Source organism: Sceloporus occidentalis, unplaced genomic scaffold (assembly GCF_023333645.1).
Source record: "Sceloporus occidentalis isolate IW3139 unplaced genomic scaffold, rSceOcc1.0.p SCAF_1, whole genome shotgun sequence".
In the NCBI taxonomy this organism is placed as follows: Eukaryota; Metazoa; Chordata; class Lepidosauria; order Squamata; family Phrynosomatidae; genus Sceloporus; species Sceloporus occidentalis.
Genome location: NW_028316981.1, coordinates 116,529,350 through 116,583,133, shown reverse-complemented (window position 1 = coordinate 116,583,133; position 53,784 = coordinate 116,529,350). Strand labels below are relative to the sequence as shown.

Sequence of the window (53,784 nt, the reverse complement as noted above, 5' to 3'; positions counted from 1 at the left end):
ACAAAGGAAGACTGGAAAGAGAAACAGCTGAATTAGAATATATCCACAAACGAATCCATCTGCAACGGGTTGAATGGGAACAATGGCTTCATGGCACACCATAGATAACACTGGTTAAGACAAGATCCTGGATTTTCGCTGCTTATCCTTAATCTGAAATGCTCCTGCCCTCTTCCAGCGGGGCCAGTTATTAAATTAATAGTGGTGCTTATTTCATAGCGTTTCCTTTTGTAAGAATTTGCTTGTGACAGACTACAGAGTGAATTAAAAGGATGGAAGGAGGTCATTAGCTGAACATTGGCTGGCTTTAGCTCCAAGGTGTCTGCAATGCCTAAGTATAACTGACCATACTCCCAGGAAAGATATCCGCGTCAGCCATATCCTTAGTTACGATAACATGAAGAAATCCACAAAACAGTGATACCTTTATGGGACCACCCAAAATGCACAAAATACTCGGTGCAAGCTTCCAAAGCTCCACCAGCTCCTTCACCAGGCAAAATTTCCAAGGTGTTCTGCCTTCCTGATGAAGAGGCTGGTGGAGCTTTGGAAGCGTGCGTCATGCACCCTGTGTGTTCTTAACCCCTTTGCTCGATGCAGGAGCCTGTGGAGCTCCCAAAGTCTGCACCGTCTATTCTGTGCCTTCTGGCTGGCCTCATAAAGGCAGCCTGCCCTGTTCTGTGGAATTGGGGGGAAAGTCCATCGCTAAGAGCAGCAGCACTGGCAGCAGCACTAGCAGCAGCGCCTGCGCCTCTTTCCCTAGTATTCATGGCCCAGAGGACGAGGGACGCGTGCTCTCTCCCTCGGCGCCCCGCCCCCTCCGACCTCCGCGAGGAGGACGCGCTTCCCTCACTGCGCAGGCGCCGAGTCCCCCCCGCCTCCCGAGGCCGGCACTACACTTCCCGGCATGCCCCCCTCCTCGCCGCCGCCACCGCCGCCGCCTCCTCCTCCGCCTCCATTCCGGAGCTGGCGGAGGAGGGAGGTTGCCCCTAGTCGGGCAGTGGCCCCGAGCGAGCGGGGATGGGGGGCTGCCTCTCCTCGCAGGCGGCGGACGACCTGTCGCTGCTCAACGACTCCACGGGCGACGGGGCCAGCCTGGGGCCTGGGGAGGCCACCCCTCAGCCGCCGCCGCCGCCGCCGCCCGCCTCGGCCCTGCCGCCCCCCTACCAGGTACCTGAGTCAGGCCCAGGAGGGTCACGTCCGTCTGCCCCAGGGGGGCTTTGATTGAGAGTTCCTGCATGGCAAGGCATGGGTGGCCCTTCTTGGGGTCTCCTCCACCTCTGTGATTCTATGGTTGCATCCACACTGGGGAAATAACCCGGTTTGGCATCGTTTTAGCTGCCCTGGCTCAAGGCTATGGAATTCTGGGAGTTGGAGTATGTTGCGGGGCCCAGAGCGGAGCTCCAGCTCCCAGAATCCCATAGCCTTGAGCCAGGCAAAGAGAAAGAGTTAAAGAGGCAGAGTGCTTCCAGGAGAGGCGTTCCCTTTTGCCCCTGGGCCCTGCCATCTTTATTTATTTGACTGGGGGGGGTCTCAGACAAGGGGCTCCTTCTCCCCCAGGCAGCCTTCCTGCGTGGCCTCCTTGCTCCTCCTCTGCAGGAAAATGGGCTAGGAAGGAAAGAAGGGTGGGCCTGAGGAGGCGGAGGGGCCAGTCCCTTGCCCCTTGCCAAGGCATTGCCTCTCAGCATTTAGAGCTGAGCTTGTGGTGGACATTGGAAAGAAAGGACTTGGAACTGTAGGGCTGCATCCACACTGCAGAAATAGTCCAGTTTGACACCACTTTAGCTTCCACACCTCAGTGCTATGGATTTTGGGCAACGGTAGTTTGTTGTGGCACTTTGCTCTGGCATGACAAACTACCGTTCCCAGAATTCCATAGCACTGAGGCGCGGAGGCTAAAGTGGTGTCAAACTGGACTATTTCTGCAGTGTGGATGCAGCCCAGGCCACCTGAGGCAGAGGCAGCCTGATTTCAAAGGTCTGTCTGGGAAACAGAAAGTTGGCAAGGTGCTTTCTAAGAGCAAGGGCCACTTGTACTACCCATGAAAAGACACTGCGCACATACCATTCTTTCCCCCTGAACAGATCGGTTGTGGTAAGAAAGCAGATGGGGACAGGGAGGACATACAGCCGGGTTAGAAACAAAAGAGAACAGGGCTTGGACCCCTGGTTTGTTCTGTATTTGAGAGAGAGCAATTGCATTTATTAGTCTAGTTGGAAACACCCTAAAATCTCAATGCTCCCTCTGCTGTGAATTGCTTTACCTACAGTTTGGGGCGGGGAGCAGGAGTTGGAAGCGATATATCCAAGCTGCTCTTAGGGCACAATTAAAAATGTAATGTGTGAGTATTATAACAGGCTTGAAAATACATGAATACATTTGTCAGGAGTCCAGATCACTTGCAGTCCTTATCAAAGGTACACTGGTAGGAATGGCTCTCACACTAGACAATGTCAAACAAGCCTCAGTCAGTTTCACTGACTGTAAGGATAAAGGGCATGATTCAAATATAATAAAGCCATTTCAGATGCCTACGAGGAAGTGGGCATAGCATTTCCATGATCAGAGATGCTTCTCTAGCCCTGCTTGGCTGGATAGATAAAGTGAAAGCACAAAATCTGAGAAACTGGATGGGTCACTCTGTAGCTTCAAAAACAGACAGTTTGAATAAAAAATGAAGTTGGACAGAAAGAAACTGTAGTGCAGATCACTCTGGGAAATGTTTGTGAAGGAGGCAAGGTTCTATGTCCCGCCTCATAGTTTAAGGCTATGGCGTAGGCTGTATGTTTTCTCTTAGTGTCTGATGCTCTTGTACCCTTCCTATTGAATGTGCAGAAGACTGACACCAGCCTGTGATATCTAAGGAGGCTGAGTAAAGTTCTGATATGCTACCGTCTTTGTCAAACAAATGTCCTAGAACACACATGATAGTTTGGCCTCATGCTTCAAACAGTCATCCCTGTACCTCTGAGCTTTGCTTTTTATGATATCTGAGACTTGTTTTGGAGCAATTTTATGTTTCTCCTGCATGTTGCCTTACTTGAAGGGCAGCATTCTTCAAAATGGAGAGGCCAATCTGTGAAGGAAGAAGAAGCTGGAAAGACTAAAGTAAAGGAGCTGGGCACCACTATAGCCTTAATTGCAACTTTAAGGAAGGGATGAGCAATGCAAACAGTGTTTCATTTATACAAAGAGCAAAGGAATGGAATGAAACAATAGATTTTCATCCTTCTTAAAGTACCAGAGTGGACCTTACCAAAAGACTGAGCAAATTATTCACAGTAACTATTAAAAATCTCAGATTTGCTGCTGAAACTGATAAGTGACATATTAGTTAAATAAAAAGAAAGTATATGTAATTAATCACTACAGCATGTCATGAAGCCCAATAGCAGAGGGTTTTTTTTTTTGTTATTTTTAAAAGGTTAGATATACACATGAAGGTAGCTTTTGGTGGCAACTGCCTATTCAGAAGCAGCATACCCACAGAATGTCAGGTGATAGATAACAAAAATAGGAAGATTATGTCACTATCATGCTTTGCTGTTGAACATCTTGCAGCTTTGGGCTGGCCATTTGCAGACAAAATGTTGATCTCAGGAAGCCTTTGGTTTCAGTCAGTATTGTATTGCTCTTTAGTATCGCTAGCCACTAGAGACCAAGAATGAACACAGGGGAGAAAGATATAGTGGTGTGTGAAGGAACTGTAATATCTGTGTGCCAACACTATATATTACTGAACTACCTCTCAACCCAGTATTCTAGCTATACTCTCAGAGTGGGGTGTGGGTGGGAAACTTGAGTAAATTGGTCCTTCAAGGATCCTAAAACCTGAGCATGTAGAAAATGAACAAGCTTATAATGCATGTGCAGATCACATTCTTCTTGATGAGTATAGGCTGGCTGAATCTCCTGGAAAAGCTTCAAATGCCAATCAAAAACATATAGTACTATGATTTAACCCCTCTCAACTACACACTGATGTTATCTGGCCATTTCAGTTCTGCATATACTCAAATGTTAATTATTTGTTTACATGTAAATATAGGATTTTTAAAGATGGCTTCACTTGTCACATTTGAAGAAATAGGTTGAATTTGTAGATCATTTACTAGATTACTATTTGTGAATAACACCATTTGATTACTGGCTGATTATGACACTAGCATAAACTCATCTAGTTGCTTTTCTGACTTTCCAGGAACATGCACCTATTCCTGTGTATCACCCAACACCCAGCCAGGCACGTCTTGCTACCCAGCTTACTGAGGAGGAACAGATCCGTATAGCTCAGAGGATTGGGCTAATTCAACATCTTCCCAAAGGAATCTTTGATCCAGGCTCGGAGCCATCAGAAAAGAAAATCAAAGAGTATGTTTTCTCCATGCAATGCTCTGTATTTATCCTATTAGCTCAGGTTAAGTCCTGCAAACCCCCCCCCCCCAAAAAAAATAATTATTAGCTAATTGATGCATAAATAGCCCTTGTACTTCATTGACTTGATGAGCAGCAAATTTGCTTTAAAAATATAAAAGAAGTATATTGTGCTGAATCACTCCTGTCACAAAACCTACGGTACTTTCTACCCTAATTAAAAAAAATCACCTTTGTTCTAAGGCACTGTACTAGCTTGTACAGGCTAAGACGTTCAAAAAGTAATTTATGTTTTACTTGTACAGTCGCCCCTCCATTTTCATGGGGATCCGTTCCAGACCCCCTGTGAAAATGGAAAATGCTGATATGTTGCTCGCGGGCAACATCCCATTTTGTCCCCTTCTGTTTGCTGCCCGCAAATGGGCGAGGGATGCGGATTTAAAGTCTATGAAAATGGAGGGGCAACTGTATTTGTGTATCCTATGCTATATTATAAAACGGGGTGGGAATCATGTAGAATCATTTTCCAGATGCAGTGTGTGCCTTCTTGAAGTTAAAGGTGCAGAATTCTTGAATTACTGTAGTGAGTACTTTAAGAAAAGGATAGAAAATTGCCTAAAAACTGGAAATGAGTAAAGTTGCTATAGAGCAAACTAGGATCTCAGGAAAGCTGGAAGGGCACTTCTAAAAGATCTAAGTGTGCACAAATTCTAGATACCCTCAGCAGGCTTGCATTCTGCATTTCTTAGCCTCAAGAATTAGATTTTGCTCATTTGTTCAACCAAAACATATAGGAAGGAAATAAATAAGCCCAGGTTGTTTTATGTCAGCAGTCTTAGGCAAAATAACTGGGCGTCCTCCAATGCAGGCCTAGTCACCTAGTGAGATGGAGGTGCACTTCTGAATCCATGATCTCTTCTTCCCATTCATGCTCATTCATGTTTCAGAAAGAGTTAGTGTGATGAGGCTAAGAAAATGTAGCTTGCCTAAGAATCTGAATACATGGCAGAGGTACAGCTTGAAACACAAACCCATTTGTTTGAACCCACAGGTTTCTCATTTAGAATCCCCACACTCAGCCCCCAAGATCCAGTCAATTTCTCTGTATGTACATGAACTCCCTATTTTTTCTTTACTCCATCAGGAAAACCCACAGGATTTCCTGTCCCTTTCTCTTACTCTGAAGAACCCTCCAAGCCTCTGTTTCTCTTTCTTTCCCCCAGTATTGGTTTACATTCCTGCACCAAGCCCTCTGTTTTTTCTGCTACACATTTGAGTCACCAACTTCTCACTTCCTCACTTTCTTTTCTCTCTTGTGTGTGTGTGTGGGGGGGGGGGGGGTTGGTTCACTCAGGTGTGTTTTCTTCCTCTCTCATGCGTACACACACACACTTATTCCCTCCTGCTGTCATAACCAAGCCTTCTAGCAGGCCGCAACAGAATCCATACTCTTTCCTTATTTTTCCCAAGCAGCTAGGAAAACTTCATAGTGAAGGATTGGCCTCAAACAGCAGCTATGCTTGCTTTCCTGTAAATGAATGCACATGTAGCCCAGGGGTATGCTGAAGGTCAGCATTTTTCTGTGAGATGCTCCCAGATATTCCTTTTTTTAAAAGTTTAAAACTGTGAGTTATCAGTGTAACATTTTGCAGTAGGCAACATAGTTCATCCATGGGCACCACACTGCCTGCTCCCAACCTACTCTGGGGAACCTGTGGTCATCTGGATGTTGTTGGATTTCCAAATCCCATCAGCTCCATCCAGCAGCCATTTGCTAGGATCAATGGAAACTGTAGTCCTAACATATGGAGGGCCACAGGTTCCCCAACTCAGCAAAGCAAACTCATTTTTTGTTTGATTCCTCCTGTAGCCCAAACAACATGCCCAAAACAAGAGCTAAATATCAGACTTGTAGAAATCTCAAGGTTAAAAACAATTACACTTGGTTGAGAGAAAAATCTAGTGAGGACCGTAAATATTCAGTGGGCAAAGAATTATGACTGTTGGGGGGGACATATAGTTGGCCCTCTATTTTTGAGGGGGATCTGTTCCGCCCCCTCTAAAAAACGGAGGCTCACGCATACTCAAGCCCCATAGGATTGAATAGGGTGTGCCCCAGGGTGCGCACAGCATTGAAAATATTGGAGGTTGTCCCTCCGCTGATATTCAAGGTCCCGGATCTCAGACCCATGAGTTAGGAGGGACAACTGTAGTTAGAGCAGGGGTAGAATGGTATACCCTAGGAACAGACTGGCAAACTTAACAGAAGGGAGTATAGCCCTGTGATGCTGCTACATTGGGACATCATTTGGATGTCATATAAACTACGCTCAACCAAGAAATACTGAGGCCTGTAGCATTGTTTGAAAGAAATGTAGGGTAAGCTGGTGCATGGCTTATTCTTTAATTGCATAGCTGAACTTGCCACAGAATGCATGAAATGTGAGGGGGATGTGTTAAAGCCATCTTAGGGTCTTTATATTAACGAGCCCATTTTTTTTCCTCCTCTGCACTCCAGGTGTGTGATCTGCATGCTGGATTTTGTATATGGAGATCCCATCCGGTTCCTGCCCTGCCTGCACATCTACCATGTACACTGCATTGACGACTGGCTGATGCGATCATTCACTTGTCCCTCTTGCATGGAGCCAGTTGATGCAGCTCTACTGTCCTCCTATGAGACTAACTGAGGTGGCTGTGTGCCCTGCTCTTGTTAATGCTTCCAGGAAGCGGTTGTGTGGGGGGCTGAGAAGCAGCATGCTTTTATTTGCACACTTCTGGGATACACCAAAGAATCCTATGGCATAGAACCTGCTCCCAGCCCCAAGGATAACACACAGCCATTCAGGTTCGCTGACTGTAATAAAGGCTGATGTGTCATATTTGAGCATTGTATGCAGGGGGGAGGATGGCAAGGCTGGAGCTGTCCTTCCATTCCACCCATATTTTTTAAAAAAAGAAGATTGCTGTTTGAAGCTATTTCCCTGCCACATACTGAATCTGCAAGTACATTTTTCCTATGGTACTGCATGGGACTTTTAAACTATTACCCCTGCTACCAGTGATGAAAACTTGACTCTCATAGGAAACATCTCAGACCTTTAAGTCTAAAGGGAGTTGTGGCAGAATAGGGTGGGGAGTTAAAAGTTGGTAACGTTTGGATGTTTCTTTTCAGCCTTCTCCCTTTCACCCTACAAAGAGAGTAGTGCTTCACTGAAATAAGGCAGCAGCTTTGTTTAGATCTTGACCATTATGGGAGGATTTCCCCCCAGTTGGAGCCATGTTGAAGTGGAGGAAACCAGCCTATCGCCTTCCTTTGTGGGGTAGCATGCGACAGGGACATTGCTGTGACAGGAGGCTGATTTGATCCTGTAGCTTCAGAGGCAGAGTGCTTCTGTTTAAAGGTTGGTGTTTCAGCTGAGAGTGAAGGAGACTCTTCCCTTGCTCTCTTCTGCTTTTAAAGGTTTTTTTCTCAATTAGGAGGGGAATTTTTATCCACTCTGAGATGCAGCATGGCACTTCTGAAGACTTTATGGCACAAGCAGATTCCCTGCTAACATACTCAAGTTTATATCAATCCACAGCATCAGTATGTTTTATCTGGTCACATGAATAGATGAGAGTTAAAGGGGGAACAGAATGTTTTTTCCTCTCACAATTATCATTTGACTGCAGTTAAGTGGATTTTGAGGGAAGTCTCTCACCAGCCTTTTCTCTTGGTGACTCTTCACAACCACACTATTGACACTTAGATTTCTTGGCATGCTTATAAGGTGAGAGATGGGCAAGTATCTTGTAAATAACAATTTTTAATAGAAAGTTGTTTATTCAATACAGTAAACACCCATTCTATAGACTGTGGGTAAAAGCATATGAGTACACTTTTAAAAAGGGTGAAGGAATTTTGCTTGTTACCTGTTTGTTCTGTTCGCCTTACACCACTTCAAGTGAAGACTCTTGTCCCATAGGAAACTGCTAGTGCAGTCTATTAGTTAGTGCCATGCAGCTAGCCCACTATTTGGAAAAGCTTCTTAGTCATGCTCTGTTTATTGCCTTGCAAGTGGAGAAGCGTGAAAGTGCTTTTCTGATTATGTATTGTCCTTAACAAGGATCTAGCACTTGAGAGGAAAACTAATGTACATTGCATTCAAATGGAAATAAAATAATTGCCTACAGTCCCTTGGACTATGTATGTGGGATAAGGCAACTGCTCAGTTCCCTTCCATCAACGTTTCAACTGAAATAAATGTGAGCAGAACCTGCCAAGGAAACTACTACTGGTCAACATCAGCTATTCTGGTTTTTGTTTTTGTAATCCAAAGTTGAAATAGGGGATAATTTCTTATCGAGAGTCAGAATTAAGGGCTAGTCAAAACTAGTCAAGTTACGGATAATTTTAGAGTAATGAGATTCTGTGCCAAAACTTCAAGCCATCCTCTGGAACCCATCCTTCATTTCTTTTGACTCAAGAATGCCTATCATGCTCTTGGGAGCATGTGGGGCACCCACATCATGATTTAGAGAAAAAGGGCTTTTTTCAACAAAGAGAAAAGATGGAGACATGGGAGGGTTACATGCAGCCCATGGACCACATTTTCTCTATCCCTTTCTTGGGGGGAATTGCTAGGGGTTGAATAATAGCACTGGCAAGGCCAGCCTCAAAAAAGGAGTTCAGATATTTTTTTCCCTCTTCATTTTCATTATCCAACAAAATACAAAATTTGCAACCAGTGATATCTTTATTGGGCCAACTCCAAAGCTTCCCTTATTTCCAGCTTGCAGTGACTGACGAATCCAACGGACATGCTATGTGCCCAAGTCCTGCCTTTGAAATAAAGCTGTTCGGGGTTTGATGAGCATTGAGATAAAGACTTTAGTACAGATCCCTGAGTTTTCAAATGTCTGTTCTCTCCCTGAAAACAGTCTTAGCTGTGTGCATCACATAGACAAAGACTCTTGATCAAAGTAGCCACAAAATATAACATAAGAATGTAGGCATAGGTCACAATGTATTGCTTAAGATGGCTGTCCTCAAGGATAGGAAATACCTTACTGTGTTACACCTTACTGCCCTCCAACTATACTCCTCATTCTCCTCCTGGAGCTTTGATCAAATTCTCTGAAAGTATGGAAGAAGCTGGAGGGTGTGTCTCTACAGGTACAATGGCCACCCATGTTATGGGGAGAATAAGAGGAAACTGCAAAGACAATTTCGCAGAATGTCATTAAGTGTTCTTTCTTTGCAGGCCCAGCTTAGTGCCCAATATCAAAGATGCTTGCTGGAAATTACATTTTTCCCCCTCTGGTAATTCAGTCACCCAAACTAAGTGATGAAATTCTTCCGTACAATCACATGGCCTCTGTTGGTACCAACTACATACAGTCATTTCTAGCTCTTTTGCTTACTGATACAGGACAGGAAAGTGGGGAGAATATAAAAGCTAGACAGGGGGAACAGGTAGACAAATCCCAGGCATCTCTGGTCAAAAACAGCAGATTCTGATAAAGATCTCTTACCTAAACTCTCTTGCAATAAAAAAAGTAATACACTGGAGAAGTCATTGGCCGGACAGCTTCATATGTAAAACATAAAGCTATTTAGGTACATAAAACATGAGGTAATCTCTTGCCAATTAGTATAAAGATTACAAGGAATTTACAAAGAATGCAAAAGAGAGAATATGCTCTGGAAAGAACATCTAGAAAAATAAAAACGAATGAACAGTTTGACCAGAACTTGAAAGTGAGGTGCTAACATAATTCTTTGTGACACTATTTTTGAAATAATTAGGTTTTCAAAATTAATTTTAAAATTTTCAGTCAAAACAAGGCAATTGTTATTAAATGGGAGGATCCCCCCATGACTAGTAGCGTTTACTCAGAAATGCTTTCAGAACAGTTGGCTCTTTGAACAGGAGCAAAACAAAACTGACAAGGGTACAATAATGTGTTATGAGTAACACATTTCTTGCAAAAATATTTAAATATTACATTGTGTTTTAAAAGAATAATTCCAAGCCTGAGTTTAAATCATTTGAAAGGACCTATATTTTCATATTCTGGCTGCTATCATAAGTAAATTGTCCCTTTCCTACTTGCAGGCATAGATATGCACTTGCCTGCTTGAATCAAGTCATACCAGAGACACAGTTTAATCTGAAGTAATGGAACTATATTTGTGTGTTCAAATATAGCTGGAAAAATAAGAATACAGATCACTCTTGCAATTCATGTTTTTGGAGTAGTTATTCTAAATGGAGATAGAGAAATTAAGCACAGAAAGAGGGGAGACAATAACTACCATGTATTACCCAAAATAGAATCATAGTTGGAAGAGACCACAAGGGCCATCCAGTCCAACCCCCCTGCCATGCAGGAAATCACACTCAAAGCATCCCCAACAGACGACCATCCAGTCTGTGTTTAAAGATCTCCATGGAAGGAGACTCCATCGCTCTCCGAAGAAGTGTGTTCCACTGCTGAACAGCCCTTACTGTCAGGAAGTTCCTCCTAATACTGAGGTGGAATCTCTTTCCCTGCAGTTTGCTGTTCTCCGGAGCCACAAAAAACAAGCTTGCCCCCTCCTCAATATGACTTCCCTTCAAATATTTAAACAGGGCTATCATATCACCTCTTAACAGATAATCTTTTAGTATGTGATTCCATTTCAGCTCTTCTTCATTTATCTTCCAAACTCCTGTCCCATAAACAATAAAGGAAACTTGTATTTTAAATAGCTCTGTTTAAGCAACCATGGATGTAACCCAGACATGTGACTATGAGAAGCAAACATTAACACTATGTTTCATGCGAAGTAGTTCCCGTTACACCATAAAGTAGTGGTGGGAATTCTGTTGCCCTCACGCTGTTGAACTTCAAGTATCATCAGTCTAGCCAGTACAAAGTTTGGGATGCATGGATTGGCAGTGCGACAGCTTCTAGAGCACTACATAATTCCCAGCCCTGCCACAAATAAAGGGAAAAAATACTTGTCTATGATTTTTGGATGCAATATTTATGAACAATGAACAATTCCATAATAGCTTTATGGGTATCAGTAAGACTCTAAAGAAACATACTGAAAACAAGAGATGGCTGACAAAAGAAATCCACAACAAATTTTTATTTTAAAAAGCTAGTATTAAGAATAATTATCAGTGCTCAAAGCTGGGCTGTGGTGGTCAAAAACAATAAAGGGAACCTAATGAAATACAGAACAAAGCAGCAAACTGCCACCCCTTTATAGCAGGCTAGCAACCAGATAACCGTGAAAGATTGAAAGCTTCTGAGCTGCTTCAGGTTTTCAGTGGCAAGCAATCTCATATGACAATTCTGAGTCCTTCAAACATTACCTCATATTGAATGCACTACAGGTGTAAAACTGTGATTATTTCCTTAAGCCTCAACATGCACTTTATTAAGAATGACAGAAATAGGCTCCTGCATGCACACAGTTATACATGCAAAAGGTTTTCCCAAATGGCCAAGGTTACCAATTCTGCTGAAGAGCCCACGTACCTTCACACTTACACACACACACACACACACACACAAGTCCTTTCCCATATTTTCTTATAAATATGTGACTGCAGACATAGCATACTACTTCCCACACATTCAAAAGGAAGGTTCTGAAGACACCTCAAGTTGGATGAAATCCCAGCAATAGTGCACATTAAAAAGCACTGTTTTCACTACCTCAAGTATCCTACATAAGTACTAAAGCTGTTCTGATTTGTAGAAAGTGGTAACTTTCAGAAAGAAGGAATTGTTACATAAAGATTTGGCCTACATGCTGATCAATAAAACTTTTAAATTTAATATCCATTTAGGAACCTTCCAGATGGTAATAGAGAACCTCAGCAGGTCTCCCTTCAGTGTAAAAACCATTTCGTATAACTATCACATATTTAGTGCAGCTCTATAGTCAGGTAGTTTAACTGTATTCTCCCTGACTCAAATAGCTCACCTCATTAAAGCGAGATTGCACAGATAGGAAAAGATTTCAGTGTGAGCCCAAACTGTTTTTCAGCACAAAAATCAATTGCCAAAAACTAGACTATGATCTCAATAGTAGTTTCAGTTCTTTACTTCAGTCCAATTGCTTAGAATGTACTGAGGCCTTTTCTGAAGTTGTTAATCTTAGTTGCTCTCCATGACAGAATCCACATCATTTACGAGGGTTTAAATTTCAGCTCTATCTTGTAGAAGCTGATGAATCAAATTGGAGATACTTTTTAGGAATGAAGGAAGGACCCATGCATGCAACAAACATATTCCCAAACCCTGATCCCCAGTTTTAGGGGTTAACAACCCAAGAACTTTGGCCACAAATTTCAGGACTAGAAAGGGGACTTTTTGGGGTTAAAGGCACAAAAAGGGAGTGGGTGCTATATGCACCCACTCCCTTTTTATGTTCTTAGTGTATTCTAAGTGTTTTGTGTTCTTATCTGGAGTTCTATTCACCCCAGGGCATGTTTGTAGTAATTTTTGTCAGTCTCTCCAATACATAGCACTTGTTTTGGTGCAGACCAAGTTTCTCCTTTCTTAGCTAGCAGGTTGGCAAAATCATCTCCACTTTGAGATTAGAGCATGCATAGCAGGAGGCCAGAAACAAGCTTAAGCAGCAGCAACTGCAATTAATGACAAAACCACATAGCCCACTGCAATATATAATAAAACAGGGCAAGAACAAAAGAGCAAGGGCAAAAATGCAGTCACGGAACTGCAAAGATACTAAGCGTACCAACAAGCCCAGCACCGCTTATCTTTCATCATGGACAGATAATTATAACAAAGTGCTCTGGGGTTACTACTGCCTGCAGTGTGGATTGGCTAGCTGTGAGCATTTTAAATTCTCCTTCAAACATCAACTGATAATGTATTTCCAAAGATGCAGGCTCCTAGCTTATCCAAGGCGGAATCTTCAGGGGTGTAAAGCAAAGGCTCAATGCTAAAAATTTGCCAGCAAGACACATTGCCTGGTGATTGAGGGAGACATGTCAGGCCAATTCCACTATTTGGGGGTTACAAATTAAAAAAAATCTTGTAACTAAGTCAAAGTTCTTAGTTCTCAGAAGAAAGAAGAGGCAAACAACAAATGAACCAGTGAAGGAGGCTCTAAATTCCCAAATATAAAAGTATGGCAAGTCATTTGCTGCCATGGCAGCATTCAGTCAGTGGGGCAGAGCTATTCTCCTTTGATGTTTTAAATAATTATGTACATCAGAAACAGTCCAGGTTGGAGATGAAAGTTATTTCACCAAAGGGCGAGTTTTATCATCATCACTGCACTGGTGGGCTTTATATTTTTTCACTTCAGCCATATACTTGGCCCATGCATCTCCTTTACTTGTCAAAACCTGCAAAAGAAGAAAAGAAAGGCAAGTACGAAAAGTTAGATATGGAAAATACCTGCATTCACAAGGATAACATATTCAGAGTGCCAACTCTCACAAGTATCAGTCAAGAAGGGCCAATGAATTCTCGGACAGAGACTGCTTTACTGTAATTGAGGTGATCCAGGTCCAAATCTCTGCTACGTCAATAACTTCACTGTGGAACCTTGGATTACCATATCTCAGCCTAACCTATCATATAAGGTAGCTGTGGGGACAAAACCAGGGTAACTCCATGTATATTGCTGCTTTGATTTCCTTAAGAGTTAAATATATTTTACAAGCTCTTTTAATAAGGAAGTGTTAAGTCCTCTTGATAGCATGGTTCCTTCTTACCAAAAACAGAACACCTGCCCTGGCCTCCTACTTTGTTGCAACTAGAACAGGTGAAATACAAATAAGTGTTCTTCTGTTGATCCTACAGGAGTCCTGAAGGACTTTGATGAGTGAAGACTAGGAGACCAGCGTGAGTTTCTTTACAGCATTACTTGCTAATCCAAGAGATGCAGAAAATGTAAGCAATGTAACTGCACCCTCACTCCCTCTCCTCTTTTTACAGCGTTATCAAAGATAGGAAACAAATAACCCTCCAGATGCTGCTGAAGTGCAATTCCCATCAAGCTTCACCATTAGTTATGATGGTAAATAATGATGGAACTTGCAGTTCAACAACATCTGGAGGAACACACATTGAGTGCAAAGGAGCAATCCACAATCCTTTGTATTATATCCTTTGGCACCAGTTCCTGAGGCAGTGCTGAGCAAACTGAGAATGAAAAAGTTTGAAAGTCCCCAGTGGCTTTCCACAACCACAAAAAATACCAATATTTCTAAACGTGAGAAAGTAAATCAAGCAACAACTTCAATGTCAAACTTAGGAAGAAGGGACTTAGTTTCACCTTCCATTTTTGCTTAAATGGACACCAAGGGACTGCTGCCCTCAACTGAGCTTGTTAGAAGCCTGCCAGCTAGCTATTTTGCACACATGCCACAAAGCTTATAACAACTTACCTCATCCTCTGTCTTTTGTTTCTTGGCTACCACTCCTGTCTTCAGGGCTAGCTTGCTGCCCCCTCTCCGCTTGCCCACCTGGGTGAAGGGATAGAAGACTGCAACCGTTATACGAGCCTGGGAGCTGCAAGGGGAATGTTGCCCACTATATAACGGTATAGGGAGTCCTTCAATTAGATCATCTTAGCTCGCCATCACACCTGTCAGTCAGTACAGAGCTGCCGAGCGTTACCTACACCGTTGTGCTAGGAGGGTAAAAGGGCACCTTAGCAGTGTTCTCCAAAACATCTGTACAATTATGCCCAAACATGAAGAAAAAAAACATAACAAGTAACAAGAAAGGGAAATATTCTGAATTATTTCAAGACTCGCTGCCTGTTAGGACTCTCATGAAACTGTCACTCACACTCTCCTTAAACATCACAGTCTTCAGTATACATTAATTAGATTTATTTTCTCATAACTAAGAGGGTAATCAAATTAGAAAGCCCAATCCAACACTGAATTGTAAATAGCTAAACAAATATATGACTAGTGCATATGCACGCTAATGTCATCCGACAGCTCTTCCACACTGCAGAAATAAAGCAGTATGACACCACTTTAACTGTCTTGGTTCTGTCCTGGGGAAGACAGTCTGTAGATTTGTAGTTTGGTGAGATATTCAACCTGGTCGGTCAAAGAGCACTGGTGCTTCACCAAATTAGAAATTCCAGGTTTCTGTAGGATAGAATCATGGCAGTTAAAATGGTGTCAAGCTGCTTTATTTCAGCAATGTGGATACACCCCACCAAACTGTGTGACCTCCATTGCTAACAGTATTATATACTGTAACTCCTTTTGACAACAGTACCTGAAAGCTGCTAGAATTTTCAATTATTGTTCTAAAAAATGAAACTATCAAACCTCAGAAATGAAAAGGATGCACGCAAAGTGTTTGTAAAGAAAATGTGAATGTATACAGGCATTCTGGGGTTAAGGGCACAAAAAAGGAGTAGGTGCTATATGCAGATTGATAGCCATACCTTCCCCATGTTAAAGAGTGAGAAAAGTGGAGTTCCAATTGTTACTAAGAGATAGTATAAACCCTGCTTGCCTCACACAACCTTACACTGTATAACCCTAAGTTCTGCCTATCCACTTCCCTAGTAGTATTTCATACACTACAAACTCAAAGGTTCCCTCATCTATGTATTTCAATACATTTTGTAAGACTGGAAACAAAAATTGCTTATTTTACCACTCTTGTGCTGCAATCCTATGCATACTTACCTGAAAGTAAGTCTCACTGAATCAAAAAAGCCTTACACCTGACTAGACCTGCATAGGATTGTGCTATTATTCCAATAAAATCCTGAATAAACTCGCTTCTCCAGTTACTGTTGGATAAGATTAAAAGGCAATTCAGCTTATTTTGAAAACTTTGGGCCTTAAAGCTGAAGATTTCACAACTAGTCACACAAAAAAACCTTGCTTATGCTAGATAAAGAAGCTATGAGAGCTATTCAGTTGGAATTGATCAGACAGCAATGTCTCTTAGAAAATTATTTTGATATAACTACTAGCAGCTCACCACAAGAGTTCATTTATCTTAGTTTCTTAGAGCATAAAATCATGTTTCTGTGAGTGTAACAGGCAGTTTTTTTAAAGACAGCTAGAACAAAATATGATGCTGCACCATATACTGTACATAAGAGATGACAGAAAATATTTCACATTCTGAATCCAATCTGAATACATACACTATGCTGCATGCCATGCTGCACTGACAACTTTTGATCCTCAGAAGAAGAAAAAAGCCCTTTTCTTCAAACTCTTAATAGACTTGCTACCCATCACAACCATCACTTCCAAGTTACAATGCCACACAGGAAATGATAGAAAGAGACTTCTAAATTAGTTGGAATTTTTTTGCTCTACTGAATAGTTTTGACTTCCTGAAACAAAGAACAGTAGCCAATTCTCTTGTGGAATAACAGCACACCCTTGAAAATTAGATGCAGTGACAATAATGGGAGTTACTTCTGTTTTTTCAGTTTGTTCAGTTTTTCTCTTTTTGTTCTGAAGTAATGGAGTTAATAAATAAATACGATTTTGAAGACTCACACTGGGGTCTCTGATACTAGCAAAATCCTATCAGGGACAATGCATATAGGAGCATCTCAAGGCTGCTTGCTGCCAGGTCTGTTTTTACCTCATATCAATGTGAATAAATGCAGCAAAAACATTACTTTCCATAGTCGTCACTAATGTTTTTGTTTTAAGCCGTTTTATTTCTTGCACACTTCTTTGTTTTAAACAAAAACTGACTTGGGGGAAGGATGAATACACATGAACCACCCCAACTAGGCTCCTATAACGGAACCTTCAAAACTTTGTTGCTTTTATACATAATGAATAATTTGTTTTTGCTGTGTGCCTTCAAATTGTTTCTGACTTATGGAGAGCCTCAGGAGAACCTATTGTGGGGTTTTCTTGGCAAGATTTGTTCAGAGAGGATTGGCCTTTGCCTTCCCCTGAGGCTGAGAGAGTGTGTCTTGCTCAAGGCCACCCGTGGGTTTCATGGCCAAGCTGGGAATCGAACCCTGGTCTCCAGAGTTGTTGCCTTCCCCATAGACTTTAATTTTATAAGGGAAAAGACAGAATTCAAAGATATAGCTGTGTTAGTGTGTAGAACCAGTATGTAGAGAAATCCTGTAGCACCTTTGAGACTCACTGAAAGAAAGAAGGTGGCAACATGAGCTTTTGTAGATTTAAGTCTACTTAAGTCTATGAAAGATGCATCTGAAAGTAGACTTAAGTCTACAAAAGCTCCTGCTGCTAACTTCTTTCTTTCAGTGAGTCTCAAAGGTGCTACAAGATCTCTCTTGCTATTCCTATGGCGAAGGATCATGGGAACTGGCGTTTAAAACATCTGGAGGGAACCAGATTGGAAAAGGCTGGCTTAGTGTCTGAACTATATTGACTCATAGGAACAGAGGTAAGGAATAATAAATATGGGAAGAGATGTTCAGGGGAAGATGACAGTGAAAGCAACTGTGAACCATGCGAAAAAGAATTCAGAGATACAGCTGTGTTAGTCTGTGGAATCAGTATGTAGGGAGATCTTGTGACACCTTTGAGACCCACTGAAAGAAGGAAATTGGCAGTGTGAGTTTTCCTAGACTAAAGGTCTACTTCCTCAGATGCATATTATTATTATTATTAGTAGTAGTAGTAGTATTCAGAGATACTACTGAAAGTCAATCAATACGAGGAGAGCTCTTGTAGCACCTTGGGGACTGAAGGAAAGAATTGGCAGCATGAGCTTTCCTAGACTAAAGTCTACTTTCTCAGATGCATATTATTATGATTTCAAAGACATAGCCCTGTTAGTCTGTGGAGTCAGTATGAAGAGAGCTCTTGAGCACCTTGAAAGAAAGAAGCTGGCAGCATGCGCTTTCCTAGACTTGAGTCTACTTCATCTGAGGCTTCATCTAATGCGTATCTGAGGAAGTGGAGTGAAGCCTAGGAAAACTCCTGCTGCCCCCTTCTCTCTTCCAGTGAGGAGGGTCAAAGGTGCCACAAGAGCTCTCTACAGACGAAGAGGGCTCTGTCTCTGAATAATACTCACAATATCCACAGTACTCATATGCATCTGAGGAAGTAGACCTTTAGTCTAGGGAAGCTAGACTAAAGTCCCAAAGGTGCCACAAGATCTCTCTACAAGGGAAGAGGTCCCGCTCTCCCTCCGATGCCAGGGCAAGAAGAAGGGCCACTGGCCCTGATCCCCTTCCCCTTTTGGGTCTTGTCTTTTTCGATCGTGAGCCTGAAGGCAGCAGGGAAATGTCTAAATAGCCCTCTGTGAGGCGGCCCGAGAGCCTTGAGGCCTGAAGAGCCCGCGGGGTGTAGGCAGAGTCAGTGAAGAAGCAGGGAGGGCCCCAGAGGCAAGGGGCGAGCGCTCCAGAGCCGAGGGATCTCTGCCTCCAGGAAGGAGGCTGGCCCCAGGGGGAAGGGGCCGGAGCGGAGGAGGAGGAGGAGGAAGAGGAGCAGAGGAGAGGAGAGGAGAGGGAAGGGGAGGGAGGAGAGCAGAGGGGTCAGGGGCCGGGTCCCTTACGAAGCTGAGGGCGCTCCCGATCCGCTTCTTCCCCGGCGGCTCCTGCTCCTCGGGAGGCTCCGCTTCCTTCGCCTTCTCGGCCTCGGCTCCGCTCCTCCCGCTCCCCGACGACGCCGCTTCCATCCGCCGCTTGAAGAGCTCGAGGAAGGAGCCGTCGTTGGCGAAGACGTTGACACCTCCTCCGGGCCCGGGCCCCTCGCCGCCGGGGCTACTGCTGCCGCTGCTCCCGCCGCCGCCGCCGCCGCCGCCACCGCTTCCTTTCCCTTGCGCCGCCGCCATTTTGCGCCGCCCTCACTGGACGCGCCCCGGAAGATGGCAACAAGCGGACACCGCGAAGCACTTCGGGAAAGCCGGCGTTGCCTGGCAACCCGCGCACTTCAAAAAATAAAAGGGCCGCCGCGGAGGACTGACAAGCTTCCTCAGCCAATCATTGAGCTTGTCGAGACCAAAGGACCAATCAGAGGTAGACTAAAGGTGGGCTTCTCAGGCTCCTTCAGCCAATCGGGAGAGGAAAGCCGTCAGCCAATCTGAGCAAAGGAGACATTGGGCGAGACCATAGCGGCCGGCGTAGAGGGGTGGGCACCCCTTGTGACGTTGCGGGAGCGAGAGGGGCAGAGAGAGTGGAGGGGCGCCGTGAAGGCGCCGTACGCGACGCAGGGTTCTCCCCGCGGAGTGGTGTCGCCCGGCGCCTGGTCACGTGACCTCTCCCCAAGATGGCGGCGGCGGCATCGGGGGCCTCGGCGTCTGGCTCAGCGGCGGCGGAGGCGGACGAGTTCGAGGACGCTCCCGACGTGGAGCCGCTGGAGCCGACGCTGAGCAACATCATCGAGCAGCGCAGCCTGAAGTGGATCTTCGTGGGAGGGAAGGGCGGCGTCGGGAAGACCACCTGCAGGTCAGCCGGAGCCTGGCGTGGAGAGGGAGGGAGGCAGCCCCAGCTGCTGGACCCCTGCTGCCCTTCCCTGAGGCAGCCCCACTCCCAGCGGCGCCTGGCTGCGCCCGCACCGCCTTCGCTGCCCAGGCGCCAGGCTGTGGCCTTCTGGGACTTAGAGTTTTGTGAGACCTTTAGCCTTCTCTGCCAGAGAGAGAGAGAGAGAGAGCTCTGGTGGTGCCACTTGTTGCTGAGGGAGCTCCTCCAAGTCCTTTCCGACTTAAGGGCGACCTAGGGTTGCCGCAATTGTCCACTAAAACCCTGGACAAATGGCGACCCGGAGGCGAACCTGTCATAGCAAGTAGCACTAGCAGACTTGCACTTATTTCCACAGCGCTTATCAGTGCGCTTAAGCCCTCCCTCAGCGGTTTGCGAAGCGTCCGCCAATTGCCCCCAACAAGCTGGGAACTCGTTTTAGATACTTACGGAAGGATGCAAGCCTGAGTCGACCCTCAGCCCTTTGGCTGGAATGGAACTCGCACCCTTGCGGTTTGTGAGTGCAGGCATTTAACCCCTTTGCCACCAGGGCTCTTACGAGGTTTTCTTGGCATGTTTCATCTGAGGGGGTTGCCTGTGTTACAAATCTCTGAGGCCGAGAGAGTGTGGCCTTTGCCCATGGTCGCCCAGTGGGTTTATGTGGCTGAGCTGGGATTCAGAGTCACCAGAGTCACAATCTGATGCTCAAAGTGTTACACCACGCACAAGCTAAAAATCTCAGGATTGCAAAGGGTGGGGCATGATAGTTAAAGCAGTGTCAAACTGCTTTTAATTCTGCAGTGTGGCAGCAGGTTTATGGGGTCTGCCTAGCTGGGATTTGAACCTGGTCTCCAGAGTCATAATCCAACACTCAAACCTTACACCAGGCACAAACTACAAATCCTAAAGTTTATCATGGGGTTTTCTTGGAAAGTTTCTTCAGAGAGGTTTTTGTCATTGCCATCTTCTAAGACTGAGAGAGTGTGACTTGTCAAAGGTCACCCAGTGGGTTTATATAGCTGAGGTGGTAGTCACAATCCAATGCTCAAACTACAAATCCCAGGATTTCAAAGGGTGAGGCCATGATAGTTAAAATGATGTCAAACTGCATTAATTCTGCAGTGTGGCAGCAGCAACAGAGAGCAGACTAGGCTGTTTGGCAGGCAGGTTGCCCCAGGTTCACATTGGCCGTGGGATCGTGTTGTCTGAAGCTTTGAGTGCATTTGCACTATTAGGGTTACAGCACCTTGACACTATGTCAAGTGTACCATGATTCTGCACTGCGTAACTCTGGGACGTTTAGTTTAGGTGAGGTATTTGTTCATCTCTTCTTGAGAGCTCAAGTGCAGCACTTCAGAGGTGAGTATTTAGCACAGTCCTGTAAGTGTTTACTCTGACGTAGCCCCATTAAGTTCACTGTGGTTTACAAGTAAATGGGCAACGTAGTGGTTTGAGTGTTGGGCTATGACTCTGGAGTTCAGGGTTAGAATACCTGCTCAGCCGTGGAAACTCACTGGGTGACCTTGGGCAAGGCAGCTCTCAGCTCAAAAGAAGAACGTGTCAAACCTCCTCTGACCAAACCTTGCAGAGAAAAACCCATGATAGGGTCGTCATAAGTCAAGAATGACTTGAAGGCATAAAATAACAACAAAAGGATATAGGATTGAAGCCTAAAGGCTGAAAGAGCAGTCCTTCATATGTTGTTTCAGACTGCTGCCACACTGCAGAAATAAAGCAATTTGACACTATAGAACTCTGGGATTTGTAGTTTAGTGGTGTGCCAGAGCGCTCTGACAGAGAAAGCTAAATATCTCACAGAACTACAAATCCCAGAATTCCATTGCATAGAGCCATGGTAGCTAAAGTGGTGTCAAAATCCTTTATTTCTACAGTGTAGACACATCCTTGGAGACCAGTCCCATTTCAGTATAGTCAGTGAGCTGTTTTTCTGTATTCACTCGTACATGTAGTTTGTTGGTGGTGGTAGTGTGTGCCCTCAAGTCATTTCCAACTTATGGTGACCCTAACATGAACCTATAATGGAGTTTTCTTGGCAAGATTTCTTTAGAGTGGTTTGCCATTGGCTTCCTCTGAGGCTGAGAGCTTGTGCTTTGCCCAGGGTTACCCAGTAGGTTTCATGGCCAAGCAGGGACTTGAACCCTGGTCTCTAGAGTCATAGTCCAACACTCAAACCGCTACGTCACTCTGGCTCTCATGCATATAGTTTCCATACAGAATAAAGATAAATGGAGCAATTGGTAAAAGTAACAACTCTCCAGGAGATTTAAGTAAGGCTGCATTTTTATGTCATAAAATTGTAGCTTTAGCTTTTTAGGATGTTAATGACAGATACAGTGGCTAACTTTGGTGTGTGTGAGAGGCGTGTGAACAACTAGAATATTTTATGGCCTGGTAATTTTTCGAATCTATTCAAGAGGCTGACACAGAGATAGATGAAACTTGAAGGATGTGTGCTTTTGTACACTTCTTTGCTCCTTGGTGTCTGCTAAATAAGCAAATTATTTAAAGTCATGGTTATTCAGAGAAATAAACCATTCTAACTGCCTAGTTATGATTGTGATATCAAAAGAAGCAGCGCAGGGTTTTTTGTTTGTTTGTTTGTTTGTCTGTCAGTAACTACATTTTGCTTCATTTTTGGACCCAGCTGCAGCTTGGCTGTGCAGCTCTCCAAAGTGCGGGAGAGCGTCCTCATCATCTCCACTGATCCTGCTCATAACATCTCGGATGCCTTTGATCAGAAATTCTCCAAAGTTCCCACCAAAGTAAAGGGCTATGATAACCTTTTTGCCATGGTGAGTGTGCCTCTGAGGGAACCAGATAGTCAGATATCCAGATACTGTACTTGTTTTTGTATAAAATGTGTGCTTAAGTCCTCCTCCTGTACAGAAAAAGATCTGATATAAGGCTGACAGTGCTCACCTTGTGTTCGAACTTATGTCTTTAAAAGGAGCCTGGCAGACACAAATGAAGTGAAGACAACTTTTCCAGCCACTTCATCTTGCCAACAAACGTAATATTCAGTACAGCTTGCTAAACACGTGAGCTCTTGATTAGAAAATAGCTTCTTTTTGTCTAATGGGACAAATGAGAAGGATACAAGGGTGAAAGGAAGGAGACTAGATAGAATCTGCTTCCACAGATTTCCTGCCACCAAAGTACGTGAGTGGAGGAGGTAAAGGAACAGTAGCAGTGTTTTTTTTTAAAAAAGGCTGAAAACTTGAATCATAGTGGCTGTCCTTGACTCACACACTACTAGCTTACAGCCTTGGGGTGGAGGGGATATTGAATTGTATTTCCTCAATGGCAACCTAATATTTAGGGCCAGACACTCAGTATTAGCGTCTTCTCATTGCAAAGGGTCTAAATATGAACTGCTCTCAGTATTGCTGTTGCTACTCCAGCACAAAGCAGTTCATGACGCAAACTTGTCAAGTGATATAATCTTGAGTTGTATGACCTCCCTATTGTGTGTTAAGACTGTGGGCTAGAAAGGGGAAAAAAACAGACTATGAGGCCAATCAAAATGAGTTGAGGTTGGAGCAAGTTGTCTATGGCTGCATCTACAGTGCAGAATTAATGCAGTTCGACACCCCTTTAACTGCCATGGCTCAGTGCTATGGAATTCTGGGATATGTCATTTTGTGAGATATTTAGCCTTCTCTGTCAGAGAGCTTTGGTACCCCAACAAATAAAAATCTAGGATTCTATCAAATGGAACCATGGCAGTGTATCAGTAGTTTTTAAGGAAAGGTTAGCTGTGCTTGGGGTGTTTTAGCTTAGGAAAAGAGTAAATAGGGGGGGGGGGGGGCTATGTACAGTGTGGAGAAAAGTGTATGAAAAGAAGTGTTTTTCCTTCTCTTAAAATGTAGAGCCTGTACATCAAATTAACCTAACTGTTGATAGATGCAGAACAAATGAAATCTTCATAGAGCATGTAATTCAGATGCAGAATTCAGTATCACAAGATATAATGATGATCACCAACTTGGATGGTTTTAAAAGGGCATTGGATAATTAATTGAGACTAAATTAATCAGGATCTGCTAGTCAGGATGGCTATCAACAGTCTTGGGGACTCTGTGCCTCTGAGTATTGCTGCAGAATGCACATACATAGGTTGTGATGACACTTATCTCCTGACTGTGGGCTTCCCATAGGCTTTTTGTTGGCCACTGCCTAGATTGGCCTTTGGTTTGATCCACCATAGCTCTTTTCATGTTTTTAAGACTTGCTGTGGTGGCTAGGAGCATAATATAAAAAGTATAACTAAATTACTGTTTAAAGTATTTTTCATTAGATAACATAAATTATAAAACATGAACTTAGCCACAGTAATCCATGCACCGGTAACTTCCCAATTGGACTACTGGAATGCACTCTATGGAACTGACCTTGAAGACCACCCGGAAATTGCAACTACGGCAAGATGCTGGCAAAACGTCAGGAAAAAACTTGTCTAGAACACGACCACATAGCCCGAAAAAACCAGAAAAAAGCTAAGCATCTAGATTGCTTATTGGGATTCCATTCAGATGCTGAATTACACCAGCTCTGAAGGAATTACACTTTCTGCAGTATGCTTCTGGTCTGATTTTCAAGTGCTGGTGATAACTTTTAAAGCCCTAAACAGCTTAGAATATAAATAAAGGGAGCACCTTTCTATACATATGCCTACCCAAGAATTCAGATCTGTTGGAGAGGCCCTCCTCTGTGTCCCATTATTAGGGGAAATACATTATGAGAGGACATGGGCTAGAGCCTTTTCTACAGTTGCACTTCATTTGTGGAATTTCCTCTTTTGAGAGGCCTGACTGGCACCAACATTGGAATCAAAACTTGGCTTTTTAAAATCCAGAATACATATATCTTATGGTTGTATTATTTAAAATTGTTGTAACCAGTTTTAAATAATCTGTTTTTAATTTCTAAAACCATTTAATACATTTTAATCTTTTAAAACTATTGTTACTATTGTTTTAATTGTTTTTATTGTGAGACACTGTGTGATCTCTGGATATAGGTTGGGATATAACTACTGGAATGAATAAATAAATAAATGCTATATATAACTATAAAGGGATAAGATTCAGCCAATGTTAATACAAGTCCTGTTAATGTTAATGTAGGATCTAAGCATGTGATTTTTTTTCCTCTTCCTTTAGTAAATTTATAAAAATACTTGTGGAGGAGTTACATGAATAATTATGTCTATGACTGTGAATCACTTTTGCTGTAGCTTTTCTAGAGATTGCAATGTTATGTGTTTGTTTGAAGACACTGATTTAAAAAGTCAGACTCAGATCACCTAAAAACCAATAGTCTGTATGACGGTGTTGGGCCCTTCTTGATGAACATGAGACTGAAAGTTTCTGTGCGAATGTCTGAGAAATTCTTGGTATTTTTGCAAAACCAAAATGTTCTTCATTCTAAATAACATCAAAAGTTTCACTTCTCTTTTTGTGAATGTGATTCTGATACATTCTGTCCATTCTTGTTTCTTAGGAGATTGACCCTAGCTTGGGTGTGGCTGAACTACCTGATGAGTTCTTTGAAGAGGATAACATGCTGAGTATGGGCAAGAAGATGATGCAAGAGGCAATGAGTGCCTTTCCTGGTATTGATGAGGCCATGAGCTATGCTGAAGTGATGAGGTAAGAATGGTGGTCTTTGGCAGCAGCCCTGCACTTTTTTGTTTTGGCAAGCAGAAATTCAAAGTTTAGATGTCTTCAGCGTGCTAATTGCTTGGAAGATGAGGCTAACAGAGATGAAAAATTGTCAATTTTTCATCTCTGTTAGCCCAGTATGGTAGGTGAGTATTTTGCACAGGGCCACATCCACGTCTCTCATAATTGTGTGATATTTGCATCTTTACATGCAATGGGCCAATCTGCACTTGCTTTGATTCATAGCATGCATTGCTTTTTCAGATCACCTAAAAACCAGTAGTCTGTATGGCAGTGTTGGGCCCCTCATGATGAACAGTTTTTTTTCCCCACAGAGCAAAGAAACCACTAGCACTCAATGAACATGGGAGGTTATAGGTGCTGGAGGAGAGAAAGACCCAGATATGGGATTGGGAGCTTAGCTAGGTGCAGTATTGCTTCTTTCATAATACATGGATTTTGAAAACTCAGCTTGTTAGGTTATATGAGAACTCAAATAGCTCTGGAAGACTCTGTAAGAGACCACAATTTTTTGGTTGTAGCATAGTTGTAGACATAGATAGATGAAATTCTTCAATTCTAGAGGTATATCAACAGCCAGCATGGTGTAGTGGTTTGAGAGTTGGAGTAAGACTGAAGATCCAGGATTAAATTCCCACTCAGCCACGGAAACCTATTGTGTGACCTTGGGCAAGTTACACTCTCTCAATCTCGGAGAGAGGCAAAAGCAAACTTCCTTTAAAGAAATCTTGCCAAGAAAACCTTGTGATACATTCCCCTTAGGGTCACTGTAAATTGGAAACAATTTGAAGGCACACCACCAGCCCCAGGAATCCTTTCCTAAAACATTCTCGTTGTGAGTTGAAGATATCAAGCTGTAGCACCATAGGTGGCTGTGCCTTTAGAAATAATAGGAATAGCTAGGCCCTTCTTGGTTTATGAGGTTTTTGCAGCTGCTGATGTTGGTGTCTTTTTTATTTTTCTCTCTCTGGCCTGGATAGGTTGGTGAAAGGGATGAATTTTTCTGTGGTGGTGTTTGATACAGCACCCACAGGGCATACGCTCCGGCTGCTCAACTTTCCCACCATCGTGGAGAGGGGACTAGGTCGCTTGATGCAAATAAAGAACCAAATCAGTCCCTTCATATCACAGGTAAATGTTGGGGAAGAGCAAGCAACAGGTGTTTTCATGTCAAAAATGCCTTGCAAGTCTTTTCTTTTTTTAAGTTTCACATTTTGTCACTTTCAGGCTCTCGTCTGGACTTTGTTGTTTTTGCGACACTTCAACATAAAAATGATGGGTAGTTCTGATTTGATAGATTGTTTGTAGGGTGCAGTAGCATTTATTTCTTTCACTGTACTGGGGCTTATCAGTCTAAATGGTGCTAGTCCATTTTAGCTCCCACCACCACCCTTTTACCTGCAATGCTGTACAGAATATATGTGATAGACCTTCTGATGATAGAAGGACTTCATTGCAGTTCCTTGTCTTTTTGTTCTTCACTAGATGTGTAACATGCTTGGTCTGGGAGACATGAATGCTGACCAGCTGGCATCTAAGCTGGAGGAGACCCTTCCTGTCATTCGCTCAGTCAGTGAGCAGTTCAAGGATCCGGCAAGTATACTGCAAAGTGGGAAGAGAGCATCCCACAGGATTGGGTGAACTGTTGGAAAGGAAACCAGTCAGGAGGGGGTTGTTTGAATTAACAGGGAAGTAAGGCATTGAGGTGGGTCATCCTTGACTCAAGCTGCGTGGCACAATTGTATAAAATAAAAAATGTTTTACAATCAAATGTTTAACAATCATTAGGATGAATTTCATTTCAGCCTACTAGTAACCTAGATATATTTCTACTGTTACTGTTTAATTTTGCACAATTCCTTTAAATGAGCTTCTAAAGTATAGCATGTCAGTATCCTCCCATCCATGGGAGGCTTATACTGGGTCCAGCCCATTGAGAACAGTGGATCTGAAAAGCTGATGTGGGAATGGACAGCAAGAGAATTCAGAATGAACAGCCTTGCTTGTATGTATTTTATGGAAGGAATTTACCCAGGGCCTAGCACCAGGTCCTGTGCCAGCAAAGTAGAGCCTAAATTAGGGGGAAGTTTTGTACTTAGTAAGCCCTAATGTTTTGGGTTTTCCTCTGCTGTGTTACAGCTGCTTTGAAGAGGTTTCTGTTTAACTACACAGCAGAAAACTACACAGCAGAAATTTCCCAACCAAAGTCTAAAATATAACTGCTGTATGGACTTCTGTTAAATGTTTTTTGTTGTGTGCTTTCACGTTATTTCCAATTTATGTGACCCTAAGGTGAACCTATCATGGGGTTTTATTGGCAAGATTTGTTCATGAGGGTTTGCCTTTGCCTTTGCCTTTGCCTCCTTCTGAAGATGAGAGTGTGTAACTTGCCCAAGGTCACCTACTGGGTTTCCTGGCTGAGTGGGGATTCGAACCCTGGTCTCCAAAGTCATAGGCCAGCGGTAAAACCTCTGTGCTATGCCAGACACTTTACAGCATTACATTAAACTATCTGATTCAGGTGGGGTGTGGCAATTTTTTTCCCCAGCGGGCCAGGGACTGACATATTTGTGTGCATTGGCTACAGTTGTTCAGGTCTTCTGTGGAAACTTCCCAGGGACCACCACCTGAAGTAGCAGTGATGTAGGATATTTTTCTGACAGTAGAGGGAGACACTGGATGATGGAAAACAAATATTGTTTCTTATGTTTAATTTGTAAATGCAGGAATTCAAGGAAAAAAATCAGCAGGTACTCTCCGTAGGGAGAGGCGGGAAATATAAATAAAAATAGATGGCTCTTAAGGACATGAGAGTGTCATTACATCTGATAGTCCACGTGAGAAATCTGTACTGAAGACAAGAGGCTATGGAGAAACAGAATGGTTCCCAGTTGGCAAAGGGGCCAGGCAAGGCTGCATTCTATCACCGCAGAAAATAACATAAGAGCAGGCTTAGACTCAGAAAGAGGAGGAGTAAAGTAAGAGGAAGGAATATCAGCAATCTAAGATATGCAGATGACACCGTACTAATAGCAGAAAACATCAGAGACCTGGAACAGTTATTGAAGGGACAAGAAGAAAGTGCAAAGGCAGGCTTAATGCTGAACATAAGGAAAACAGAAATAATGACCATGGAGGACCTACACCCATTCAATGTAGACAATGTGGAAATTGAAACAGTAAAAGAGTTCTCGTACCATGGATAAAATATGAATCAGAATGGAGACTGCAGTCATGAAATTAGGAGAAAACAAGAAATGGGAAGGTCAGCCATGAAAGAGCTAGAAAAGAGTATAAAGAATAAAGATATACAACTGAGCACAAAAGTTAGACTCATATAAGCCATTATAAATTCCTCATCACCATGTACAGATGTAAGAGCTGGACAGTGAAGAAAGTGGATAAGAAGAAAATCAGTTCATTTTAGATGCAGTGCTGGAGAGGAGTGCTAAGCCAGAAAGACAAACAAACTGATCCTTGAACAGATCAAGCCTGAAATCTCCCTTGAAGCCAAAATGATCAAACTGAGGCTGCTGCACTTTGGCCACATTATGTGAAGACAAGACTCATTAGAAAAGACAGTAATATAAGGGAAGGTGGAGGGAAGTAGAAAGAAAGACTGCAAGCTAGATGGATAGACTCGATTGGGGAGGCCACAAGAATGAATTTAGAGGACTTAAGTAGAGCAGTGATGGACAGTGGGCGAGGCTCGGAGATGTCTTATCCACAGGGCCACCATGAGTAGGGGTTTACTTAAGGAGTTAACAACAACAACAAATTTATTTGCGTGCTTTACCTGACCTCTCAAACTGTAGTAGCAGTCTTAACTTAAAACTGACTCCTCCGATTAGAATAAGGCTGCTATGCCTCAGAAGGAATGAGACTTCATATAAAATGTTCTGGCTTTGTATTATTAAGAGCTGGATCAAGAAATGGGAGAGAATCACAAACCTGTAGGCTGTGTATGGTCCGCAGAGCAGATTTTTGCAGCCTTCAAAAGCACCACCTCCCCCATTCCCCAATCTTTTGTCCAAAATGAAAATTGCTGCTCCTAGAAAACCCCAGGAACACCAGTTGTCCTCTAGAACAAGACACAGGAATTTACTTTGGGGAAAAACTATTCAAAAGTGGAAATGAAGTGCACATCTCTTCGGGTTCTGAAAAAAATGTGGTACATGGTTGACCCATGGGAGGTAAAGTTTCCCCTTGGACCTGCCAAAATTGTCCTCCACTCTGAGTGGAGAATTTAGATCATGTGTATACCACCCTGTAGCCAAAAAGGATCCCAAAGAGGCTTACAAATTGTTAATTTGACAATTACCTGACATCAGGTTTACAGTCTAAAAAGACACAACACAAGGAAAAAATTCTACTATACCTCTCCAGAGTACTAGTGAATTTGTATTATGTAAGTTTAATTAGACTTGTTCATTCATAGTAGTTTTTTTGTTAATATCTGTTTATATGTGACAGGGAACCACTGTTATTGGCTGGAATTCTTTTTTAAGTCGCTGGTCTTGGTGGGAGTTAGCTTAGACTTCAGCATTCTAGTGTGGTTTTCCCGAAGCAGCTTAATCTGCTGCACTGAGCAAGTTAAGGTACTTTCTTAAAGGCTATACAGTAGCCTTTAAGTTGCTTTGGCCCTCTTTGGGGTTTGGTTCTTAGTTCTTCAGCTGCTGGTTCTAACTTTTGATGACTGAGTTTTGCTGTCATTCTAGAGGATGGATGGTCGGCTATCACCCTCCATATACATGTTCTTGGACTGCAGCCCCCCCCCCCCCCCCCATCCTTCAACATTGGTTGTGCTGTTTAGGGCTGATGGGAGGTACAGACCAACAGCAGTTGGAGTGCCACATATGCTCACCCCTGACCTGGAGGGAAGGAAGATAAAGCTTCAGTGTTTGTTCTCTTCTTGGATCTCTAATTGTAAGAGCTGTTCCACACCCTAAATGTACTGGTTCTTGTACATTCCTTTTCAACCAAAGTGCTCCAAGGCTGCTGTGAGAGCTGACATTTGCATGGCAAAGAAGCAGGAATGTTGGGATTGCATGCCTCCTGGCTCTGCTTGGAGCAGTATCTCTGATACACTGGTCAATTTACAAAACTAATCAACTTCAAAAGGCTCAGAAAACTATTATACTTGTCTTTGTGAAATGCTGTGAACACCATTGTGGAGTAAACGGTTTTAAAGTCATCCACATGGATATTCCGTCATTGGGAATAGTAGGCCATGGGGCAGAAATGGAATAGGCAACATTGGTATTGCAGCAAGGGTGTTTATCTGATGTACATAGGAAAGCTGTACTGGAACTTTATATTTTGCTTCTAGGTTGTAAGCTGTCTTTTAACAGAAGTTTTATTTACTCTGAAACATTTGTCAGTCACAACCATGCCTGCATTTATGAGACAGTGGCCTGGCTGATTAATTATTTTGATTTTTTTCCCTTTATAAAAATGGAAAGAACTTTATAGGAAAGGAAGTTCACCATCAAATGTTGGTAGGAACAGTGTGTGTAGTTGTAAGGTCTTGCGTGACAGAACAGGTGTAGGCTTGAATCTTGTATTTTGCTAATGGTTTGGCCTCTAAATTTGCAAATGTGTGTCTCATAGATAAAGCAATATATTCAAATGAAAGCTCATGTAGGTTGCTTTTTTTGCACTACAGCACTCAGCCAACATGGCCAATGGTTGGAGAATTCTGGGAATAACAATAAACAAATATAACTTTTTAGAAACACTGATTCAGCATTCAATGAATCGTTGCTAATGAGGAGACCTAACTAATTTAAATAATTTAACTAATTTAAATATAGGAGCAATCAGTTACCTAAATACCTGTGGTGATTTATTACTCTAAGTGACCAGGTTCTTTAGGGTATTTAAACCAGGTACTTCTGGCCATAACCCTGGCTGCAGGAGAAGGGAGGGGAAACTTTTGCTACATTCCTCCATTTTGCTTTTTGTGCTTCTCTCTCTCTCTCTCTCTACTTCTGAAAGTGCAGGTATAGAATGCAGGAGGAAATGGAGCAGCAGGGAGGTCCAAGATGCCAGAGTGGGTTGTGAGGAGATGTAGAACACAGGGGAGTAAACCCAATTATAGGTGCCTATCCTCTGTGATCTTACTTGCACCTCTGAACTAATGTTACTGTTTTTCCTCCCCAGGAGCAAACCACATTCATCTGTGTCTGCATTGCTGAATTCTTATCCCTCTATGAAACAGAACGGCTCATCCAGGAGCTGGCCAAGTGCAAAATTGACACACACAACATTATAGTCAATCAATTAGTCTTCCCTGACCCAGAGAAGCCCTGCAAGATGTGTGAAGCTCGGCACAAAATCCAGTCCAAATATCTTGATCAGGTATGGTTAGTGGCAGTTCTGATTTCCCAGCATCCCTTTGAGGGGATGGGACAGACATAAATCTAAATATTTGAAGCTTCTTTAGATCAAAAGAATCTAAAGCTTATGTCCAGCTACCTCTACATAGTCTGCTCAGGTAGTCAACAATTCTCTGATATGGACCTTACTTTTGTAAGTGGACCTGCCAAGAGATTGAATTTAAGAAACTGAATTTAATAAATCGAACTTGTGGTCTGTTGCATGGACTAAGAAGGCCCCTCCATTCCTTTTTCATTGAAAAGCATGTTACTAAATTTAAGACCATTTAAATTTGAATAGCTAGAACTTCCTTACTTAATTTTTTCCTTCAGCTTCAGAATTCCTTCCCCAAAACATTCTCAATCACCTCTTTTCATTCTTTTGTTGTTATTGTGCCTTCAGGTCAGTTTCCAATTTACAGCCATATGGTGAACCTATCAAGGGGTTTTCTTGGCAAATTTCTTCAAAGAGGGTTTGCCATTGTCATTCTCTGAGGCTGAGAAAGTGTGACACAGTGGGTTTACAAGGCCAAGCTAGACTTCAAACCCTAGTCTCCAGAATCATAGTCCAACGCTCAAACCACTACACCATGCTGTAGGAATACAAATATCCAGTTATCTAGTGGCACTGGCAGCTAAAAGCTGAGGTGGCAACTTGGTGGCTGAATTTCTCCTGTGTGTGCTGCTCTTTGTGAGATTTAGTACTTTGAATTTCCATTTGTTATGGAGACTTTTCACTTCTCTAATGCCTGATTCTGAGTTTTATCCGACCACCAATAATTTAGAGATTATTCTATATTGGTGAAAGAAGCAGTCATGTCACAGGAGTTTAGATAAAACACACAGTACATTACCATGGCTTCTGTAAATTCAATTAAGACTGGATATGCTATTGGATTAAAATTACTAGAGGGCTTCCCCTAATAAGGCTGTACAGAAAAGATTCTCAAGACTGCATCAAGTACACTTTCCAGCCAATAGGGTACAACATGTGTCAGTGAAAACTGTTTTTGATTCTTCTGTCTTGACTCCTAGCAGGATGTTATGTAATGATGTCAGGGTGAAAGGGGATAGCTTAATGCATTATTGTTTGTATTTTGTTTTGTATTATATTGATTTTGTTTTGTAATCCGCCTTGATTACGTTGGGAAAAGGTGGAATATAAATATATTATTATTATTATTATTATTATTATTATTATTATTAGTTAGGGGCACTTTTAAGTGATTTTGTGCTCTTTTCTTTTTCCCTCCAGATGGAAGACCTCTATGAAGACTTCCACATTGTAAAGCTGCCACTTCTGCCCCATGAGGTCCGAGGGGCTGACAAAGTGAACACCTTCTCAAGTCTGCTGCTGGAGCCATACAAGCCTCCCAGTGCAAAATGAAATCCTATGGACTGACTTACACTACTTTCCCTACCCCACCCTCTCCTCCATTCCATGCTAGCCCTTCCTGCCTCTCCCCTTTCAGTGGCCTCTCATGTTTTTCAATGGTGTGATTGATAGGCTTGTGGTGGGGTTGGAAGAGGCAGCATTTGTCATTCATATTTACTTCTGTATACCTAATTCCTTGGGACCCATCCCCCCAAAAGCAGCCACAGTGTTGAATCCATTCCCCTTGTTGACCAACTAGATAATTTAAACTTAGGTCTTTTTTTTTAATTGATTCTCTGTCACTTTGGCTTCTTCCTGGGTCATGTCTCCTGGGGCTGATGCTGCTGTGACTCAGGCCCCAGTCAGGTGCTCCGATAACACAGAGACTGTCAGTCCACTTACAACACCCAGGCCATCAGTACTAATGGGAAGTATGTAAATAAACTATAAGGGAAATAAGTTAGCTGCTGCTTTTGAACCAGACTGTCTTTTCATTTATGCTGGAAATTCTTGGGAATGGCTGGAAGAACATTTAGGAGGTCTGCTGAGGTGGTATTTGCTGACAAGGAAAAATAAAACATGTAGGAAACTTGTTTAAAGATTTGTTAAGTATATGGTAGGTTGGGAAATCTGTGGACTGCATGCGTGAAGCCTCTCCTCTTGTGATTTTTTTTGCAGCCCCCATCTTGATCCCTACCAAATTTACTGGGGCCATGTACCTTGTTTGAATGCAGAATCACATTTCTAGAAGTGTGGGGCTACTTAAAAACAAGGTGGGCAAGTTGTTTTCCCCCTGCTACTGTAGTTATACCAGAGTATGGGCTGTAGACCCTAGTGCTTTTGGGGGAGGGATTTAGCTCCTTGCCTAGATGTTTCTCACCTCTAGCTTAAAAAACGGTTATGAATGAGGCTAAAAGGCAGATTCACACTGGAGAGTAGACGTGTGAATTTAAATAGAGGTATCAAAATTACGAAAAAGGCCCTAAGAGTCCCTTTTGGAGATGTATCTAGATGCTGTGGGGAGGAGATGAACAAGATTGAAGTGACATCCAAATTCTTGATCTGGACTTCCCCAGTTTTGTATCTGATCAAATATGTGCCCTTCTCTTAGGTTATTTGTTACTGTGGCAGAATAATCCCCCCTCCTGAGTTAAGTTTAGAAAAATAATTTCTTCATCCCAGGATTTCCCAACCAAGGTTCTCTGGAACCCTAGGATTCACTGAGATGCCACCAAAGATTTTTTGAGAGATTGTGATTTTTTTTTTAACATTAAAGGTTTTTGAGTAATATATATTTTTAATCTAAAATCCTCACTCTGTTTGCACCACAACTGCCAAGTTAATCTGGTTCTGTTCCGGAAGAATAACTGTTTAGGCTTCAACTGGAGACATTTAAAATTTAAAGAAGTTTTGAGGAATTACTGTTTTGAAAGTGATGTTGCCACTTCTGTTGCAAACAATGTGATTCAATGCATCCATAAAGACTTTTGAATTTGTCTCACTCACATTTACCAGTCCATCAGTCCACTTGATCATGTTGATTCCTGTGGCCCATTCAGCATTAAGTTTGCAGGTGAAAATTCCTACTTTATGACTATGATTGATGACTTTAGTAAATACAGAAATTATATTTAGGGACAGCTGTGTTGGCCATGTAGCAAAGTCCTTATACTTATCTCCTTAAAGAGAAAAGTCATATTGTGGATTCAGCCTTAAACTACTACCTGAAGACCAGGGTACAAATACCTGCTCAACCATGGAAACCAACTGGGTGATGTTAGGCAAGTCACACACACTCAGCCTCAGAAAAACTTGTGATATGGTTATCTTAGGTCAGATACTACGTGAAAGCACATAGCAAATGAGATTCCCTGAGACCTATAATTTTGGTGCAGAGGTTCCCCGAGATGTGAAAGGTATTGCAAGAATTCCTCCAGAGTAAAGAGATTGAGCAAGGCTATTCTACCACTTACTGCTCTAACCGAGGGTTTTCAAAGGCCTTTTCAGTATAAAAAGAGGGAAGATAGAAATGGGGAAGGGTGGACAGTCTGATGGCATTTTTGAAGGCTAACAAATTTCAGCATAAGATTTCAAAGACAAGTCATTTGAGAAGCTGTTGTCTGGTAGACAAATATTGGGGGATGTGAAATCTAACAAAAGCAAAATGTGCTAGAATGGTGTGGGGAGTGAAAACTGCAAATCTTAATTAGGGTTGTTAAAAAAGTACAGGTGTTAAAAGGACAGTGTGTACAAACTTAGATAAGCAGGCAGACATGATATAGAAAATCTTGGTCTAAGGTGAGTGAAAATGCAGGGATACCTTAAAAATGCTCTAAACTGGAAGTGCATACAAAATTTCAACTGCAATAATTGTCCAGTGTCCTAAACAATGAAACAGTGGTGATAATGAGATACAGAAAAAGACATTTAAAACACCATAAACCTTGAAAGGCCTGGTTTAACAATTATCTGACCTATGTTCCTTTAGTGCAGTTAGTTAGGCTATCAGTTGTCTCTGAGGTTTGAAATAAATGCATCATGCTTTTTGAAAGGTTGGTTCTGAAAGTAGATGAACTCTTTTTAAAGATTACTGTTGTATACACAATTGTAAGGAAAACCAGCATGGTGGCATACATAGTGTGCTAAGCACCCATTATCTCTTTTCTTGAAAAAAAAATTTTTTTTATTAAACATACAAAATTTTAAAATAAACAAAACAAAACATGACAAAACCATACATCAAAAACAACAACAAAAACATATCCTCTCTCAAGCTAAATTGTCATCTCAAACTAATAATTCGATCCGAAGGGAGAAGCAGGAGATATCAATAAAATTTATTATTATTATAATTTATAATTATCAACTAAAATTGAGAATCAGTCTTCCCAGTTGTACTTCTTGACCTTCCTGAACTGCTGAGCTGTTTTCATATTTCTCTAATATTCTAACTCTTATGCTAATTTGAATTACTCCCTAAAATAGATACTAAAATATAACCCACCCATTATCTCTCTTCAAACCTCTGTTGACAGATTGGGATTTCAGTTCAGTTGTCTCCCTTTTCAGTCTGCCCTTGAATTTTTTTTTTTGCCCAATAGTCACTTGAGAACATTGACAATCTGTCCGAAGACACTAACTAGACTTGAGGTAAACAGAATTGTTACCGCTTTTTTCTATTCTCCATGCAACTTTAGGATCTTAGCCTTTCTGTCCAATATACTTGTTGCAAGCTTTCAAAGCTCCATGGGCTCATCAGGCAAGATGTTACAAACCAAACAGGAGGAGAGGGAAACAATTGGAGATGTTATACAGATGCCTGCATGTTGTTTCAGTCCTTAATAAAGATGATATGCTGAGGAGGATATCTTTTGCCCTCATGGCCAGAAGGAGGAGTATCCTGTCTGCAAAAGTTATCCTCCCCAGCATACCATCTTTACTAAGGACTGAAACAACATGCAGGCATCTGACTAAGATCTCCAATTGTTTTTTCTTTTTTTCTCCTGTTTGGTTTGTAACATTTTGCCTGATGAAGAAGCTCATGGAGCTTCAAAAGTGTGCAACAAGTATATTGTGCATTTCAGTTGTCCAATAAAGGTATCACTGATGGATTTTTGTTTGTATTTGTTAAATGGCCAACACAGCTACGCCTGCATGTTTTCAGTCCTGGATTATGTATTTCTTTTTTGACCACCATCTCATTCAGATCTAACAGGAAGTCCACATGTAAAGAGTCCTGTGTTGTATTTATATGTTATTAAGTACTCCACTTGCCTTTCTTCTTCCCTGTTGAAATGGTTGTTAAAGACAAACATTTTACAACAGAGCCAAATTTTAGTTTGTATAGGTAATGAGAGAGGCTGACTGGCCTATCTAGTCCTGCTGGAGGTGTGTGTGTGTGCAGCACTTTCCTACCTTAAAGTCATGATGCTGCTATCCTTTGGGGGGAGGGTCAGGCTCACTTTGTACTTTTCAAAGTAATCTAGACATGCTGAGGTCTAAAAATGGCACTGAAAAAGACAGATTGGTAATCTCAGAAGAGCTACTGACCTACATACATAGTTTACCCACTGTATTTCAGATTTCCAAAATCTATTAAGGTCACAGAGAATATTTTTCACTAGTTCAATTTCTCCTCCCCTTCTAGCTGGAGCTAGGAGATTTGTTAGATGATTTGCCAAATTTTTAAACGAAAAAATGCTGGACCCACTAATGTAAATTTTATTAAATGGTAAATGTTTTAAAATGTAATAATTTTAGGGAGGTCTTAAAGAGCCAGCATGGTGGTGTGGTTTGTGCATTGCATCAGGATTCAATTCCCCACTTAACCATGGAAACCCACTGGGTGACCTTGGCCAAGTCACACACTCTCAGCTCCAAAAAAAAACCAAAAAAACATGATCAGTTTACCTTGGGTCACCATAAGTCAGAAATGACCTGAAGGCACAGAACAAAACTTAAAGTGCATGCAAATGTATTTTAGAGTGTAGAACTGGAATTGCTAGGAACTGGATTCTTTTGGAAGAGATTCCAACTTCTTATTCCCTCCAGGTAAATTAAAGTAACAATACCTAAATTTATCTTGCATGTGTAAGATAATATGCATGAGTAAGTGAACAAGGGATTTTAAAAAAATTCTAGGCAAGGGGCAAACCTTGCACCCTTCTTGAATAATTTTGCTGTTTGGCAGCAGCTACTGGTTTGTTTCTTCCCCCGGTGCCATACGCCAGCTGAGCCCTGTTCTCCCCTGTCTCCCGGAACTGGCAGCTGTTGGCATGTGAGCTTACATGATTATGAAACATAGCCTCTCATAGGTGTGTGCAGCTGTAGATGTGTGTTGTTCAGCTCAGACGGATGCCCAGGGGTGGTGGTGGCACTGGCATTATGTAAGCTGTGCTTTGGCGCTGTCTGGAACTCGTGTCTGCCTCAGCAAGAGGTTGTGGAGCTCATTAGCACCAGCTGCTCAGCCAAGTCTCCCAAACCAGCCCAGCAGGACCATAGGCCACAGCCGTACTCTTAGCAGGGGGAAAGGCTGCCCCTCGGTTCAGCAAAAACAACCACAGATGAGATTTGTTCATAACTAAGTTATGAGTGAGGGTATTGGCTGAGGTGGCACAAACATGTTGACTTTGAAACTGGAGGTACAAGGTTCCTGACAGTCTTCATGGATTAGAGCTGAAGGTATATACAATTGAATGGAACTGTTAATATAGGCAACCAACTCAAAATGTCCTCTGTAAGCATCCGCATGAGAGCCAATGTGGTGTAGTGGTTTGAGTGTTGGACTATGACTCTGGAGAGCAGGTAGCACCTTTGAGACTAACTGAAAGAAATAAATTGGCAGAATGAGTTTTCATAGACTTCAGTCTACTTCCTCAGATGTATTTAGAAGTGGACTGAAGTCTATGAAAGCTCATACTGCCATTTTTTTTCTTTCAATTAGTCTCAAAGATGCTACAAGATTTCTACATACTGATTCTGCAGACTTAACACAGCTATATCTCTGGAGAGCAGGGTTCGAATCCCCACTCAGCTATGGAAACCCAGTGGGTGACCTTGACTGAGCCACAGTCTCAGCCTCAAAGAAAGACAAGGTCAAACCCACTCTGAAGAAACCTGCCAAGAAAACCCTGTGATAGGTTCACCTTAGAGTTGACACAACTTGGAAATGACTTCAAGGCACCCAACAATAACAACAATGCATACTCACATATCATTTTTGTTTGTACACAGGGAGAAATTGCATAACTTCCTCAATCTATTTGTTGTGTCATGTTCCTTCAAGCTGACTCTGACCTACAGAGACTGAATCGTAGGGTTTCCTGGCAAGATTAATTCCAGAGAAATATCCCATTGCCTTCCACTAAGGCTTGTCTAAGGTCACTCCGTGCATTTCCATGACTGAGCAGGGATTCAAACCCTGTTCTCCCTAGCCCAGCACTCCAACTACTACACCTTGCTGACTCTCTTCCCAACCTATATTGTGCTCCAGAATGTAAAAAAACAAATCTAAATGGAACAATACAACAAGGTTCCTTGATCTCCAAAATCATGAAACAAAGGAGCTACTTATTTAACATTGACTTCATGACAATAAAGAGCCAGGTATGTGCTGCACTGCATTTGGTACTCACCATATCTCAGCCTAATCTCTTCACAAGTATGAGGATAAAATATAACATTACAATCTCATCTTTTGGAACAGACATTTTCAACTGGGTGTGGGGAGTTTAATATATTGTTGGATCTTAGCTCCCAGTTCCCCCAGCCATTATGGCCAATGGTCAGAAACTGTGGGAACTGAAGTCCAACAAAGCCAGAGCCCTCCTGACAGAACCACTGCTTTGGAGGAAGGTTGTCATATAAGCTCTGAAATATGTTATAGTTAGTGGAGTATAGCTCTCATACCTGATTCATATTTTAAACATCAAGTATAATTTCAATACATGGAGTAGTGCTGTTCAACACAGAATGCTAAAAACAATATTGTACACATATGCCTGCAAATGAGCAGATTCAGCTACTTCTCCTCCAGACCAATATGCAAAGAGGGGAGATAATAAATCTCACTTGTGTTATTTACACATTCCCAAACCAACCTTGATGGTATCTAACCCAACAGCCTCAGGTCTGCTAGCCTGATCCTGCAAATGTGTGTATATGCATGTGAAAATAAGCTCCCACTGAATCCAAATGAATTTGTAGTCTATTTCCTTAGAATTGTCACTTATGCAATATATTGCAAAGGGATCTTGTAGCACCTTTGAGATGAAATGAAAGAAAGAAGCCAAGAGCATGAGCTTTCACAGACATTAATCAGTTTCCTCAGAGGCAGGTAGCCTCAAGTCTATGAAAGAAGCTCCTGCTCCCAGCTTCTTTCTTTCAATTTAGTCTCAAAGGTGCTACAAGATCCCTTTGCATTTTTATTTTCCAGATTAACATGGCTGTGCCTTTGAATTCTACCACAGTCAACTGTGTAAGTGAGAGTTCTAAGGAAACAATATAAATTTATTAGGCTTGATGGGAGTTTATTTCAACTTAGCAAACTAACCTAAGACATTCCAGGCATAAGTGATAACACTGGATCTAAATATATGCTTCAATAGCAGCAAAACCCCTTTTCAGAGATGTCAGTGCTAGCAGTCATCCAGATCAGCATTGGGCCCTTTCACGCTATGCAACTATAGCACTATGATTCCACTTTAACGGCCATGGAAACATCCTATGTAAACCTGGGATTTGTAGTTGAATTCTCAGCCAGAGAGTTCTAGTGACTGATTAAGCTACAAACCCCAGGATTCCACAGTATGTTGCCATGACAGTTGAGGTAGAATCATAGTATTATAATTATGTGATGCGAAAGAGCTCAGGACTGCTTCTATAAGAACCAGAATCAAACGAAAGGTGCATGTAATCCAGCCATCTCTTTCCATTGGGCCAAAATTCTGCCCACAGGAAGCCTACCAGCAGGACATGAGTGGCTTTGTGTCCCTAAAGTGTGTGTGTTTGTGCCCACCCTTCCTAGAATTGCCTCCAGGTGCCTGTTTCAGATTCCCATTGCCTCCTTAGACTAGTATAGTGAAACTTTCATTCATATGTTAAAAAGCATGATGAAACAGGCTGGAACCTCTTACCAAAGGACAACAGCTAGGGGTCAGAATAGTAATCTTAAGTATAAAATGCAAAACAAGAAGCAGTTCCCAGATGGTTATAAGAGTAGACTGAACTCTCTCTGTGTGTGTGTAAGTCACCTGTCAACTTGTGGTGACCCCATAAATTTCATAGGGCTTTATTACCCAAAATCCACAAAACAGTGATATTTTTTTTATAATTAGTTTTATTACAATTCAGAAATGTTATAAATTGTCAACATATAAGGACAGCAATCACCTTCTAACAATTACAAATGACAAAATAACAAATCAACAACAGTATGGATATGATTATGAAAAAGAGAAGCATTGAGGAAAGTTGAGACATCCATTGTTAATGGGGTTCTACTGTTGATCTGATCTTGGCATGGTTGAATTGTCTTGAAGAATATCTTTCCAGAATATTTGATGGTGTAGTGGAAGTTGTATCTGATGCATTATTGTTGATGTACTCAGTGAAAAGGAAACATTTCTCAATAAACAATATTTTTCCAATTTGTTCTTTTGACTTTCTTATGTTGTCTGTGAGATTTTCCATCAACCATATGTCCCAAGTTTTCTTCCACCATTTTTTTTAATTAAAAGATCACCTGTTTTCCAATTCTTAGCAATTTCCAGTTTGGTTACAGCTATGAAGAAGGTGATCAATTTTTTGTGTATCAGCATTTTGTTCTCTGCGAGGAAAAGCAAGAGAAGACGAAGACCTGGGCAAAAATTCACTGTTTTGTTATTTTGGAGACAATTTCTATTATATCAGATCAGAACTGATTTATTTTGGGGCATTCTAACCACACACATATGTAGGTCCCCTTAGTGCAGCACCCTCTCCAACACTTGGGTGAGGTAGTTTTTGTGATCCTGGTTCCTAGCTAAGTGAATATGGCTGAGATATAATTTGTGTGTGTTTGTGTGTTTGTTCTTCAATTCTTTTATGAGGACTGATCTGGAGCGGAAGAGTGGGCCAACTCCATATTTTCAACCAGTCTCATTCCAGAATTTCCTTTTTCAGTTCTGCCTTTCAACTCACCCTGTGGTTAGTGCCTCTGCCATATACACTTCTCAAACTGTGTGAGGAAATGTGGTGTTTCTCCTTTGCAAAGCAATTGTGCCCAAAAAGAGATTTGTTGTAGTTGTAGCCAGGTAAGTTCTAATGGGGTTAAAGCTAAAATCAATTCATCCTTAGTTTTGGGTTTGCCCTTATTAAACAGTTTTCATCTTGTGTATACACTTTTATTTCCCCATGAGCTATAGTGTATATTAAATAAATAAATAATAAAACTTTTATTTTTATCCCACTTTTCTGTGACGAGACAACAAAAGCGGCTCACAAATTTGTATAAATTTGTCTAGATCCTTAGGTGTAGAAGGAAAAGATTGATAGGGCAAGGGCATGGTGCGAACACTTGATTCTGTTGTCTCTGACTAGATGTCGTTTGAAGAAATGGGTTCAAAATTATTTTGAGCTGTTTGAGAGTAGTGTTTGTGAAGAGTATAAACTAATGCCTCAAGCCATTTTACTTCCCATTTCTAATTTTTTAAAAAGTATTCCTTATTATCTGTATAAATAGGTTTATTTGCAAAGTAAAAAATCAATATTTAGATACTGTTTTGGGAACTCATGTATCTGAAAGTTTTAGAAAACATGGATCTCTTGCCCTTAGATATAAAATTGTTGACTATAGTATGCCAAGAGGTGAGAGGGTTCAGTGAAATATAAACGGATAATATCAGCAATCGTGGGAGTAACAACATTTTCAGTAAGACAATTCTACTGTGGAGTGATAATGGAAACGTCTTCCATTTTTTGTTTTTATTTTAATACATTTGATAAGTGGTTTATAGTTGCGTGGAAATAATTTCATTAAATCTTTTGTTAGAAGAATTCCAAAATAATTAAAACCAGAGAGTATTAATTGTAGCTTAGTCAACTCCTGCCATTTTTTAAAGCAAGATATAGGAGGATTTAAGCAGAGCATTTTGGACTTTGGTAAAGTGACATGAAATTCTGCTGTTTTGTCAAATATTGTAGTATGTTCTTTAATTCTGTGAACAAGGCTTCTAGATCTCTAAGAAATAATAATATATCAACCGCATAAAGACTGACTTTCTGCTTCTGATTATAAAAACCAGACCTCTGATCTTTGGGTTTTTCCTAATGGATTCCACTATTGGTTCTGTCATGATGGCAAATAACAGCAGTGAATGGGGGCATCTCTGTTTGTTGCCTCTCCTTAGATTAACTGGTGAGGGGTCTCTCCTATTTACATGTATAATAGCTTCTGAATACTCATACAGGTTTCTTAGAAGGCTGATATCAGTGCCGTTGGGGAGTTTTTGAGGTTTGAATGATAGCCTTTAGGGCTGAAGGGTGGGGTATAAATACCATAAATAAATAAAATAAATAAAAATATATTATGTTTAATGTCCTTCTAATTACATCTGCTAGCTTGTGGCCCAACATTAATCCTACCTGGATGTAATCCATGATGAAGAAGTTATTTCCAGATGGAAATAACTGATGGAAGTCAGAAGTTTACATCTTGATTTATGAGGGCAATGGGCCTAAATTATTATTATTATTATTATTATTATTATTATTATTATTATTAACCTTTATTTATAAAGCGCTGTAAATTTACACAGCGCTGTACATACAATCCTCAGGCTTACAATCTAAAAAGACACGACACAAAAGGAGAAGGGAGTGGTGGAGGGGAAGGGGATGAGGGCCAGCAGTTCTTCTCTACCTCCGAGGCCTGGACCAAAGCAGATGGACAGGAGGGAGAAATTGGCTTCTTAATGGATGGGTAAACTTCTTCCAGGGAGGCCTGTTGGAGTTAGCCTGCCTCTCTAGTAGGATAATACATATAAAATACATAGCAATACAGGAAATGATTCAATAAAACAGGCAACAAAAGAACATCAAATAGCAAGTGACAGTTATGCAATGCCTGGGAACGCTTCTCTGTACAGGATGGTCTTCAACTCCGTTTTGGGGCTGGTTAAAGAAGTGATGGCTCTTGTTCGCAGGGGAAGGTGGTTCCAGGAGTGAGGGGCAGCGAGTGAAAAGGGGCGAATCCGAGATGGGGCAGAGGAAATCCTGGGCTGGGACAGCAGACCTTGACTACCAGAACGGAGGGCCCTGGTGGGAAGGTGAGGAGAAATAAAGTCTGATAAGTAAGGAGGGGCAGCCCATGGAGGGCTTTAAACGTTGACAGCAGGAGCTTATACTGAATGCAGAAAGGGAGTGGGAGCCAGTGAAGGGATGCCAACACAGGAGAGATGTGGTCAGAGCGGTGGGCAGATGTGATAATGTGTGCAGCTGAGTGCTGGACAGAAATTAAACGATGGAGGTGAGAAAGAGGAAGCCCAGCCAGGAGGACGTTACAGTAATCAAGTCGTGAGACCACTAGGGCATGGACCAGGATCTTGGCAGTAGAGGCAGATAGATATGGTCAGATTTTGGCAATGTTGTATAAAAAGAATCTACAAGCCTTGGCTGTGGTCCGGATCTGAGGGATACACGACAGAGAAGAATCAAAGATAAAACCAAGACTACGGGCTTGCTGGACTGGTTGAATACAAATGTTGTCCACAGAGACAGAAAAGGAGTGTTGAAGGGTGGACTTAGGAAGAAAGACAAGAAGCTCCGTCTTGGACATGTTGAGCTTCAAACGCCAATGGCGCATCCACTGCGAGACAGCAGTGAGACAAGACGAAACTTGCTGTTCAAGTCTTGGAAAAAGGTCAGGGGTGGAAAGATACAACTGGGTGTCATCGGCATACAGATGGTAGGAAAAACCTAAAGAGCTAATGAGTTTACCTAAGGACAGTGTGTAGATAGAAAACAGAAGGGGACCCAGAACAGAGCCCTGGGGAACTCCAACAGATAAGGGAACAGGAGATGAAGTCTGACCACCTGTGATCACTGCAAATGATTTTGTGGATGGATTGTCCACAGTGGTCTTGTGGATAAGGATGATTAATGAGATTTTCAAACTATTTGGTGTGTGTGTGGGGGGGGGGGGGGGAGACTTCATTTAAGAGATTAGACAAGTGGGAGACCAAAGCTTCTTTCAGGAGTTTAAAACCACCCGTTAGTCCATTTGGATCCAGAGATTTGCCTGTTCTTAGACTTTGTATCGCAATACTAATTTCCTTCTCTGTTATGAATCCATTTAGAATGAATTTGTAGGCTGTACTGAGTTTTTTATGATTTAGGGAAGCAACAAAATCAATATCTTGGTCTTCAGGGGACTCAGAGGAATATAATTTGAAACAGAATTTTCAATTATTCTGGGGTTTTTTAAGGATGAAGCTCAACTTAATTATGATTTTACTATTCTCAATAGTGATGCTCAGAATTAATTTTTTTCTGCTCTCCTTTTAACTAGTCTAGCCAATAGCTTGGAGTTATTATTATTATCATAATAGTATGCCTTTGTGCACTACTGTTTGAATTTTCTTAAGATCTAGTTCTTCAAGCTCTTCTTTCTTTCTTTCTTTCTTTCTTTCTTTCTTTCTTTCCTTCTTTCTCTTTTGCAGCAGAACATTAAGTGTATTGCATCTTGAGACTGCTTATGCAATGTGTCAGCATAGTAAGTTCAGTCATCAAAGATGTTCTTTTGGCATCTCTTCTTTTCTTCTGCTTTGCTCCCTCCTCAATAAAGAGCCCTCTCAGAATCGCTTTTAATGTATCCCAGAGTAAGGATACATTCTGAGGTGTTAAAAGTTTTAATTTTCTTTGTAAAAGGATTTTATGGTTGTATGAATGGTTGATTTAAAAGGTTTGTTTAGCAGTAAATGAGAAATGAATTGCCAAATTATGGAGGGCATCATATCTGTATCCAGGATCCAGTCTAGAATCGGGGGGAGTGATTGGAGTAGAGTATGGGCTTTATGACCATGTCTTTATTTTTGGATATGAGAGTCTTGCTGATGAAAAAGTGGTCGATTCTTGAGTAGATGTTATGCCTGGGTGAGTAAAAGTAGTCTCTCTTTCCAAGGGTCCACCAGTCCTGCCCTGTTAATATGTTTTATGAGCTGGGTTGTTTCCAATACTTTGAAGTCTTGAGGGGACTTGATGTACCTAGTAAGGGATCTAAGATATCATTAGAATCTCCTCCTATTAGTATGTCAGCTGTCATTATGTCATTCAAGCTCCCTCAATAAATTTGTCCTGATCCCTATTGGGGGTCCATAAATTTGTCCTGATCCCTATTGGGGGCACAGTAATTTGATATTGTGACAATACAATATATGCAACATCATCTTCCTCTTTTCCTACTGCTTTCTACTTTGTTGTTAACTGCTTTCTAATTCACTTCCACTCATGCAGGGACGTAGCTAGGATTTCAGGAAGGGGGGGGGCCAGACTGGGTGCCACCATTATAATGGGGCTTGGGTGTGGCGGCGCAGCAGCACACACCATTCATTTTTCTAATAGAAGGGGGGGGGGTCCGGACCCCAAGACCCCCCCCCCCCCTTGGCTATGTCCCTGACTCATGGAAACATTGTGAAGGCAATATGCCCAGATCCCTCCATTCTCCACTGCTCTGCTCAGGTCCTGCAAATTCAGCCCCATGACCTCCTTGATTGAGACTATCCATCTAGTATACAGTCTTTCTCTTTTTCTACTGCCTTCTACCTTTCCTAGCATTATTGACTTTTCTAGTGAGTTGTACCAAAATATGACAGCTTCAGTTTAGTCATCTTGGCTTTCAGGGGGAGGAGTTCAGGATTGATTTGCTCTAGGACCCATTTATTTGTCTTATTAGCAGTCCACAGTATCCATAGAACTTTTTTCAACCACCATATTTCAAATTTGTTTATTTTCTTCCTATCAACTTTCCTTATTGTCCACCTTGCACAACCATACACAGAAACTGAAAATATAATTTTATGGACAGGCCCAGACTTTAATAGTCAGTGATATATCTTTACACTTCAGGATCATGTCTAGTTCCTTCATAACTGCCGTTCCAAGTCCTAGTCTTTTTCTGATTTCTTGACTTCAGTCTTCATTAAAATTAATCACTGAGGTGGGTCTAGTATCACTTTGCTTGTTCCCAGAGTATTCTGACCCTAAAGTATCACTTTGCTTGTCCCCAGAGTATTCTGGCCCCAAAGCTACCCTGATTTCCACCCACTACTTGGGCAATCTTTAAGTATTTCAACATTAAAACAACTTTAAAAAAGTTATGTAAACAATCTGTGGTCATTATTTTTTGTTGTTTGCTTTTTAATATTCAACTGTAAACCTGCACTTCCTTGACTTTCTTCACTAATTGTTCCAAGTCTTAGCTATTTTCTGCTAGTAGTATGGTGTCATCTGCATATCTTAGGAGTATATCACACGGAACTTTTTGGTGATGTTGTGTTCCAGCTCACTTCCAAAGTGATTGCACTTCCAACGATGCGGTTTCACCTCATTAAGGGACTGTTTTATCAGATGCCATTGATTTCTATGGGAGCTGCTTGCAAATTGCTTCAGCAGCGTTTCTGAAGTCACCTCTCAATTTGGTAAAAAAAGGAAAAAAGTGGCTTCACAGAATTCACTTCCAGGCTGCCTTCGATTGCACTGCGATTTGTTCTGGTGTGGAAAAGCACTCCGATGCCACCCCCCTTGGCCCCTGCATCCTGCTCCGTCATTCCCCTCTTCCTCCTCCTTCATGCCATCTTCTCCTCTCTGCCAACCAGCCAATCCCATCATCCCCTGCGTCCCCTGCCTTCTTCTAGACCCTGATCTGCTCCACTCCTTCACCCTGACACCTAACCCATCATCCCCTGACTGCTCCTGCATCCCCATCTGGCCCCCTCTCCATCTAACCCATCATCCCCTGACTGCTCCTGCATCCCCATCTTGCCCCCTCTCCACCTAACCCATCATCCCCTGACTGCTCCTGCATCCCCATCTCTCTCCCTCTCCACCTAACCCATCATCCCCTGACTGCTCCTGCATCCCCATCTTGCCCCCTCTGCCACCTAACCCATCATCCCCTGACTGCTCCTGCATCCCCATCTGGCCCCAAGGACCCCCAGCTAGCTATCCCATCATCCCCTGCCTTCTCCTAGACTCCGATGAAGGATGACAGCTAAGGAGGAGGCAGGGAAGGAGGGCAGCGTCCAGAGCCCTACTGAGCATGCCCAAGGGTGCTGATTCGAATCGTTGACCCCTCAAAGTATGCTCTGGTGTGGTAATACAATGTCCACTCACTCCCCTTTGCTTGAGTCCGCATCACGTGACTTGCTTGGTATCGAACTGACTTCGCTTGCCCCTCACTTTGGAAGGACAACAAAAAGGCAACCAGGTGTGGAAAAACATCACGTTTTAACCTCAATCCGCATTGCTAGAGAGGAGTGACTCTGGATCTGGTGTGAAAAAACATCACGCTTTGCATTGCTAGAACAGGAGTGACTGCGGATCTGAGCTGCAATCCCCCCCCCCCCCATGTGTGATAAGGTCCTTAAATTGGTGATGTTCCTTCCTCCAATTTTCTTGCCTCTTTCCTCTGAGTCCACTCCTGCTTTACATATGATATTTCAGCATACAAGTTAAACAGATAAGGTGATAAAATGCAGCCTTGCCTGTCCCTCTTGCCAATTGGAAAATGTTATGTTTTCCTTATTCTGTTCTAACTGCACCCTCTTGTCCTGAATGCAGGTTATGCATCAGAAAAAGCAAATGTTATGGCACACCCATTTCTTTAAGTGAAATCCATAGTTTTGATGATCTAAAGAGTGAAAGGCTTTACTATAATCTATAAAGCACAGGCTGATTAGCTTTTGAAGTGATTTTGTGTGTGCTATTATCTAATCGATATTTGCAATATGGTCCCTAGTGCCTTTTCCTTTCCTGAACTCAGCTTGGACATCTAGTATTTCTCACTCCATATATGGTGAAAGTTTTTGTTGTGGAATTTTGAGTATCACTTTGCTTGCATGGGAAATTAAGTCCTGCAGGTCATTGCAATCCCTGGTGTCTTCTTTCCTGGAGATTGGAATGTATATTGAAAATTTCCAGTCTGTGGGCCAAAAAATCCAAATTTGTTGACAGATTTTAGTTAGAACTAGAGTAGATAAGCAGCAATATTGGTATGCCATCTGTCCTGGTTACTTAAGACTATAGATTTAACAATATCCCACAATATCTCAAAAGCAGGAAAAATCCAACATCCACTATTTAATCTAGAAAAAATTAAACACTTTAGGAATATAATAAATTATTGGATTAATGATTTATAAATATCACTTTGTACATCAGTATTAAGTCCTACTGTTATAAACCTATTTGAGTTTGTGGAACTGCACTATAATTCAGTATGTGGTAGACTCCTTATTCATATAAGGGGCATTTTGTTGGTCTTCTCAGTCTAGTGATCTGACTTTGATGGCTACCAATCTGGGTATTTTTAATTTAGTAACAACTCAGATACTCCACATGCATATAAACATACCCACCCATAGGTGTTTCCACACAGTCATGTACACACAAACACTCACTGTTGATACAGTCTAAATTTCCCTAGTTTCATGCCCAAGGACAGGTCATGTGAGGATTCAAAGAGCTGGTGATGATGGGACTGAGTATCGTGTTGTGAAATCAGTGACTGATAACATTTTAATGCTGAAGGAGAAAGGATGGTTGACAAGTTTGAGCAGGCAGCCAGGAGCCAAGCTTGGTATGCTCAGTAGCAAATGTTAGTTGAAAAGAACCAAAGAGGGATTGGCTTGGGCAACTTTTACACAAGCCAAGTGAAAAGGCATGGATGCTGATTACTTATTATTCACATCATCCTTTAGCATTTGTTAGACTGGAGGGGGTTATGGGAATTGGAGTCCAACAATACCTGCTGTGCCACAGGCCCTCCATCCCACCTGTAAGGGTTTAGTAGTGGAGTTAGTCCAGCATGAAATCATGGAGTGCTTGTTTAAGTGGTAAGGACTGCAAATGCTGGATAAACTGTCACCCTACACACTACATTCTCATTGCTCATAAACAAATTGATAAATACTTTGTTCTGGATATGGATACCACTATCAATCTAAAGGAAAAACAGACAGAACTAAACTACTAGTCTCATAAACTGTATTCCTCATTTTTCTCTCTGAAATTCTTTTAATTCTTGCCAGTTTAGTACCCTTTTGACAGATTCTCTCCTAGCACAATTCTAACTTGGTAACAGATTGGAGATGTTTATGGTAAGCAGAGAAATCAGAATTCAGTATAACTATTTTCGGATACATGGTGTAATGGTTTGAGTTTTGGACTACGACTCTTGATATCAGGGTTTAATTCCACGCGCAGCTATGGAAATCCACTGGGTCACCTTGGGTATGTCATACACTCTCCATCCCAGAAAACTCCCTGATACGATAGACTTAGGGTCACCATAAATCAGAAACAACTTGAAGCCACACAGTAACAACAATATCTGGATATGCAGGTCTCACTAGGAGGAGGAGGAGGAGGAGACATATCCCAAAATCCAGCCTCAGAATCAAAATCACAGGTTGTCTGATGTGCTGGCTTGATCAGTTAAACAAGCATTTATATCCAGTCAGATGTAGTGCTTTAAGAGTTGGGCTAGGACTCTGTAGATCTAGGTTTGATTCCCCACTTGGCCATAGAAACCCACTCTCTAAGTCAGTGGTTCCCAACCTGTGGGTCGGGACCCCTTTGGGGGTCGAATGACCCTTTCATGGGGGTCGCCTAAGACCATTGGAAAACATCTATTTAATTACAGTTATGAAGTAGCAACGAAAATAATTTCATGTGTTTGGGTCACCACAACATGAGGAACTGTATTAAAGGGTCGTGGCATTAGGAAGGTTGGGAACCACTGCTCTAAGTCTCAGATGAAGGTAAAGGGAAATCCCCTCTGTACAAATCTTGCCCCCCCCCCCCCACTCCAAAAGGCTTACAGTTACCGTAAGTCAGAAATGATACAAAGTCACACAGCTAGAGCAACAGCTATAAGGGCTGGGCTCTGTCAGGTACTTGCTCACCTTATCGTACAGCCAGTTGGAGCAGTCGGGCTTTTTCCAACAGACTGAAAGCGGGAGCTGATGTGTGCAGAGGATGAGTCTCATGGAGTTTCTGTCAGATCTGGATTGTGCATTGGGAACAAAGTGAGGAGCTTACAGGGGCTAGGTAGCATCTTGCTGGCGGCATGCTCTTTTCTTGGGGGACATTGATGGTGAACTCTTCTGGCACTTGTCCAGAATGGTGGGTCTAGATCAGTGTCGTGGAACTTGTGGCTCTCTATATATTGTTGGGCTGCAATTCCTAGCATCATTCACCATTGGCTGGATAAGACTGATGGGAGCTGAAGTCCCACAATATCTGGAAGTTCACCTGTTCCCCACCCAAAGCATTATCCTACAGACTTATTAAAATTTTGACTAACTAGCTTAGGCTGAACAGCCAAGAGTCTCATCTCAGGTTACAAGTTACTCCCAAGCTTTGTGTGCATCAGCATTAGTCCTTCTTGCTAACAGGGCATCCAGTTACTGACAGCTTCTTCCCAAGTGTGATGCACATGACTTTGCATGGCCAAGCAGGCTTCTCTTCCTCTGCTCCTATTAACAGAGGCCTCTCCCATTGCACTCTAAACTTCCCAAATAATTTCTTTGTGAGTAACATGGCTGCATGGTAGTGCAAGTTTGTTATCTAAATACACAGGCTGCTTGTTTGCTGTTGTGGGTTCCTCATTAATTTCTGGGTGGTAAAGTCACATTCAGCTACAAAGATACAGGAGATAATGCTTAAATATATCAGATTCAATACACAGGAAGTTTCAGTCAGCTGTAGCACTGTTAGTAGCAGCTGGCCTGCTAGACAGTTTCTGTCTTCTTCCCACTATTCCTCCCCCCAAGCTGGGAATACCATGAGATTTATATGATTTACATCTGTATAGACCAGGAATGGGCAAAATATGCACCTAAAAGATGTTCTTGTGACCTTCAATGCCTTCAGAATCCTTAGACTGACATTTTTTCTGGGGGGAAAACAAAAAACAAAGGTGAATTTTGTTCCTGGAAATCTTTATGCCTAACAGTGTATCTTTTAAACTGGTTGCAAGACTGCCTTGCATTGTTTAACATCAACAAATCCCATTTCTGATAACCTGAGGTGGAGCTCCAACCACTTTGGGGTTTTTCTTTTATTTTTTGATAGACCGTGAGGCCTCTGGAGGGTCCCGGGGCATAAAAGTGGCCCTGGCCTTGCTGTCGTTGCAGTCACCTTTTCTGTTTCAGGTTGCAGGGAGAAGAGGAGCCATTATTTCCTTCCCTCTTATTTCCCCCTCTGAACCAGTTTCCCTTGCTATATGGTTGTTGGCTCAGTTTGTCTCTGTTCCAGAAACCAAACCCTTGGGGATATTGACTGGTCAAACACAGGAAGAGAACAAGGCCCAGTCAGGAAGGTGGTTTCATCAGGTTTCCAGAGGAGAGGGAGTTAAGAGTGCTTAAGCAGACAAAGAAAAAGCAGGTTTTAGAAGAGAGGTGAACCAGAGTGGTGCTGTGGTTTGAATGCTGGGCTATGACCTTGGAGACCAGATTTTTATTTACTGCTCAGCCACACACTCTCAGCCCCAGAAAACCCCATGATAGGGTCACCTTAGTATATAAGTTGGAAAAATCTTGAAGGCCCACCACCCACCACAGAACAGGGGCAGGCAATAGTAGCTTTCCAGAAATTACTGCACTGCAACTCCCATCATGTCTCATCATTGGCTAGGCTGGTTGGAACTGATGAGATCTGTGATTCAACAAGATCTGGCGGGAGACAAATGTCCAACATCCATGCTCTAGAGGCTGATGGGACATGCTGCTGGGAGGGGAGGAAGTGTTGAGTCTGACAGAGTAAAAACTGTGCAAAGGGGAGAGATCCAACTCATGTGTCACATTCATAATTTGAGCTTTGACCACAAAACCTAGTTTTGGAGAAAGTTGACAACCAAACAATCAGATTTACTGTCTCCAATTGAAATTTAACTCCTGCTTTCCTTTTATATATTAGCAATATTTTGTGGGGTTTATTTCTGACCAGCATGCAAAATGCTGGCCACTTTACATTTGGGGCCAAGGTATTGAAAGGAATTCCCTGCTGCCTCATGAATCAGCTCATCCATTGTAGATAATCCTGTTCCATGTCCTGTCACCAGTTGGTAGCAACAAGGGCCTTTTAAGTCTTATTACATAGGCTTTGGAATGCCCCCAGGACACACATTTGGCCCCTACATTTTAGTTTTTTTCACATCCTGTTAAAACCTGTTTTGTTGGTCTTTGGAGCTGAAATGGTTTTTATTTTCTGCTTCTTTGCTGTTATGATTGATTGTGGTTGCACACTTGGGGATGATTTTGTTTCTCCCCCTGAGATTTATGTTTGTTCTGTTTTAATATACAGTGCGCCCGTGTCATATGTGGGCGCGCTTAATGCAGCTTTCAGCATACGCTGAAAGCTGCATGGGGAAGAAGAGGTGGCGCATCCCATAGGGACTAATGGGCTGTGCACCCAAGGCGTGCATATGCACCGCCGCACCACTGTGTGCACGAGCCCCATTCATTTAAATGGGGCTGAAGCATACGCAGAATTTGCTTTACGTGGGGGAGTCTGGGGAAAGGGCATGAGACCAATTGAAAGGCAGCTTGTTTGGATGCAAATAAAAAACAAAAATGGAACATAAAGCCCATAGAAAGACAGCTTGTTTGGGTGCAAAAAAAGAGGCATAAAGCCCATGGAAAGGCAGCTTGTTTGGATGCAAAAAAAACAAAACAAAACAAAAAGGGACGGAACATAAAGCCCATCAAAAGGCAGCTTGTTTGGATGCAAAAAAAACCGGAATATAAAGCACATGGAAAGGCATCTTGTTTGGATGAAAAAACAGAG

At 42.2% G+C, this 53,784-nt stretch overlaps 3 protein-coding genes across 3 annotated transcripts; 2 read left to right on the top strand and 1 right to left on the bottom strand.

Moving 5' to 3' along the window:
* Nucleotides 1-906: 906 nt before the first annotated feature.
* On the top strand, nt 907-8,648 carry LOC149321986 (RING finger protein 11-like). The gene is made up of 3 exons (XM_089532385.1): nt 907-1,170; nt 4,202-4,371; nt 6,893-8,648. The coding sequence occupies exons 1-3, from the start codon at nt 1,021-1,023 to the stop codon at nt 7,062-7,064; spliced, it is 492 nt and encodes a 163-aa protein (XP_089388511.1). The 5' UTR covers nt 907-1,020; the 3' UTR covers nt 7,065-8,648.
* A 2,834-nt stretch (nt 8,649-11,482) lies between these two features.
* TRIR (telomerase RNA component interacting RNase) lies at nt 11,483-19,173 on the bottom strand. Its single transcript, XM_089532400.1, has 3 exons — nt 18,880-19,173; nt 14,784-14,861; nt 11,483-13,736 (listed from the first exon to the last, which is right to left on the bottom strand). The coding sequence occupies exons 1-3, from the start codon at nt 19,156-19,158 to the stop codon at nt 13,629-13,631; spliced, it is 465 nt and encodes a 154-aa protein (XP_089388526.1). The 5' UTR covers nt 19,159-19,173; the 3' UTR covers nt 11,483-13,628.
* A 318-nt stretch (nt 19,174-19,491) lies between these two features.
* Nucleotides 19,492-33,829, top strand: LOC149321984 (ATPase GET3). Its single transcript, XM_089532372.1, has 7 exons — nt 19,492-19,771; nt 22,449-22,596; nt 25,307-25,455; nt 26,469-26,619; nt 26,974-27,081; nt 31,651-31,848; nt 33,121-33,829. Exons 1-7 carry the CDS (start codon nt 19,593-19,595, stop codon nt 33,250-33,252), a joined length of 1,065 nt encoding a protein of 354 aa, XP_089388498.1. The 5' UTR covers nt 19,492-19,592; the 3' UTR covers nt 33,253-33,829.
* The last annotated feature ends 19,955 nt before the right edge of the window (nt 33,830-53,784 follow it).

Coding starts and splice junctions, on each gene's coding strand:
- LOC149321986 (XM_089532385.1), top strand. CDS start 1,021: ATGGGGGGCTGCCTCTCCTCGCAGGCGGCGGACGACCTGTCGCTGCTC. Junction 1,171..4,201: donor CCCTGCCGCCCCCCTACCAG/GTACCTGAGTCA, acceptor CTGACTTTCCAG/GAACATGCACCTATTCCTGT. Junction 4,372..6,892: donor TCAGAAAAGAAAATCAAAGA/GTATGTTTTCTC, acceptor TCTGCACTCCAG/GTGTGTGATCTGCATGCTGG.
- TRIR (XM_089532400.1), bottom strand. CDS start 19,158: ATGGCGGCGGCGCAAGGGAAAGGAAGCGGTGGCGGCGGCGGCGGCGGC. Junction 14,862..18,879: donor TCGGGAGCGCCCTCAGCTTC/GTAAGGGACCCG, acceptor CCCTTCACCCAG/GTGGGCAAGCGGAGAGGGGG. Junction 13,737..14,783: donor AACAAAAGACAGAGGATGAG/GTAAGTTGTTAT, acceptor CTTCTTTTGCAG/GTTTTGACAAGTAAAGGAGA.
- LOC149321984 (XM_089532372.1), top strand. CDS start 19,593: ATGGCGGCGGCGGCATCGGGGGCCTCGGCGTCTGGCTCAGCGGCGGCG. Junction 19,772..22,448: donor GTCGGGAAGACCACCTGCAG/GTCAGCCGGAGC, acceptor TTTTGGACCCAG/CTGCAGCTTGGCTGTGCAGC. Junction 31,849..33,120: donor AGTCCAAATATCTTGATCAG/GTATGGTTAGTG, acceptor TTTTCCCTCCAG/ATGGAAGACCTCTATGAAGA.